The sequence below is a fragment of the Daucus carota genome, chromosome 1 (genome assembly GCF_001625215.2).
Source record: "Daucus carota subsp. sativus chromosome 1, DH1 v3.0, whole genome shotgun sequence".
NCBI lineage: Eukaryota > Viridiplantae > Streptophyta > Magnoliopsida > Apiales > Apiaceae > Daucus > Daucus carota.
This window is the reverse complement of record NC_030381.2, coordinates 29,274,119-29,336,306: the sequence shown is the minus strand read 5'-3', so window position 1 is coordinate 29,336,306 and position 62,188 is coordinate 29,274,119. Positions and strand designations below refer to the sequence as shown.

Genomic DNA, 62,188 nt, shown 5'->3' with positions numbered 1-62,188 from the left:
AATAAAAATTTTACTCCTATGATAGATATACAGTCAAATCTGTCATATCAGAGGAGATTAGGGGCATGTTTGGGGATTAGCTGTTAGCGGATTGAATTAGATGTTTTGACTAGCGGATTGAAATAGATGTTTTGACTAGCGGATTGAATTAGATGTTTCTCGTAAAATTGTTTGGTTAATAGCTGATTGATTAGCTTTTTCTAACACAAACCAAAAGCTCCTCAAAGTAGTTTTTTCAAAATTAGCTTTTTGGGTCCAAATCTTTATTTCAATCCGTTAACTACCAAACACTTATATTAGCGGTTTCTAGTCGTCAAACCTCTAAACCACCCCAAACTTCTATTTTTACCCCAAACCTCTAACTTCCAAACATGGCTTAAATATATTTTTGGTTTTTTTTATGAAAAATCCTCTTCATAATTTCAAAATAAATCAGTATAAAGATTTAAGTAAAATCAAATGATTTCCAGAAATAAGAAATTTTTTATGTCTGAGTATGTTTAAGTTTTTATCCCCAACACATAATATTGAAATTTCAATTGTTTTGCAATTTTATGGGGATGTTTTATATCTTGAACATGAAATTGTATGACATTTGTTGGTTAGATGCGATTGTATAAAGTTAGCTTGATTCACATCTTTAATTAGTCTCTAACAATCAATTTCTACTAGATGTTAGTGACGATATTTTCTTGTAAGTTCAATACCATCTAAAGTTCAAGCTCACAATTATTATCTACATTCATCTCAACTCCTTAAGATATATGAAAGATGAGAAATCACTATTCTTTTATCAAGGTGAGATTTGTCAAATCTCTACTATAATTAAAGCTATCTAAATGAGATGTATTTTGTTGTTGAGCTTGCTGTTGATATTTTCCATCAATAATCAACTTCAAACCATCTCATAAACCCGTGTTAGATATCTAGGCGATTGTAAATTATAATTTACTATTATTTTACTCAATATACAATAGATTAAGTAGAACATAATTTGTATGTCTTGATACGTTTTTTTGTGATTAGATTTAACTCGACAACATGTTTCAAGAAGCTATTGTCATGATCAATTTAATAAGCCAAATGTTGTAGAAGTTTATTCAATCATTGAGGGAAAGTCTTAACATTATCAATGACAGTAATCCCTGAATTACTGTCACTTTAGCTTATGATAACAAAATCACAAAGAAGAAAAGCATGGACTCAAGATAGTACTATTTAAAACTGACAGCAAATCTGGCGGAGCAATGAACAACAATATGTTTACCAACATTAAAATTGAAGTTCTTGACAACATTATTGACGAAAGGTGTGACAACAAGATCTACATTGTTGACAACATACTTGATAAGAAAACTTGACGCTGCTTGTTCAAACTTGACATCAAAGTGTGCGAGATTGAATCTACTATCACAAAATGTATAAAGCTGAGAATATTGTGCTAAAAATTCAAATACGAGTATGCAGAAGCTAAGCAGCATAAATTCCTACCAATTGAAAAGACCAACCAAAATATGTTGAAGAGAAAGATGTTGTTGTTCGTCAAAGCTGTCAAATGTTTTTTGACATTCCGTAAAATAAACCTTTTCTACCTTGAACATTTATTACAGAAACCATGGTGGCTGTTTAAGTCAACAATAATTCCAAAGAAGGTCATGTACTATACAGAGAACGAGAAGGAAAATGTGACATTAGAAGACTGTCTTCAGTTAATCATCATAAAAATCACTGGATATTGACATGCACTTTTGTGAATAATCAAAAGAGATTGGAGAAAATATTTAGATGTAACGTGAGGAGAACAAAGTTTCATTAAAAAAAAAAAACATTATTCGAGCGAAGTAGAAAAATTATGCCAATCTATTGAAATATGTTAAGCTACAAGTGAACTTTTGCGACAAGAATTGAATCCTAACTTTAGGATGACTGCTCCTTTTTAATCCAGTACATATAATATCTATTTTCATGAGTTAGAGGAAAAGCGTCTTAGGTACATCAATTAGTAGGTATGTGAGTTTTAATGTCAAATCCCCAAAGTCAGATCTTGATATTTACCCATTCAAAGTAATTTATGCAAGTGACTCTCTTTAACAAAGTATATTATTTATCTGTGGGGAGTCTGGAAGAAAGTTGTGGATACCACTAAATATAGAAGTAAAAAAAAAATCAACGAAATCTTGATCTCATTATAAAGCTTTCATGTCAAAATCAAATGAAAGCTTCACTGATTTGTTCGAGAGATTTAACATGTTGATTAATGAACTAAAACTTCATGACAAATATTAAAAAGTCAAGAAAATCAGTCTTAAAATTTATGCTAGCTCTTTTTAAATACTCAGAATCCACAGTGTCGGTTATAAAAGAAGGCACAGATAAGAGTAAATTTTGAGCAGAAAAAATATTGCATGTTCAAGATGCCTCTAAGTCTCAAATGAATATAGAAGAAGTGGTTTAAAATGATAAAGACATGGTGATGTGGAATTCGAAATAAATTTGAAAGATGTTGAAGATTATGAGTCTTAAAATCGGGAACAGCTGGATAATGTGGCTATAGCTTACATAAGAAAAATGTTTTCAGATATAATATTCAAAAGAACAAAAATTTCAAGCCAAAAAATTAATCAACCAACTCAACAAGGGTGGTTCCTCCAAGATTGTTTTTAGTAGTTCTAAAGTTGGATAAAAGATCGACATGATAGATGGATTAACGATAAGATGCTTCAACTGCAATGAGTTTAGTCAGTTTGCTACTAAATGTTTCAAACCAAAGCAATTGAATGTGATTACAACGAGAAAAAACAAAGTATGATGCCTTTTTATAGAAGCAACATGATATGACATTTGTGATAGATAGCAAGTGCTGATGATTCCGACGAAGAAGATGAATAGGAGTATGAAAATGATGCTCTAATGATAGACAAGTGAAGAATTGCTAACTCCTCTGGACACCTTCTACCACGAGTGTAGATAAGACTAATACCTCATATAAAAGGGCTATTGAAGAGTTAAGTGCTTGTGTGTTTAATCTACGTACTAACTTGTGAGCTATAAATGGTGATATTGCTAGATTATCTAAGATTAATATTACTTATCTTGAAAGAAGGATCAATTAAAATTATTTCTAAAAAACGCAGAAGTAGAAGCATTACTAAGAAATAAAATTATAGAAACGAAGTTTACACCAAAGCCTGTAAAATATCTCATCAATTAGTATAACTAACCATTCTTAATTCTCTAAATTTGGATATTCATTTTTTCTGCAATATTTATCATGCGTTTATAAGAAATTAAGAGTGACATCTTCGTCGCAAGAAAGATTAATGGACTTATAAAAAATTATAGAAAACTAAAAGCGACATTTTCATGTCATAATTTTATTTTGTGTAGTTTCACATAATTAATTTTAGCAATAACTTCAAGTCATGCAATATAACAAACCGACATATTGGAAACACGAATCATGCACATGTTATTGTACATGTTATTGTACTAGTATTTTAGTAAAATATAATGTGTTGGATAAGAGCAACTCTAATTATGAAAAATTGTTAACTAAAAAATAAGGTTATATAGCAAAAATAGAAATATAGATAATCTCGTGAAAATATCACACTCCAACCATACTCTCCTTTGTCAATAATTTTAACCAAACTCAGAATGATTATATTTGTCGAAACACCACAGATCTGTAGCAAATGACACGTCATCAATTATAATATTAAAACAATACATTTTATTTATAACAACTTGTAATAATAATAACATATGATATTTAAAATATAGTCAGTATTATTGAAACATAAAGCGTATATGTGTCACAAGTTCAATTTAACCGATCATTATAGTCAACCCATTAGAAATGCTCTTAATTCTACAATTATATATTAGCACATTATCCTCTAAAAATTCATATAAAATATTTGTAGGAAAATTCTACATGACCCAAAAATTGATTTCACAGTTTTTCCTAAATCTTTAGTTGTTGATGAATAATTAGTTACACTCGCTCTCCTAATTAAAATCAGCCACCTATTTGTTATGTAAAAAGATTGAAATACGTGGTAGTACTCAAAATATTTATCTTCTGTTTCCTTTAATTTTTTTAACACCAAAATCTGAAAATAAAACATAGAAACTCGGATATCATTACCATAACTAAAACAGACTCGGTTACCTATTACATGCAACAAAATCATCCCCAAAGTTGATGAAATCATAAGCTTTCCAATCTTGCCTCCAAAATGAATAAAACTTTCCCGCCTAGTGAAAAAGAAAAGCCGAAAAATAAAAGGAAAGAAAATAAAAAAAGGATCCCAATCTGCCCTAAAAACACCCCCACAACTATTACCCTAGTTTAGCGTCCAAACAGAGCCTTAAATATCTCATAAACCCCTCTTTTTCTTTTTCCTCATCTCCCAATCATTCACACCCACCTATACATACACACATATACACACAGGCAGAGAATCATCATCGTCGGCGATGGATGCTTCGAATTTGAATCCGATGCAGCAAGCGCAAGTGGCGGCGATTCTCGGCCCCGATGGCGCTCAATTCGAAACCCTAATTTCTCACTTGATGTCTTCTACAAACGAGCAGAGATCTGAAGCGGAGCTTTTATTCAATCTCTGTAAGCAATCCGATCCTAATAATCTTATTCGTAAACTTGCTTTTATGCTTCAGTACTCTCCTCATGTTGAGGCCAGAGCAATGTCTGCTATTTTGCTGAGAAAACAGTTGACTCGAGAGAATGATACCTTTTTATGGCCTAGTTTGTTGTTGTCGACGCAATCGGAGGTTAAGTCGATTTTGATTAATTGTGTTCAGAAGGAGGAGGTTAAGAGTATTGTTAAGAAGTTGTGTGATACTGTTTCGGAACTTGCTTCGAGTATTTTGAGTGAGAATGGATGGCCTGAGTTGTTGCCGTTTATGTTCCAGTGTGTTTCGAGTGAGAATGTGAGGTTGCAGGAGTCTGCGTTTTTGATTTTCGCGCAGCTGGCGCAGTATATTGGGGAGATGCTTGTGCCGTATGTCAAGAGTTTACATGATGTGTTTTTACAGTGTTTGACGTCGTCGGGGAGTTTTGATGTTAGGATTGCGGCCTTGAGTGCGGTTATTAATTTTATTCAGTGTTTGTCGACGTCTGATAGGGATAGGTTTCAGGATTTGTTGCCGGTGATGATGAGGACGTTGACTGAGGCGTTGAATGGTGGACAGGAAGCTACGGCTCAAGAAGCGTTGGAGTTGTTGATTGAATTGGCCGGGACTGAGCCTAGGTTTTTGAGGAGGCAGTTGGTGGAAGTGGTGGGTTCTATGTTGCAGATTGCCGAGGCAGAGACTCTTGAAGAGGGGACGAGACATTTGGCTATTGAGTTTGTCATTACTCTTGCGGAGGCTAGAGAGAGGGCTCCTGGAATGATGAGGAAATTGCCCCAGTTCATCAGCAGGTTATTCTCAATTTTGATGAATATGCTGTTAGATATTGAGGATGTTCCAGAATGGCATACTGCTGATACAGAGGATGAAGATGCCGGAGAGTCTAGTAATTACAGTGTTGGACAGGAGTGTTTGGATCGTTTGGCTATTGCTTTAGGTGGAAATACTATTGTACCAGTTGCATCAGATCAGTTGCCAGCTTATTTGGCTGCCCCGGATTGGCAGAAACATCATGCTGCATTGATTGCTCTTGCACAGATTGCAGAAGGATGCTCAAAGGTAGTTTCCAGTTAGTCAAGTGACTATCGTGTCTTTATTTATTTATTTTTTCAAGCTGTTGACCATAAAAGTTCTTTTAATGTATCTGCATTTAATTTTGGTGTGTTCGGAAGCGACAAAGTGAAGTAATTATATAATATTATTGCAGGTTATGATAAAAAATTTGGAGCAAGTAGTCACCATGGTTTTGAATTCTTTTCAAGATCCTCATCCCCGAGTTAGGTGGGCTGCTATTAATGCGATTGGACAGCTGTCCACTGATTTGGGACCGGACCTGCAGGTTCAGTACCATCAGAGGGTGCTGCCATCACTAGCTGCTGCCATGGATGATTTTCAGAATCCGCGTGTTCAGGTTTGTGGCATTTATTTTATGAGCAAACTTATTTTCAAGGTTCTGTTGAGATGAAATATTCATCAAATTTGTCTTTTTTTTCCACCAAGAACTCTGTCAAGGTTTCGTATCTGTTATTATCGAATTCGTTCCTTGATGAAGAGAAAGTATATTCCATTGACTGAACGGATTTAATATGGATCTATTTGGTTATAGGCATTAAAAAAATCATGTTGGCAAATTCATCATCAACTTTTTACAGCATCAATACAATTTTAATTATGCAAGCAACATTTTCTAAAAATGATGCCAATTAAGAAATATATGTTACAAGTGCTAATACAGTTATAGCATATACGGATGTGAAATTGGCCGTTCTCTCTATTCTTCCCCATCTCTGTGGTTTGAATCATCTGAAAGCTGAAGGTCTTGTTATTCATATCTTCCATCTCTTTTCTCTTACCTTTATTTGTGACAAAATTGAGCATTTGTGATTTTTTGTCTAGTTTGAGGGAGATTTTGGGAGATGAGGAAAACACAACATTTTAGAGAAAGTTAACCTTTCAAGTTGGAAACTTTTACGGGATAGGTGTTCATTGGTATATCTTTCTGTAACAAGTAGTCTTTCCTTGAAATATAAGAGCTTTAGCCATAGAGAGGTCAAGAAGCAATTAGACTGCCCGGAGTCTAGTTTAAGCAAGGGAAATGCTGCTGCTACATATCTATATTAGATGAAATAATTTGGTAGCTTTTTGATGTGGAAGATGTAATAATTTACTCTGTATAAGGTAGAATGGATTAATTGTATATTTATATTTTCAGTGGTCTGTTTACAAACTAAACATTAGTATTTACACCTTGGAAACACTATGTTGGGAGGTTTAATGTACGCTTACCATTTCTTAATGGAGCTAAGAGTCTGTTGCAGGAAAAACCCTGACTTTTGATAAATTGAGTAATGTTTGAAATGTGTAAAAAATTAAGAATTTATAAGAATTATTTACGTCCTGGTTAATTGTATATGCATCTGAATTATCTTTTGAGTATTTCATTAATATAGGGTATGTTTGGCAACTGCTTTTTTTTTTTTAAATAAAAAAATAAGCCTTTATTTTTTTTTCTAAAAATGCATATTTGTATAAAATTTTTGGTTAAAAATGTTAAAGAGGTGATTTGTATACATTATTTGACAAATAATAAGGGCTTATTTTTGAAAAAAAGTAGAGTTTGATGTACTTTTCTCCAGAAATAAGCCCTTATTTCTAAAAAAATAAGGTTAGCCAAACGACCCCATAATGTCTGTTGACTGTAAATCTATGGTGGCAGTCATAGTTAAATTTTCAAATGGTGTTCTTTATTGGTTTTGGTTCTGCTGTTAGTTTTATGCAATATTTTAGATAGAGAAGTTGAGTACTTTGTTGTCTCTTGTTAGTCCTTTTTGTCTAGCACATTGCATCTGCATCCCATATTAGTAAAAACCGTTCAGATAATGTATGATGCAAATTTATCGTCTAATGGCACTTCGTGGCATGAGATGTTACTCTAATAGGAGATGTATAAATTTGAAAATTTGTTGTCCTCACAGGCTCATGCAGCTTCAGCTGTGCTCAATTTTAGCGAAAATTGTACCCCTGATATACTAACGCCTTACTTGGATGGAATAGTGAGCAAGCTGCTTGTGCTCCTACAGGTATGTGACAGCTGAACCAAGAGTTGTCTTGAGTTTAAACTGCACATTGAGATCTTTCTCCCCCAACCTTTTGTTAATATTTACTATTATTTGTTCAACAGAATGGTAAGCAAATGGTACAAGAGGGGTCCTTGACTGCCCTTGCCTCTGTTGCTGACTCATCTCAGGTATGTTGTATACTATAATGGCACGGTTTACCACTAAAAATTCAATATTTGTATAATCTGTATTGGGCAACTTTCTGATTCATGGTTTGTCAATAGGAGCAATTTCAAAAATATTATGATGCCGTTATGCCTTACTTGAAAACTATTCTAGTAAATGCAAATGACAAATCCAATCGCATGCTTCGTGCAAAAGCAATGGAGTGCATTAGTCTGGTAGGTATGGCTGTTGGAAAGGAGAAATTCAGGGATGATGCAAAGCAGGTATTTCTTTTTTGCTTTTTAGTATTTACTTTTAGGTAAAACTTAGCCAGTTTGCAGAAGATTCTTCATGTCTCCAAATTCTAATTATACTGGTGAATACAAGGTGATGGACGTTCTTATGTCGTTACAAGGATCTCAACTGGAGACGGATGATCCTACTACAAGCTACATGCTACAGGCATGTCTATTCTATTATTATTAATTATTGTTTGTTTAAAGATGTATGAATTTCTTAGCGGTGACTGAAATAATTTCCCTCCTTTGCAGGCATGGGCAAGACTTTGCAAGTGCTTGGGACAGGATTTTCTTCCTTATATGAGTGTAGTCATGCCGCCTCTGCTTCTGTCCGCTCAACTGAAACCTGATGTAGTTATTACATCTGCTGATTCAGATGATGCAATTGATGAATCTGATGATGAAAGGTTTGTTATCGTACTTCAAAAATATATATTTGTGGGCATTGAAACAAAGTGATTACAGATTTACAAAGCAGAACAAGGCCATTTTAAAATATTGCTGGAAAAATATTATTGTGTTAGTTGACTTGTAGATTTCCTCACTTGTAGCAAGGTTTATATAACAAACTTCATTCCTGTAAATTAATATATATTTCTTTCCTGCTAAAACTTTAATGGTCAAATAATATATTACTGTCCTTGGTGGCCAAGTGAAATTGCCTTGACAGTTGAATAGTAAGACCCTAGTTTGTAATTTAGTCAATGTGTATACGGCAGGGTCTTGATAAAGATTCCTCAAATATAGCAAATATCTTCACTATTTTCTTCATAGGAATAATTGCACTGATTTAGAGTCCAATTGGGCCTATAGCCTCCACTCATCCTCAATTGGGTAGGCCTCCTGCTTGTCCTGACTACAGGTCAACTTGCTTGTGCTAGTTTAGCCGGAATAATTCGAGTTAGCTACTGCTCCAGTAATAGAAAACAACCTCTTGATGTGGTTAATCCTTTTAAGCAATGTAGTTTGCCTTTTACATTATTTTGTCTATGTTATTAATTGGATAGTCATTCATTCACCATCTACTATATCCTTCTTCCTCTAATAGATTGCATATTATGCTTATTGCACTTCATCCTAATTGTCTGTACATATGTATAGTAATCTGGTCTTGCAATACATTAGCCATCATCTAAGGTGTCCAAATATATATTAATGTTTTGCAGTTTTTGTTGTATAATTTTATGTTTTTTATCCTTAAATGTTGTCTAAGCAAGCACTGTAATTGGTCAGTCCCTCCTTTTTACTGGCATCAATTTTTTTATGGAAAAGATGAATTTTTTATTTTGCTTTGAACTTGTAAAAAGTAGTTTATATGTCCAACTTCCAAGCTGTCAATGAGTGTCTTAGTTCTAATTATTATTTGCAGCATGGAGACCATCACCCTAGGTGATAAAAGAATAGGGATAAAGACTAGTGTCCTCGAGGAGAAGGCAACAGCTTGTAATATGCTATGTTGCTACGCTGATGAACTGAAGGAGGGATTTTATCCATGGATTGATCAGGTTGATATTGAGAACCTTGTTATGTTTTTCATCATTGAAGTTTTTCGTGTTAAAGTTTTGCTGTACATTTATGTTACAGGTTGCCCCAACTTTGGTGCCACTTCTTAAGTTCTATTTTCACGAGGAAGTTAGAAAAGCAGCTGTTTCAGGTTCATATACTCATAACCCTGCTTCTTGTTTCTAATGAGTGAGTAGTTTTTAATTAAAAGGACATTTAAGTATATTTTTTAAAGCTTAACCTATATAAATCTTTTATATCTAGCCATGCCGGAGCTGTTGCGTTCTGCAAAATTAGCGTTAGAGAAAGGACTCGCTCAGGGGAGAAATGAGTCCTATTTGAAGCAATTGTCGGATTACATAATACCAGCCCTGGTGGAAGCTTTACATAAGGTGTTGATTGTTTGTAGTGCCTGAGAGTTTTATATTTGGCCACCAATTTAGAATGTGGTGAATGTGATATCGGTGTCCGTTTAATAACTTGTATCAACTACTATACTGCAGGAACCTGACACAGAAATTTGTGCAAGTATGCTGGATGCATTAAATGAATGCGTTCAGGTTTGTCAATTTTAACTGTGGCTAGACATTATAAAGTTTTGCTAAAGGTTTGTAACATGAAAATCAAGGGTTATTAGCAAAATAAGTTCACAGCGGTATTGCTACTGACATGAATATAAAAAAAATATATATATGTCCTTATTGTGGATACTAGAGCCTACTGAACTCTTGATAGTCAACTTGTACTCCATCGACCCCTAGAAATTTTCTTATACCAATCTATTTTTTAATTAGGATATGTGCTCTATGTTGTTTAGTTGCAATAGGTATGCATATAAATCATAGTTTTGAGCACTGGATCAGGTGTTTTTTTGTTCGACATGTTGATTCCAAGTTTCTTTATGCCTGTCGCGTATTCTTAATATCACTGACATCAGTTCACAGCGGTATTGCTACTGATAACTAGGATAGGCTGGAGAGAGGAAGGAATCGATAAGTAGGATTAAATGTTCAACTTTTTGAATTCTTAAAAAATAGATGTCCATATTGTGGATATTAGATCCCACTGAACTCTTGATACTTGATAGTCATCTTGTACTCCATTGACCCCTAATAATTTTTCTCTACAAATCTATTTAAACTTAGTTCCCAAATTAATCTACCAAGTTATAAAACTTAACCATAAACTGAAAGAGTTAATGATATACTGACAGGTCCTGGTTTTACATTTAGAAATAAAGAAGCTCTATAGTCTATTGCGTTAATTTTGTGCTCTTGTTTAGCTGTATCCACTTCACTTTTATTGATTGTGCAATATCAAATGTTATTCATCAGATTTCTGGCTCCATCCTAGATGAGAGCCAAGTGAAAAGCATTGTGGATGAGATAAAACAGGTTATAACAGCAAGTTCTAGTAGGAAAAAGGAAAGAGCGGATAGAGCCAACGCAGAAGACTTTGATGCTGAGGAGGGGGAGTTGCTTAAAGAGGAGAATGAGCAAGAGGAAGAAGTCTTTGACCAAGTGTGTATTTAATAAACTATAAATAAGTCCACACGTGAACTAGTAGTAATAATAACAAAAATTGTTTTCGATCATTGTCACTTATGATTTATATTTATCTAGGCATGAATGATGATATGTTCCGTAATATACTTCCTGTGCTTAGGTTGGTGAAATTTTGGGAACTTTGATCAAGACATTCAAAGCCTCCTTCTTACCTTTCTTTGATGAGTTATCATCATATCTATTGCCTATGTGGGTAAGTTGTCAGACTGTGGCTGCCTCTTCAGTGTATAAACTTTTTGAAACTTATGCAAAACAACTGTATTAAAATTGTTCTTCATGTGCTCACCTTTGCAGGGCATGGACAAAACAGCGGAAGAGAGGAGGATTGCAATTTGTATTTTTGATGATGTTGCCGAACAGTGCCGTGAAGCAGCTCTGAAGTATCTAGACTTTGCACCCTTATATGATCTGAGTTTTAGAAAATTACCAGTATGACTCATATCTCTGTTCATGTCTATGTCAGGTATTATGAAACATATCTTCCATTCCTTTTGGAAGCTAGCAATGATCAAAATCCTGATGTTAGACAGGTTTGCTTACTAATATGCCAGTTGTAATGCTTTTGTTGCTAATGGAATATGTTCGCGCTGTAACTATTATTTCCCATTATATCAGGCAGCTGTATATGGACTTGGTGTTTGTGCAGAATTTGGAGGTTCTGTCTTCAAACCACTTGTTGGAGGTAATCTGCTTTCTTGCCACTCTGTAATCAAATTCTATGCAGTTTTCCTGATGGACTCTGACTTTCTGTTCCTCAGAGGCTTTATCAAGGTTAAATGCTGTGATAGCGCACCCAAATGCACTGCAATCCGATAATATAATGGCGTATGATAATGCCGTTTCTGCTTTGGGGAAAATTTGCCATTTTCATCGTGATACTATTGATTCAACTCAGGTAGTTCTGACATCATACCAAGTATTCATCAAAATTCAATCTATGTCCAGTCGTCTCTTTTAGTTTTTAAAATGTTTGGACTAGTTAAAGTAGCTTTAATATTTTCAAGTCAGGTGTTCAATAAGAGAAATTGACATTTAAGCCGCAAGTCGTGAATTAATATAAATTTTAAGTTTCTTTAGATATTTCCTTGCATATTAAATCACACGCTGGTGCTCATTCACCATTGTGGTTATAGGCTCATAAGCATGTATGAAATTTAATATACTTTCCACAGACATGTAAAATTCTAAAAGAAACCAGTGAGCAATGAATCTAAGGGGAATGTTTTTTCATTTTCAAGTCCAGTTCTTTTCCCTATGTTTCTGTGGAATGAAGGGTTGTTAACTAACTGTTCTCACTTCTCTTGTTTCTGTTCTACTGCTATTACCCAAAAAAAGAGTGTCCTTATTATGAAACTTTATTTGAGAAGCCTCAAGTTGAAGGTAGTTTACTGTCTGTTATTGGACAATCTTATCATGTTCACATATTTTTTTACTGTGAATGCATGGTAAAACTGAGGAATATGCCCTCTTGGGCTTTCCTGTGGCATACATCTATGATTCGTTTCCCTTTCCCAATCTTTTTTCCATCTTCAACTATAATTTATATCTTAAACTGTTAAAAAATAAATTAATAAAATGTTTTTATAAATCCAAAACAAGTTTTAATTTAGTTTTATAAATTAAAATAGTTTTAATATAATTAATGCGTTGATTTATTTAAAAAGTTAAAGATATTTATAAATAAGAAATTTATTAATTTATTGAAATGTAAAGAAACTATGTTATAATTGTAAATACATTTGACTGTTTTGAGATTATATAATATCATAATAATACGATACAAAGGTAATCACATAAAATTCATCCGGTTTCTGGATCATAACCAAACAGGTAAAACAATTCAGGATCATTCCTTTCCTTTCTCCACATTTTACTTTTCAAACTCCATTCTATATCCCCGACACGAACCGAACGCTCCCTTAGAGTGAGGGGGATAGTTATTATTATATGAGACTTGTTAAGTAGCTTTTTCAACAAAGGTTTAGGGAGAGTCTGCAAGTAACAGTAGTATCCATTCATTATAATTATTGCGATGTAGCAGTTCTTTTCTCTCTAATTCTAGAATATTTTTCTTTCTGCATGCTTCCAGTCACATTGCTAAACCTGTATGTTGTAAAACCAATTTTTTGCTCATTGCTTAACCTTGTATCTTTTATATAAGTGTGTTTTATATGTGATTCTGATGCTCAATATGTAATGTGCGAAGTTCTTTTATTCTAGAATTATCTTACTATCACTGATTCCTCATATTGTGATTGTTCTGCGTCTTGGGTGTGTGTTTGGTAGGTTGTTCCTGCCTGGTTAAGCTGCTTGCCATTAAAAGGTGATCTAATCGAGGCAAAAGTTGTTCATGACCAGCTTTGTTCAATGGTAGAAAGGTACGAGGCACTCTGGACCTTTTCAATCTGGGCATGTGCTGGTATGTTGTATGTTGGAGTATACCCCACCTTGAGAGTCATTTTCATTTTCTTTCTGCAGGTCAGATAAAGAGCTTTTGGGTCCCAACTATCAGCATATCCCGAAAATAGTATCAGTATTTGCTGAGGTGAGCATTCAGTATAAGGGTTAAAAATGGGGCGGGTTCGGGGCGGGGACTTCATTTCCCAGCCCCGCCCCATATATATTTTTCCTGCCCCATCCCCGCCCCATTCCCCGCGGGGATTTATTTTTAATCCCCATCCCCGCCCCACCGGGGATTTAATATAATTTTGCCCCGCCCCGCCTCGCCCCGCTGTTATAATATTACACTAAAATTTAGTAATTTTTTCTTCAGAATTTAATAAAAATATACGAGATATGTATATTAAAAGCAAAAAACTAAATATAATGGAAATCAAAGAGACATGTTATACATTGTAAAATTATAGTTTTGTATATTATAAAATAATAATATTAAATATAATAAATATATTATATTAAATATAATAAATATATTATATTAAATATATTTATTTATTTATATTAAATATATGCGGGGCGGGGCGGGGAATCCCCGCGGGGATTCAACAAATACCATACTTGTCCCATATTTTGGCGGGGCGGGAAATCATTCCCCGTCACTACCCCATTCCCCATATTAGCGGGGCGGATCTGCCCCATTCGGGGCGGGTTGGGGCGGGTTCCCCATTTTCCCCACCCCATTTTTAACCCATTTAATGGGTTTCTGCCAAATGAGTGCATTACCAATTTCAGAAAATTGTTCCTATTTTAAGTTGTAGTCATAGCTAAATTAGTGGTGTTTCATTGAGGTGTGAAACACGTTCCTCATTATGATGAATGAAAACTGAGATATGTTATATTATACAAGCAAGAACATGTGATTAGATTCCATCGAGGACACCATGTGTTCTATTTTTCCTTCTGAATTGATTTTAACAAGAGGAGGTAATCAGACAGAAAGCAGCGTGCAATTCTTTATTAGGTTGAGCTATATAGCTGGAAATATTAATAGGTTCAACAATGAAACTGAAAAGTGGCTTAGTGCTATGAGCAAATGTCAGCTATTATGCTCTACTAAATGAAAATTTGACTGTTTCTTTATTTAATTGGATACGATGTATATTTTCTGCATCTGTTGCAACCATTATTCACCTTGTTAATGATGCGATATTTTTTGCTGTAGATTTTATGTGCTGGCAAGGATCTTGCAAGTGAACAAACTGCTAGCCGAATGATTAATTTACTGAGACAGTTTCAGCAAACGCTGCCAGCAGATACTTTGTCTGTTATATGGTCATCTTTGCAGCCCCAGCAGCAGCTCACATTGCAGACTATGTTATCATCGTAGCAACTTGTTATCGTATTGGTAACTCATTATTTAATGGGGAAAGAAAAGTGGTTTGTTCAGTCCGTTTGGTTATCCATTCTTTATCACAAGGTACTTCACATTCAATTTTTTGCATGTGCCCCAACCTCTTGGCGGTTGTTAGGTTGAGTGTAAATGTCATCCCCGCCGGTTTTGTAGCATGTGTAAATTGATAGTGTGCTCTACTGCAGTCATGCATCATCCCGAAAAGGAGCTGCCACTATATGGTTGTGTGACAAGTGAGGTTTTGTTGGCTCATGCCTGAGTTTTGATTGTCTGAGCAGATAAATTATTGTTGAAGTTTTGATCAAATCTGTCTTTTTTCTTTGCGGAATGTGTAAAATAATATATCGTGCACTATGATTCTTTGGTCTATTGACTTGGTAATCCAAGATATAAATTGAATGCTGGCCTTTTAATGCTAAAGATTGTGGATTTTGGCATTTCAAGTGTTCTTATTAATTAATGGTACCTGAGTTGCACATATATTTGAGATCATGAGTTCATGACTAAAAGGAAACATGTATATTGTGCTATTATTTGCATCTTCTGTTTTGAAGAATGTCAAGGGTTAATTCAGATGCATCTGCAAAGCTATTCCTGTTGACATCTTTTGTTCTGGTCCTATATTTGCTGAGATACTGTTAGTTGAGTAACAGATGCTTTGCTTATTTTATATATTTATGCCAATAATACAAATGGCTATTGTACCCTGTTATCTGCCAGACTCGGTGTGTGGTAACATCTGTCTCATATAGTTTACTTTGTATGAGCTAGATAGCAAGTCATGGGGGAGGATATTGATTCCATTGATAAAATGCCAAAAAAGATTCCAATCGGACATAATCATATAAAAATATATGGAAGTAGCAGTTGAAAAGAGATGGATTGGAGTTTTGTTGGTGGTAGGCAAGTGGCATGACATGAATCATTAGGCAGGCCTTCGTGATGGCAACTAATTAGGTTAACAGTTGACCTAGCTCTCTCCCTGAGTTTAAAATTAAAGGAGTAGGTCCAATTCGTAGTTGGTTTCTTGTTTCAACCTGTTGCAACGGGACTGTAATTGACCTTATTAAAACTTTCGAACTGTATAGGGAGGTTTGTATTTGGGATTATTATCTTCTTATGTTTAATTCTGAGGGTAGAAGATTCCACTCTTAATATTTGGGGTTTAGTTTCCAGAATGGTATGAGCTTGACATCTATTATCAATGCTGAAAGGAATTCATTTGATTAAAATTGTATTAGAAACTAATAAAACAAGTATCAGGAGAGTTAAATACTTGGTATTGAGGTTAAAAGTTGAAACACTCACCCCCTGCTATTTATCCACTTAACCTTTTGTTGAGAAGGACGAATCTCTTCTATGTTATGTTAACATGCAGGATTCGACAGATAAGATCTGAGCTGATTCAAGATTGTCATATACTATCTCATTGTATATTCATCGTAATACTATATGTAAATGGTAATGTAGCACGTTCATGGTTCTAAAAATCATCGATTCTACTGCAAGGTGTCTTCCTAAATCCCAATTCGACTTTTGAATCCGATTTATCATTATAAATTTTCTTAAATGATATTTTATATAATAAATTAAACTAATATATTAATTATCATTAAAAATATCCAATTAAGCTTTCTGATTAATTCCGATCAATCCTGATTCCGATTTTACCATAGTCAGCTGTGAGTCGAAGGGTCCAACGAGGATAAGAGTATGAATTTGGCTTACTCTCTTTCTCAAAGAATTTAAACGTGCGTGGCATACAGTATCATATTATTATGCAGGAGTGAGCATGCATTGATGAATGAATAATAACTACACATAAAACGTTAGAAATGGTCTGCACTCAACATTGAAAATTCAGTCAACCATATACAAGGGACAAGAGAAGAGGGACAAGCCTCAAGTCTCTGCTCTCATCTATAAATCCTCCCTCTTCTCACCATCTTGTGTAAAGTCAGACCCTTTCAGATTCTCCCTCCATTTCCAAATACAATGGACCTTCAATTCCCAAAGCAGCAAATACAAGTCTCAATTGACAATAAGGAGACAACTAGAAAAACAGTCAACAAAACCAAGTTTCTTGGAGTGAGACAGAGGCCTTCTGGCAAATGGGTGGCAGAGATCAAGAACACAACTCAGAAGATCAGAATGTGGCTGGGGACATTTGATACTGCTGAGGAAGCTGCCCGGGCTTATGACGAGGCTGCCTGTCTGCTTCGTGGCTCCAACACGAGGACTAACTTTGTCGGCCAGATTTCTCCTAGCTCAGCACTCTCTTTGAAGATCAAGAATCTTCTCATTCAGAAGAAAAGCCAAAGGCAGAAGCAGCAGGGCCCTGGCACTCCGAAAATCATTCCAGTTGACAGGGGCTTAAAACAAGGTTCGCGGATTTGTGATGATGCATATAAGCCTGATCTAAGCAATTTTACTGGAGGATTTGATGCTAGTAATCCTCAGTTTGATCATTTATCATGTCATAACAGGATATATAAAGCATTTGATCATGAGTATTTTCCACATCAAGAAAACGAATTCAAGACGGAAACAAATAGTTATGTGAATGAGAATGAGACGATGGATTTTGAGAGGATGAAGGTGGAAAGGCAGATATCAGCATCACTATATGCGATGAACGGGGTAAATGAGTATTGGGATAATATTCATGATTGTACTTCTGATGCTCTATGGGATCTTCAGTTGTTGTGTCAAAGCTGACTATCTACCTCTCCTTGTGTTGCTTTCATTATCTGCATTTAATCGAATGCATTCTAAAATAGAAACATGTTTCTTGAGGGAGATTATGAGGCTGTTGTATCCATGAAATTTTATCAAACCATCAGCCCTGTCAAGGTCCTGAATTAAGTTAAATTGCAAACGGATAACAAATTTATAAACTGTCAAATATCGAATATCAAATATGAAGCGACACTGGTTTAGTTAGGCCAAACAAAACTATACATTTCGTTGTTGGCTTCCAGTGTTTTTTTACGTGAATGTTTATAAGAGACACGAACAAGAACAAGAACAGGAACAAAGGTGGAGGGTTAAAAAATTTGCAGGCGGTTGAGGACTTTCAAACCAAAACATGGGAAATTAGCAGGGCAAGTAGGAAATATAGTATCATCTATTTAGTGTAATAAAAATCAAATCACTACCAAACGACTGCCTGCAATCTATGTCCTCATTTGTCCAAAGGCGTCTGCGTACCTCGCACACAAAAAATTACCTTTGAACGGCTTAGGCTAATACTACTAACACATACACGGTGTGTGTGTGTCCGTTTAAGCCGAAATAGGGTCACATTGTGCAAAGCAGAAGGAAGCCGAGTTCCTTTCAACGAAAAGCGGACTTGTGTTATCGTTTACCCGTTTGTGTAAGTAAACAAAAGCATTGACGAGATCAGTAATTTGTGTGATGGTTTTTCTTTTTTCTCTTCCCCTTTTTTACTCCTTTTCATTCTTTTTTCCATGTAACCAAACCAAACATACTCGGTATATCCTACTTAGAGCAGGGTCTGACGAGGGTAAAATGTACGCCGACCATGCCCCTACTATTAAAGTAGAGATATTAAAGTAGAGAGACTGTTTTCGTGAAAACCCCCGACTTAGGGCACAACAGATAAAATAGTGTGATACGATATTACAATAATACCTTAGCTCATGACCTTCTTAACATGGGACTTACCTAAACAGTCCCCCATTGTCGGTGATAGTTGACGTGGTAAAGTCCGATGGAAGAAACGAAGGAAAATCAAGAACCATCACTTTCACTGATTGCTAGATTGAAGGCGTGGGAGAAGAGAGATTGGGGCAAACCAAATTGGAGCATAAACTTTTGAAATTTTACAACAATCTGAAATAAAAACAGGATAATAACCGTCATTATCCATCTTTAATATACTTAGATTCCTTCTTGTGTAATCCATCCATGTCGATTCTCCTTCCTCCACACAGCCAAAGCAATAACTGCCAATACAGTAACTGTCGACAATCCAAACGAGGCTCTATACACATTCCCGAAACGTCATCCTGTGAGGGTCACTAGTATCTGCATCCTTTGGGAATAGAGAAATTGTCGAATCCTTAAATTGTGCTATGTACATATCCCATCATTCTGCCCACGATTTTCCCTTTGATGTATGTATGTATGTACAGATATAATCTAAACAAAATATTCTAAATAAAATTATCCAAACACTATGATCTTGTAAGTAGGGGTGTCAAACGGATAAAACAGATACGGATTTGCCCATATCCGTATCTGCCAACCAAAAATCGGATACGGATTCGGGTCAGCAAATTTTTGAATAAAAGTATCTGTATCCGTATCTGCCCGGATATTATTATCCGGATACAGATAATATCCGTATCCGTTAGCCATGATCCATGGCGGACATACTGATGGTATTTCTCTTAATTATTTTCACGAAAAGTCAAACTTCGTTTAAGCTCTACCAATGCCTTTTGTTACTTAAATGAATTCGAGGGATACCGTGTTTTCTATTTAAGTTTAGGGATTGGCTAGCTATTGTGTGTACATGTGCTTATGCTAAGCGCGAAATTTAGTGTACTGAACTTATTTTGATGGTGGAAATTTAATGTTAGAAAATTTTATTTTAAATATTAATTCTTCTTCAAAATTTATATTATAATATATAAATATATAATAAATTTATATAAGTTCTAGCATATATATATATATATATATATATATATATATATATATATATATATATATATATATATATATAATTTCGGATACGGATACGCCTATATCCATATCCGTATCCGCAATACCCGGATTCGAATACGGATAATATCCGTTTTTTTCGGGATACGGTAACGAATTTTTCGGACGGATACGGATTTTTCGGATTTTTTTGACAGCCCTACTTGTAGGCCTATTTACAGTAAAAAACTTGATTAATAATTAAAGATTTAATAGAAAGAAATACATGATAGTCAGTGATATACCATTACATTTACAAGATATACGGTCCTGCAAATTCGTATATGAGATTGTTATAATTAATAAAATTTGTTTTATTCCCGAAATAATCTCAGCCATTCATTATAATCCAGTGATAAATTAATTGATCTACAAAGAGTCTAGGGGTGAACAAGAAACCGAAACTGAAACCGCTTAAAATCGATCTGTATAAAATCGAACCGTACCGAGACCGGAAATTTGAAATTGAACCGATTATAATTGTTGCGGTTTTAGGTTAAAACCGAACCGAAACGATTAATAAATTATATATATATATATATATATATATATATATATATATATATATATATAAGAATAATAATAATACATATAAATATATTTATATCAACTTCATGCACAAACTGAATTTATCTAAGATCCCCCAGTATTCAGTTGTTAAAATTTGAGATTTTCTCAACCTCAAAAATCTGTGCAATGATGCATACAATTATATGATAATTAAAAAATTAGAATATAATTACAAGCAACATATCAATATTTTTGAAAGTAAAGCAAAAATATATGTTCAAAAATACTAGAAAGTTCAAAGTATACACATGTGATGAAGTGGAACACACTTAGAATTTATAAGGAATTGATAATATTGGATTGAAACAGAATGCATAATCACTTTTATGTTAGGAAGGCCATTCGTTTTATTTTGATTAGAGCCTGTTTGAAATATTTAGTTCCGTAAATATAAACGGGAAACTAATTACTTTAATAACATTTTACCTATTCAGTTTGGAAGTATATTTCTTTTCTTTTTTTGTTTCTTGCGATTTAAAACCGAAGCCGAACCGACTGGAAGCGATTCGAGGTTTTTGAAACCAAAACCGATCCGACAATTCGGTTTCAGTTTTCAATTTTAGAAACCGAAGGTTTGCGGTTTCGGTTGCAATTTTATGCTAAAACAACACCGATTCGCACTTTGCTCTCCCCTAACAAAGACTAACTCAAAATAACCCAACTTTACCAAATTATTCGAAATCAATATGAGAAGATCTTATCAACCCTTTATCATTGAACTTGATTGATTGATTAATTCATAAAATCCTAATCTTAATCATCTTCCGTATCATTATTTTTTTCACTCAAATCGATAGGCGAGTCAATCTCAAACTCAAACTCCACGACAATTTAACTCAAGCTAATTTGAGTCCGATAGTAAATTGCGGCGAGTCAAGGTCATCTCGGTTGATTTATAAGTGACTCTCCCATTCGAATTATATAATAAATCTGTGTGAATTATTATACGACTTCAAGTATGAAGATTTGGGAGTTCCTAAATAGTATTATAGTTACGGTTTGATTGTGGCACATGAAAATAGTTGGGGTTTATCCTTATCATTCTAGTTTTTATATTTTATTCCAGCTCATATCAAAATTTCCTAAAACACATATATATTTCAAATATATGAAAATCCATTAATTTTAAAATTAGAAAAAGATAAGAGAGATTTGTTAGGTATCAGCCCATTACAATGGTAGCATGGACTTTGGTGATCCAAAATATGTAAGGATAATAATTGTATGTTTAGACAATTATTACAAAAGGTATGTCTTGGTCACAAAGATAGAAAAAGATTGTTGGGTATTAACTCAGTTGGAATTGGATTCTGATTTGAGTTAGAAATCAGAATTGGATTAGGATTATGGTTAGATATATTATAACTAGATTCTGATTTGATTAAGTTTGAGATGGTTATATATACATAGTCATATTGTGTTTGTTAGGTGTGCTCAAGATGTAGACTTAGGTATCGCTTGCGGGCGGATGCTTGAGTAGTAGGCTTGAGTATCCAAGTTTTGTTGATTGTATTACTGATAACAGTTTTGATTAATAATACAAGTTGGGACGTGGGTTTTCCGCGTCAAATATTTTTGTGTGTGTGCTTTGCATTAGAAGTTGAATCTCGTGTTTTTTCCTAACAAGGGGTATCAGAGCGAGGTTAAGATCATGATAGACGAGGTTGGAGGAAATTTCGGGATTCAATCGAGAATGCAGAGTACGGTGAATGTTTGTTAGCAGGAAGAGACAAAGTTACGTGTGGTATGACGGTTGACTTGCACTGTGGATCAATCATGATGGACTCAAGATGGAGGAAGATTGGATCGTTCTTTTAGAGGCCGGAAGATTGTGAAAGCAAGGATCGGGTAACTCATCAGATGGATGGATGCTCGTGGTTGATGCACGTGATTTTGTAGATGGATAAAGTTTGTACGAATGAGATAGGGAGATTCTTGTTTGAGGGGAGGCATGGGCGGATGGACTTTGGTGGTCCAAAATATATAAGGATAATAATTATATGTTTAGACAATTATTATAAAAGGTATGTCTTGGTCACAAAGGTAGAAAAAGATTGTTGGGTATTAACCCAGTTGGGTATTAACCCAGTTGGAATTGGATTCTAAGTTGAGCTAGAAATCAGAACTGGATTAGGATTATGGTTAGATATATTAGAATTAGATTATGATTTGATTAAGTTTAAGATGGCCGTATATACATAGTCATATTGTGTTTGTTAGGTGGGCTCAAGATGTAGACTTAGGTATCGCTTGCGGGCGGACACTTGAGTAGTAGGCTTAAGTATCCAAGTTTGTCTGATTGTATTATTGATAACGGTTTTGATTAATAATACAAGTTGGGACGTGGGTTTTCCGTGTCAAATATTTTTGTGTGTGTGCTTTGCATTAGGAGTTGAATCTCGTGTTTTATTCCTAACAAGATCTATATAAACCTTGTTTTAAAAGAAAAAAACATATAAATCTAATTATTCAAAACAAGAAAAAACATGTTAAAACCTTTTTTTTTTCCTGCATCATGCAATCTATACTATACTATTAAAGCCGAAACATTAAAAGTTTGGTCGGTCGGTACGCGGGCTTTTATGTGGACTTTTTTAATTTGCGGGCTTCAAACAAAATATAGACAAATCAAACCATAAAATATAATTAGCGGGCTTCAAACAATATATAAACAAATCAAAACATAAAACACATATAAGATCAAAACATAAAACAAATATAAAATCTATTTGACTATACCAAAACTAAAGTCAAACCTCAAAAAATATTATACTATTAAAGCCGAAACATTAAAAATTTGATCTCGGTACGCGGGCTTTTATAAAGACTTTTATGATTAGCGGGCTTCAAACAAAATATAAACAAACCAAAACATAAAACAAATATAAAATCAAAACATAGAACAAATATAAGACCAATTTGACTATACCAAAAACTAAAGTCAAACCTTTAAAAATATATACGCATCTATCTATACTATACTATTAAAGTCGAAACATTGAAAATTTGGTCAGTCGGTACTTGGGCCAAAATACGGGCCTATCTATATACCAATTATTTTTTTTAACTGAAATATGTTATCTTTTTTTTATATTTTCTAAATAAAAAACTCTATTATTTAAAATAACATCGAAAAACATAACAATTACCTTTTTAACTAAAACACATTATCTTTTTTATATATTCTAACTAAAAAACGGATACTCTACAATTAACACAGGCTACATATATCATAATTTTATTCTCACAAAAATATTAGTTTACCATACTATTAAAGCCGAAACATTAAACTTTTGGTCGGTCGGTACTTGGGCCAAATTATGGGTCTACTTATATAATCAATTATCTTTCTAACTAAATCTATTATCTTTTTTTTTATATGTTCAAACTAAAAAAACTCAATTTTCTAAAAATAATATTGGACAACATAGCAACTACTTTTTTTTTTATATAACTAAAACACATTCTTTTTCAAAATCCTAACTAGAAATTCGATTTTCCTAAAATAACACATGCAACATTCATATAAAATATATCTATATTATTATTATACTATTAGAGCCGAAACATTAAAAATTTGGTCAGTCGGTACTTGAGCCAAAATACGAGCCTATCTATATACCAATTATTCTTTTAAATTAAAATATGTTATCTTTTTTTTATATTTTCTAACTAAAAAAACTCCATCATTTAAAATAACATCGAGAAACATAGTAATTACTTTTTTAACTAAAACACATTATCTTTTTTATATTTTTCAACTAAAAAATGGATTTTCTACATATATAAAAATATAATATTATTATATATCATTATTAATAAATAACCTGTGATATTTTTCAACCAAAATACATTAACATTATTTTTAAATACACTAATGGAATCACTTTAAAAGTAATATTATAAATATATAATATACTATTATACTGTTAAATTCCAAACATGAAAAGTTCAGTTAGTCGGTAGGTCAGTCGAGTTTGGTGAGCCGGTTGGTATTCGACCCACGAACCTTCTTAATTTATAACATGTTATAATATATTTTAATATCTATCAAACCAAAACATTTAGATTAGTATGATGGGTCGGTATTTGGTTTTACGCGTCTTTTTTAACTTAATATGTTACATACTATATTATTAATTTATCAATAACGAAATATTAAAAGATTGATTGGTTGATTTATATCTGATTTTATAGATCTCCTTAAATTATAACATGAAAAAAATATATTTTAACATTCTCGGTAAAATATATATGTTCGATCTAATTTTTAATTAGACATTTGACGAAATTATATATAAGAATTTATCATATGTTAAATAAAAAATTTATTTAATTATATTATTCTATCATAATTTTATTCTCACAATAATATTAGTTTAAATTATAATATATATGATAAAATAACAAATATTATAACCGCCCGTGCATTGCACGGGTTATAAGCTAGTACTTATAAATTCGAGAGTGTTGCAATAGGTAGCTAGTTTTTGTTTATTGGAAAAGGGTCATGTTTAAGAGAGAACCATCAGAAAGAGAACGTATGGAACCCTTACCTTATTTCTAGTATTAGTTAGAGTTTCAAAAATGTCAATATCTATGTATTATATTTTAAAATTATTTTTGAATACACACAACGATGAAAAAAATGTATTTAGATTTAGATTCTAAAAAATTTAGAGTTCTACCGCAGAACCTTAGTGATTCTCAGATTTTATTTTAAGGACCTATAAAAAACAACGGAAAAAAGGAGTACAAGAAATATACTCAGTAATTAAATTGATAACCAAATCAATATACTTATATAAAGGAGAAGTGAGGGGCGTGTATGTGGCGCCTCTCGCATCGCTCCGTTCTATTTTTCTAATTTTCTGGAATTTTTAGATGAAAAATATCAAAAATTAGAACTACTTTTTTTAGTTTTGGGTATATTAGAAGCAAGTGTCAGAATCTGATTTTGTTACAAATTATTTATGGAATATAATAGCTTGAAAATTTTAATCTGATTTTGTTTCAGATTATTTAATTATGGGAAAGAGTAGCACACAAGTCTCTCTACACCTATAATCTACATATTGTATGATTTTGGATCATCTAAACACAACCTTCTCTCTCAATACCACAATCCTACCTCTCTCTGGTGATAATTCTCTTGCTCGATTTCTAACTCAGTGGTGCCGTTCTTCTGCAACGATAAGTGAATGTTGTTTATACAGTATTAGAAAAATAAAAGTTGTTGCAAGCAGAGGTAGTTATAGACCGCTATGTGGGAGTCGACAAATCCAAACATGGGAAAAGAATATAGTCTTGACATGATATTGATGGATGATATCAATAAATTAACTATTAGCGATGTATGTTTGTTGGTTATTCTTTTATAATATTTGTTTTGTTCAGCGGACATGTTTGTTGTTAATTTTTATATGATTTACTTTGTGTACGAGAAAAAATTATTCATGCATTATCCGCCTGCTCCGTTCAAGCAACTTTTAAATGAATGTTTATACACTATTAAAAAAAAAGGTTGTTACAAGCAAGGGTAGTTATACACCACTATCTCACGGATTTAAGTTAGATGTTTTTGTGCACAATCAATCCAAAAAAATTGGAGAAAGGTGACGATGTAAGACATGATTACTTTTCAAAAAATAAACGCAAATAAAATTAAGATTCATCGTACTTTAATTGTTAATTGCATGTATAAATTTATTTTCATTTTTTCATCATGAATTATAGTCCAGTTTTGCAATTTTATATATTATTACTGGTATTACATCAAGATTTTAATAATATAAAATTTATTTTATTAAACAAATATTAATTTTGAATCATTAATATACTTTTATAGCAATCACTAAATTATTTTATTCTACAAATATTAATATTATATCATTAATATAATTTTTATAGGCCGCCGCAACGCGCGTCTTCTCAGCTAGTTTTGTATAAGAAAAAGAATAGAAAGAGGGAAAAAAAACATGTATAACTTCATGAGATGAATAAAAAAGAGTAAGGGTTTAGGGTTTTAGCGAGGGAAGCAATTGAGCATCGTCCCATTTCATCCATCCATCCATCCAGGTTCCTAATTACTCTCTTATTCACTCACTCTTTTTCCATTGCTTATACCCACGCGTACTATGCATTTATTTATCTTCTGTCTTTATACTTCTCGATTTTCTAGTATGTAGTGTTTGCTTAATGGCGAGAGGTTCTGCAACTAAATTCATTCGTCTCTGTTCATCTCAATCCTTTCTTTTTACCCCTACTTCGTACTACCCCTCTAAATATTCACACCCGTATCTTTCTTCTTGTTATATTTCTCGATTTTATTCGGATTTTGATCCCCCAAAATCCCATCTTTTTCGACCCAGGCACTTGATTGATTTGCCCTTTTGTCATAATTATTCTGAGTTGGGTTGTTTGTTGCAAAAGCAACCCTTTTCGTCGTCGGGGGGAAATGATGAGTCTAAGTCTGATTCTGATTTGGGTGATTGTGTCGTGAAAAATGAACCCTTTTCGTCGGCAGGTGGAAATGATGAGTCTAATTGTGATTTGGATGTGGGTGGTGATGTGGAATTAGAGGGTACTGGTGAAACGAGTGAGGGGTTTGAAAATGTTGCGAATCGGGATCCTGTGGAAATTTACAAGGAACTTAAGGATGCTTTGAAGGGTTATAAGCAGACCCGGGAGGAGTGGGATACATTGACTGAGATATTTAATTGTTTTTCGAGGTCGGGGTGGGCTTCTAATCAGGCTCTTGCTGTGTATATTGGTTCTGCATTTTTCCCTACTGCAGTGCACAAGTTTCGTGGTTTCTTTCTGAAGAGGTGTCAAGGGGATGTTGTCAAGCACTTAGTTTCACTGGGTCCTGGTAATGAGGCGGAGAGGTTTTTATTTCCGATCTTTGTTGAGTATTGTTTGGAAGAGTTTTCTGGCGAGATTAAGCGGTTTAAGGGTATGATTGAGTATGCGGACCTAACTAAACCTCACACTTGGTTTCCCTTCGCAAGAGCGATGAGACGAAAGATTATATACCATTGTGGTCCAACCAATAGTGGCAAAACATATAATGCTTTGCAAAAGTTTATGGAAGCGAATACGGGAATTTATTGTAGTCCTCTTAGGCTCTTAGCGATGGAAGTGTTTGATAAAGTCAATGCTGCAGGGGTTTATTGCAGTCTCCTAACTGGTCAAGAAAAGAAGAAGGTTCCGTTTTCAAATCACATTGCTTGTACTGTTGAAATGGCTTCAACCGAGCAATTGTACGAGGTAGCTGTTATTGATGAAATTCAAATGATGGCTGATTCCCATAGAGGTTATGCATGGACAAGAGCCTTCCTTGGATTAAAGGCTGACGAGATTCACCTGTGTGGTGATCCGAGTGTGTTGAATATTGTTCGAAAGATTTGTAGTCAAACTGGTGATGAACTTGTTGAACAACGTTATGAGAGGTTCAAAAAGTTGGTGGTAGAAGCCAAAACCCTTTTAGGAGATCTCAGGAATGTGAGATCTGGAGATTGTGTTGTTGCCTTTTCCAGGAGGGAGATATTTGAGGTGAAATTGGCAATTGAGAAGTACACAAAACATCGCTGCTGTGTTATATATGGTGCATTGCCACCAGAAACTCGGAGGATGCAGGCCAACTTATTTAATGACCAAGATAATGAATATGACATCCTGGTTGCTAGTGATGCTGTAGGAATGGGTTTGAATCTTAATATTAGAAGGGTTGTCTTTTACACACTTTCTAAGTACAATGGTGACAAAATCGTTCCAGTTGCAGCCTCTCAAGTCAAACAGATAGCTGGAAGAGCTGGGCGAAGAGGAAGTCGGTATCCAGATGGGTTGACAACAACTTTGCATCTTGATGATTTGGACTATTTAATAAGCTGCTTGCAAAAACCCTTTGACGTGGTTACAAAAGTTGGTCTTTTTCCTTTCTTTGAGCAGGTTGAACTGTTTGCTGGGCAACTACCAAAGATCACCTTCCCCAAGCTACTTGAAAAGTTTAGTGAATCTTGTCGAATGGATGGATCATACTTTTTGTGCAATCATACTGGCATAAAAAAAGTTGCTAATATGCTGGAAAGGGTTCAGGGAATCTCTCTTGAAGATCGTTTTAACTTCTGCTTTGCCCCAGTAAATATTCGAGATCCCAAAGCAATGTACCATCTTTTAAGATATGCTTCTGCATTTGCCAAAAACTTGCCTGTTGGCATAGCAATGGGCATGCCAAAATGCTCTGCTCGCAATGACTCAGAACTCTTGGATCTTGAGACCAAGCATCAAGTATTGTCCATGTACTTATGGTTGTCCAACCATTTCAATGAGGAAACATTTCCATATGTAAAGAAGGCACAGGATATGGCAACTGATATTGCTGATTTGCTGGGTGAATCATTATTAAATGCTTCCTGGAAACCAGAGTCGAGGAATGCAGGGAAGTCAAAGCCTCAGCAAGAAAAGAAAGAGGGTTATGAGAGGCAAAGGTCAATCATTATATCAAAAGAAAAGTAAGTGCCACATTTGCAGTCACATTATTGCCTTTTACATTCCCTTAAAAATTAAGTATGTGTTTCTGCTCGCTGTTAATGCAATTATGCAATTTCATGTCAGTAGTAGCTATTTGTTTCTGTCTTTGCCTCGTTTTACTGGTATTAAATTTATAAGTTTGTTAGTTCCTTTCCTTTCCAGTGTCTGTGTTGTATCTTTGTGTTGCTTTTATTCTTAAATAATCTGTTGAACTTAATGGTTTTAACACCTTCATAGTTTATCTTCTGTCATAGGTCAGGGAATACAAGGGGGGAACCACTTCTTAGGGGTTATCAAGTTTAATCATTTCTGTGCTATGAACTATACTTCCATTATTCTGCTGACTCAGTTTGATTACCAATTTGAAAATTTGTATCGAGTTGGTCATTAAAAAGTCAAAATATTGTATCACTTTAGTAATTGACAGATGGTTTACTTGATACAAACTTGCAAATCAGAGCATCTCCAACAGCCTAGCTATATGGTGTCCTAAGATATTATATCAAATATATCTAATTAATCACTCATTTCAAAATTGACTCGATTTAGTCACTAAGAGCATCTCCAGTAGAGTCCTAAAAGGTTCCCTAAATATATAATAAAATATGCATTTTTTAAGGGATTACTACATTTTATTGAATGGGAACTCCAACAGCATTCCCTATTTATATTCTCTATTATTATTATAACATTATATTTAACTTGTAATAAGTGAGAGAAAGGAGGGAAATAGTTGGGAAAAGGAGAAAAGTGAATATTTTATTCTTCAAAATAGTATGAGGAATGGTTACACAATCCTTAGAAATGAGGAATGAAGTTGGCATCCTAACTTTTTAAGGAATTGCTAGGACTCTGCTGGAGTTGTGTTTTGTGTCAAAATCCCTACCAAACGAGTGATTACATTGATATTAATCCCATTTGGAACCGAGAGTAATGCCAAGGCTTCTCTAGTCTCCCGAATGGTTCGTTTCAGATTACAAGTGTGAGGAGACTCTATATCCTAGGAGGCACGGTCACGCAAGCGAATTCGTGTTGGACGTGGCTGACTCTGAGTACGTGGCCAGCTTGCCATTTGTTGCGATGACATGTAAACGGCAGTGGACTCACCACCGACAATCTGATTATATGTATACGTTCTCATTTATTAGATCCTATCTCTATTCTCATCATTCCTTCTCATTCTCATATATACATAAACCCATATATATACAACATGTGGACATCCTTCAAGTAATGAAAATGCAGAATGAATCTTAAATTTGATTATCACTTGCCGTGAAAGAAATATCTATTTTTATCATGAATGAAGTTGTTCAAGCTTGACATATACATCTTATATTTTTTTTAGTACTATTTTTTTTACCGAGTCCCGTATCCAGGACTCTCTGATAAGTGATAATTGATGAATTCCTGTGTTGCTGTACCCGAGTGTGCGGAGCATATTACAACGAGGGAGAAGGAGGTTGAGTCTTCCGATACCTGCTTATATTACCTACAGGCTACAGAAGGAGTTGGCATGGCTCTTATAGACCAATTTAAGGTTACTGGCATCCAGAAAGAGATGAAGATAATGAACTGCCCGATCTGTACTAAGACTTATAGCAACTTTGTTTCTCCTTTTTCTTGTTGAGTAGGAGCATATGCCACTGAGTGGCCTGATGGATTTTGATTCTTTGACCAATGTGCCTCTAGGGTTCCCATAGATGCGGTTACAGCTCAAGGTTGGCTTTATTTGTTATATCCAAACAGCCTACAACTAGCTTTGCCAGTCACAAGACAATAGCTTGTCTGATACCTTGATGCTCCTCAAGCAACTTCGAGCAGGTCTAAGTGTCTAGTAAAGCAAGGTGGTCACAGTAGTAGCTAAAAGAAATTAGCAGGAACTCCAGTGTAGCTGGGTGCCGGGAATCAAGAATTAGGAGTTATTTATATGTATCCTCAGGAGTCTACTTCTTCTGCGAGTAACATTTTGTGAGTAATATTTTATCATAACATTGGTATCACCATTAAAGACCTAATCTACTCGTCAAGCCTTTTCTTTCAATCCCTACTTTGCCGTACACTAACCATGTTGAATAATTCTTTTAAGTACCACCTTCTTTCTTTGGTTTCTACACGTCTTTATTGTAATATATTTCTTTGGTTTCTACACGTGTTTACTGTAATATATTTGAACTCAAGAAAACATATGCAGTTATATTTACATTAGCAAAATGTCACCTATTTTGACATTTAAGTAGGACAACCTAGTTAAACATATCAAGGTTAGTCTTTTATCCAGTAGGAGGGACAGATCTAGGATTCTCAACTAGTGGGGGTAATTTCATTTTTATTTTTGCCTCAAAATCAGTATGAAGAAAACATAAAATATATAGCAATTAAGTAGCTGCCACTTCATGTTAAATCCTAATATTGTCAGCATATATAGTTAGTGATTTCATGAAATTCAATTGAAAAAAAGGATGCTGAGAGTTGAACCAAGGTCGTTCAATAGGCAAAACAAATACTTCTACCGTGGGGGCCGAGGTCATTTAATAGGCAGAACAACACTTCTACTATGGGGGCAAGCTGTAAAATATTTTAGAACTGTGGTATATAGTTGATACTCCCTCCGTCCCATCTATATTGGCTACATTTCCGAATTTGTTTGTCCTAAACTTTGGCCAAATCAGTTTATTATATGAAGATTTAAGTGTTTATTATGTTGAGTTATTTGGAAAACAATACATATCTTTGGTTAAGTACTAGTTAATCTATTTTAGTTGAATAAAAGGTGGAATTTGATTTTGTGGACAAAATAAGCGGGATGGAGAGAGAAATGTTTTGTATGCCATATTGCCATGGGGGCAATTACCCCAATGCCTTCATGCTGCTTCCGTCCCTGTTCAATAGAGAAGTTGTTTAAACTTCGCTGGAAGTACCCAAAATAGATCTGTTTAGGTGTCAAACTTGGCAATATTTGAGTGCCCTATCCTGTGTCAATACTGATATTCGAGTGTGTGTCTGTGTGACAGGTATAGATATAAATTTGGAGAGTCAGGATAGCAAAGTTTCATAGTCATCTGCTTAAAATATAGAAACATCATGATGTAATGATAATGGCTGTATATGTGCACTCCCTACATCAACACTTGCAAATCCTGATTAACTGTCTATATACATTTCTCATATATTCTCGTCTTTAGCTTCTTCAATTTAAATCAACAATCCCTGCTTTTAGCTTTATTTAAGCTGAACATGACTTTTGGCCACTGTAATTGCATACACTAAGATAATGTCTAATATAAATTTGTTGTTTCTATTTCAGGAAAAGACATGAAATGAACTTGGAATCTCAGGATAATGTAGCTGCTTAGTGCTATTGAATAGAATGTGTAGGTCTGATGGGGACCTCGAATATTCAAATACTTATTTAGAGGTCTGTGTCATAATATGAAAGTCGAGCTAGGTTATTAAGTTGATATAATGCATTTTCACGGTTTTGCAATGGTCTAAGTTTTTTTTTTTTTTTGAGTAGATGCAGTGGTCTAAGTTTTTAATCCTACATCTTTTACAATATGTAACTTTCTTGAATCTGTATTATTATTTTTTTTATTATAAAAGAGGTACAGGTCTGGATTTTGGCCTGGATCCACGATAAAGCAGTGTATATCTTTTATTTTCTATGCTCGATAATGAGACAGTAATTTAAAGATGTAGAGTATAGTTTTGTCAACAACAAAAAAAAAAGATTTAGAGTATAATTATGCAAAACGGTTGGGTATTGAAAATGTTATTGTTTTCAAAAAAATTTATCTGAACTAAAATTTTGAATATATATTTTTTATTTGTAGAAAAAAATATTATTTTATTATTGTTTAATTAATATATTTAAAAATTCATGTAAAGGTCAAAATTGACTCATAAAAAGAAAGGAACAAAAAAATAGTATATAATATATACGAGTGTAAAGGCAAAACTGATCATAAAAGAAAAGAAACAAGAAAAAACTGATCATAAAAGAAAAGAAACAAGAAAATTGTATATAATATATACGAGATTTTGCATGTATTTTCCCTCGCATCTCTTGTGTTTGGTTAGGGGAATGGAATATATGAAAATAAAATAGTGGAGTTTGTCCCGTATTTTTAATATTATGTCTAGTCGTGAGAATAAATGAAATGAGTGAAGTAAAAATAAATAATTGAGGCTGGAGGAAAGATTTAAAATGAATACAGTTAGGACAAAATTTTATGTTGAGAAATTATGAAAAAAAATAAGTACGAGGGAGAATTGGTCGTTCCTTTCCAAAATTTGGGGACTTTGATTAAATTTATAATAAATGAAACGAGGGGTTGAAAATTTAAATATTCACTTATATTATACTCCCTCCTTCCCATTTTAATTGTCCACTTAGCAAAAAAAAATATTCCCATAATATTAGTCCAGTTCTTCATTCAAAGCAAATATTGTAGTTTCAAGAATTGACTATTACTCCTCATATGCACAATTCCCATAAATTTCCTACGGCAGTACGTAAAGCTGGCTGTGAAGCTGGAGTATATGTGAACAAGTCTAACATTGTATTCAGTAAGTAATTAATATGGCAGATGAGTTTTATCTTTTTTTGTGTAATCCGTGCAATGATAGTAGACAAAATGAGTTATATTTATGATGGGTTTGTCTAGTGTGTGCCCAAGGGCACATGCTAAGCACTAACATTTATAAAATTGGAGGGATTTGATTGGTGTGGTTGTTGTAAATGCAAGGGGGGCCATCATTATTAAAGAGTGTAAGCCAATCAAAATCTCCCAAATTTATAAGTTTTAGTGCTTAGTGTGTGCCCTTGGGCACATCATAGAAAAACCGATTTATGATTTCTTAATATGTGTGATTTTGGCTAAGTGGACAATTAAAATGGGAAGGAGGGAGTAGTTCAATTTTTTATACATCTCAGCTAAACGTAACATTACTCTTCTGCATCAGGCATCACCTCAGGACATAAAGACCTATTTCATCTGAAGTCACAGAGGTTATAAAATGTGAAGTAGAATTTAGAAGTAAATTAAGACCTATAAGTGATTAAAATGTTTGTGAAATAATTAAAAATCCTGAAACAAAAATTAGCATTCTCAACTTCTTTTAGTGCTTCTAAAAATGAGAATAATATTGAGTTTCAAAAAAGTCAGGATTAATATAGAGATAAATTTGTATATAAAGAAGAGAGGGACAAGTATTTTGAGATAATTTTTTTTCCAAAAGAGACCTATAAATTCTGTCAAATTCAGACGGAGGGAGTATTCAATAATGTTGATGGGTCATGTCAACCGTTAGTTTAAGAATCCTGATTTTATTTCTAGCATTAATTAGGGTTTTGCAGTAAAATTGTACATGCAAAAAATGTCAATCATCATGTATATATTTTGAAATTATTTTTAACACACAAAACGATACAAAAGACAAAAATTTAAATTTAGTTCCGAAAAATCTATTTAAAGTTTAGAATTTTTTAACGATCCTGTGTATTCTCCTCAACGATCCTAATATGATATAAATATATAATATTTTTTTGAAAAGGTATGGGTTTTGTTGAAGGACTGATCCGGAACTTTTCCTGACTTGGGTCTCTCTGGACATTTAGTAGGAAATGCTGTTGAATTCTTACTAGAGTTGGAAAATTTGAGCATTAAATCACCGTGCAATTCGGGTGAACCGCACATCTAACGGCTTACAACTTGTTTGTCGTTGAACTCATCCTGGCAAAGGATTTCTAGGTACCAGCTCCATTTCTTATTTTGTCGGAAATGAGTTCAACTGCACAAACTTCAACTTATCTAAAACCAAAACATGCCCCAGAGCAAACTTCAACTTATCCAAACCCAAAACATGCCCCAGAGCATTTATATCGAATGAGATTATAACCTGAATTAAAATTGAATGAAATAAAAACTTTTCAGAGGAAAGATCCTTTACAAATGAAAGCTTAGGACATTAAGACATTAATGTAAGCACTACAGGCCATCTATGATTTCATTCACAGGCGTACCAGCACAACTTTAACATGCTTAGGGAGGTGGTCGGGGTATGGAAAACACAAGAAAGATAAAAAGGCCAGGACAATGGGATGCCCTGGACTACGACAAATTTACCATGCATAATCTAGTACACTCTTTTTAATAGTCTTCACCATCATCTTCGTCATCAACACCTTCCGCACCTACTTCCTCGTAGTCCTTCTCAAGAGCAGCAAGATCTTCACGGGCTTCAGAGAACTCTCCTTCTTCCATACCTTCACCAACATACCAGTGGACAAATGCTCGTTTGGAGTACATGAGATCAAATTTGTGATCAATGCGTGAGAATACTTCAGCTACTGCAGTATTGTTGCTTATCATGCAAACAGCACGCTGCACTTTGGCAAGATCACCTCCAGGGACCACTGCTGGTGCTTGGTAATTGATACCACATTTGAAGCCAGTAGGGCACCTGTGAAAACCCCAAAAGACAAATATTTATATTAAACATACAGCCAAAGAGACTAAAGGGGTTTCTAAATGAACAGTAAATATACATACTTTCTGTCTTTTCCCATCCAAACTACAACTAATTCGACATTTACTGTCAGAGAAAATATGTATATTTGAATAACCTCAACATCCATACCCACCGAAGCAGAGAATAAGATTACCCTCTTGTTTCATACTACTAAATTATTCATATACATTTTCCATTCACTACACGATCCTAGCTGGTTTGGAAAAATACACCTTTATAGAAATACTTTTGAATAACCACATATATATATATATATTTGCAACATGTTGTATGCTACACTGCATGATGCCTAGCTAGAATTGATTGCATTCTGAACTGCTTGTGCAGGCAATAGAGGTTGAATCATGCAATGAAAGTTGCAGTTGTATTCAATTTTAATAAAAAGAGTGTACATTTATTCAAAAAAATAAAATAAAGAGTGTACGTTTGCATACAAACATATATTCACATAGATACCAAGAAATTTTGTAAAAGAAACATTACATATAGCCAAATATAGCTTACATATGCACTATAAAGTACTAATATAATTCGAAATTGTTTTGAATTGTTCACAGTGCAATAGTTTGTGCTGTCAACACAACTGTTTGATGGGGGCCTTTTACAACCCAGTCCATATGATTTTTGGTGCCTGCTATTGGTTTGCAACACAATTTATGGTCTTACTAGGAGAAATGAAACTACATTTATGGTCTTGCTAAGAGAATTAACAACAGATTGCAATTGAAAGCAAAATATAATTTCATACCAGTCAACAAATTGAACAGTTCGTTTGGTTTTGATTGTGGCAACAGCAGCATTGACGTCCTTAGGGACAACATCTCCTCTGTACATCAAGCAGCATGCCATATATTTCCCATGCCTTGGATCACACTTCGCCATCATGCTTGAAGGCTCAAACACAGCATTTGTGATTTCCGGAACTGATAACTGCTCATGATATGCTTTCTCAGCAGATATCACAGGAGCATACGAGGAAAGCATGAAATGAATTCGGGGATATGGCACAAGATTTGTCTGGAATTCTGTAATATCAACATTAATGGCTCCATCAAACCTCAAGGAAGTAGTCAAAGAAGATATGACTTGAGAAATCAAGCGGTTCAAATTGTTATACGTAGGCCTCTCGATATCTAGGGATTTTCTGCATATATCATAAATGGCTTCGTTGTCCAGAAGCACAGCGACATCTGTGTGCTCGAGAAGAGAGTGTGTAGATAGCACACTGTTGTATGGCTCGACTACTGCAGTTGAAACCTGCAATCAATGGTATCATGTCTTTAGCAGAGTCTAATTTTCTGAGACTAATCTCTAGTTTAGGCTAAATACAACTTTCTACTTCCTCACTCGTGAACTCCACAGCCCGTCGTAGCTTATATTGTTTACAACAGAATATTATAATTGCTTTGATATAGAAATGCTATAAAGACAAAAAGATAAATGAGGAGGAAGATGTAGTAAACTAGTAAACACCTGAGGTGAAGGATAGATGGTAAAACCAAGCTTAGATTTCTTTCCATAGTCAACTGACAGGCGTTCCAACAACAAAGACCCTAGACCAGAACCTGTGCCACCACCAACAGCATTAGAAACTATAAACCCCTGCAGACCAGTGCAGTTATCTGCCAATTTCCTCACTCGGTCAAGACATAGGTCCACGATTTCCTTCCCAACTGTACAAATCAATTAGCAAAATGAGATAAGTACAACTCGTATACACATGTAACGGTAACCGGTAAAAGACTCGAACATTACAAACAATGTGATCTACCTGTATAATGCCCCCTAGCAAAATTGTTCGCAGCATCTTCCTTTCCAGAGATAAGTTGTTCAGGATGGAACAACTGACGATACGTCCCTGTCCTAATTTCATCAATGACAGTTGGTTCAAGATCTACAAATATAGCTCTAGGAACATGCTTCCCTGCCCCCGTTTCGCTGAAGAACGTATTGAAAGCATCATGTTCAACCCCGACTGTATTGTCACTGTAAAGGCAGAACAAACCACATATTAAAAACCACGCAACTTGCAAGAGCTAAGACCGCAATCAACATAACTAATCCACAATACTTTCTTAGCTGACAAGAGTCTCGTATTATTTATCAACAGTAGATGAAAAACATCAACACTTTAAGATCCAGTGTTTGACAACATACTAACACTGTCAGATTTGGACACAAGGTAAGATCAAACTTAAACTCAAACTAAATCAACTAAGATCTCATAAAACAACAATCAAAATCAAGTTTCAACTTGTGGAACTAACAGATTGAGATTCAGATTCAGATTTAGATTCAGATTTAGACGCATAAAATCAAGTTTCAACTTGTCGAACTAACAGAAACGAGATCTGATGAATGCGCAATCTACACAAGCACAGAAGAACACTAAAACAAAAGAAAATCAAGTAATGATTATAGTGTGTGTGTGTGTGTGTGTTTTTGTATATAGAAATAAGTGTTGGAGAGAAGACCTAGGCATATTGCCATCGGGCTGAATGCCGTGTTCCAGACAGTAGAGCTCCCAGCATGAATTTCCGACTTGAATCCCGGCCTGACCTATGTGTACGCTTATAATCTCTCTCATCTCTCTCGATCTCTTTCTCTCTCGCTCTCTTTTCTCTCTCTTGCAATACAAATATCTCTCCAGTACTCTGTCTGAGCAGATGATGTATTTGTAGTGACTGTTAGTTTGGTCAATACTAGAGTCACAGTGCCCAAAAGGTGTGGAATAGTAGAAATTAATAAATCATCCTTCTTAACTAAATTTTGTATTATCGATATTATAAAAACCGAATCAAATTTGAGATAACAATAATGAATTATTGTTGTTACTCCACTCTGGCTGTTAGCTGTCAAGGGAGTGGGTCACGAGCTCTTCTGGTCCCACCCACCTCCTTTGAAGTAAATGATTTATTTACCCCTGCATCGTGCATGCCTTCTTTTACTTCCATTCCTCTTCATAATTCTTTACTTTAATGACTTACCGACTTGGGCACCTCTTTTGCGTTTTGATGAAAGATTCGTTTTCCCTTTGGCCTTTACTTTTTGCGAAAAATTTGGACGATATCAGTTGCGTTTTTTAGTCGACTTGATAGTTGTTCCGTACATATTTGTAAGTTCGAAATTAATCGTATTGTTAACGGAAGAAAGAATATGATTAATAATATCCTCAAGCTAGCTTTCCGAATTTAAGATATTTAATAAAAGATGAGTTAGGTTTGATAGATGTCTCGATTACAAAACCGACAACTATAAATTGAAAAATAATATGAAGACAAACTGGAACCCGTAATCCACAAACAATAATTAATCAACGTATTATAAGTTAACAAACAGTGAAGATATAAGCATTATTTGGAATAGCAGTAACAACAGCAGTTAAAATTTTCCACAGAAAGCTTTCATTTCATATTTAAATTAAATATTTATGAGTTCAAAATTAATCATATTGTTGAGGGTGTAATAATATTATGTATCAGAATTTTTTTTTCTAAATTTCTTTACAAAATTATGAGACAGAACAAGTGGAAATTGTGACTTGATGATTAATGTATATATAAATGAGGTCTCATTATGTGAATTCAGCCAATCGATTTTGGACATATCATTCTGGAAAAAAAATTGAGATAATTCTTTGGATACCTAATATTTTTCTATTATTAATAGAGGTGGCGCTGAGGAGAGAACTCATCCCTAAAATAAAACCTTAGAAAATCACTAAATATCTGCCGCAAAAGCCTAATTGTCATGATTTAAATCTAAATACATGTTTTATGTGCTCAAAAATAATTTTACATAAACACGACATTTTTTACTTGTGCAGTTCTCTTGCAGAACTCTAACTAGATGGTTCTAAAGATTTTTAGATTAAGTGTTCTAATAGGAACATACCCTATTAATAGAAGAAAGATTATGATTAAAAGTATCCTCGAGCTTTCGAGGATTTTTTAAGATATATGAGAAAAGATGAGTTAGATTTGATAGATGTCTTGATTACTATCCTGTTGTATCATGTTTCGAATTTCATCTATTAGGATGTCGTCCTCGTAAGCAGGGGCGTAGCTAGAATACATAGTCAGGGGGTCGAAAAATAATCTCATAAAAATATGACAATTTTATAATTGTACTTACAATTCAGAATTGTCCATGACGATTTTTCATATTTTGAAACGTTGCGTAATTGCTTCATTACAATACCATCAAATACAACTTTTTCGATATATGTGACAGGACTATCATTTAGTAGTTGATCTGCCATCCGATTTTGCAGTCGGCTCTTTATACATTGGAGAAAATCCCCTTTCCATACTTGCTGTCGATACAGGTAATATCAATGCCAATTTGACAAGTAGATAGACTAAATGATAATTTGTATTTTTTTTGTCGGAACCAACTTTTCAGCAAGTGCACTTATCCCATTAAGTATTGAAAATTCGCCACTAGACCTCATGTCAAGAATGTAAGCAATTAATTGATTCTCCACTACTGTGATCAGTTCTATCGATGAAAAATCATTAAGATAAAACTGAGCAAGTCGTAGCAGTTTCCCCTTATCAAAAGCTGAAAATATATTAGTAGGACTCAAATATGCCACACAAGCAAGTAGTTCCATACTTGATCACTGAAACGATTATTGAGCTCTAGAAGTTGATGCCTTATTTTTTTTATGAGATTATTTTTCGACCCACCTGACTATGTATTCTAGCTCCGCCCCTGCTCTTGAAGGATAAATCATTCATTCCACAATCGTTGCCCTTTCTCATACCTCTCATTCCCATTCTCGATTCCCATTCCACCACTAATCCAAACACCCCCTAGTTGCTGAGTTGTATCGAACAAGATTTAATATCACCATATATGAGTATATAAAATTTTCTTTATCATTTTAGTATCAATAACAAGTCCTGATTGATTCTTTAATGGATGATGTAATGATGTATATTAGATAGGGAAATTTCGATTCTGACAATTAGCTATTTAAATGATGAAAAAAGTAATATTAATCGAAAAATCATCACTCAAAAGAGAGTAAAATGAGATTATGATTTTGTGATCAATTTGCCTATAAATGAAGATATTTAATGAAAAAATTGAATTATGTGACATTTTGCGAGAGAAAACAGGGTTTGCACTAGTTGTACACATTTTAACTTGATTATGAACATTGTTAGATTCTCCCACATGCTTGTCAAACCTATCATTTTTGTTTCACGTATCAAAACCTTCTTTAACAAAAGTGTTTCCACCGCCTTGCCTACCAACATCAATTTCAAAAAGATAGCAACACAAGCAAAACACTGCTTCTTTTTCAACACTATATTCTAACCATGTTTAATGATCACTAAACCAAGCAGGATTAAAACGACGAAGTGAGCTCCCAATTTTTCGCTTCTTAAATTAATTATGATTATTAGGCGGACAAGATCCCTTCTTCAAATATGCTCTTCTCACTTGATCTCTAATATTAGGACGATATTCCGAAATTAGGAATCTTGATCTAGGATCAGCAACAAGATTACCCGATTCAATTTGTTCACCATCTTTTCAGACTTTTGTGGCACCTTCATTTTATTGTTGTTCAAGAGGCGTATTTGTTTTATATACAAATTTATCCATCATATACCTGATAGAATAAATGAAGCATATGATTTAGAAAATCTAATAGCAAGTGATTACTCCGTAGACAACTAGATATCAAGTAAAGAATTAGAAAGAAAATCACCTTATCCTATGTAATTGTATCTCCTGACGTGGTGGTTTCGGTAAGTGGTATATAAAATAAAACCTCTATTTCACCTGGACATTTTGAACAGATAAGTGCAAAGAGAAGTGGAGAGCAGTTTGAATCAATTATATTCAAGGGATAGGGAACTGTATTTTATATACTTTATTTTTCTAATCAAGTACTTTTATTTTTATTTTATCTATTATAATTTTATACTTGTACATTATACTCTATTTTAACCAGTTAAATATAAAAAGATGATTCCATTTTTTTAATAATTTATGTACTTTTGGGATCAAATATATTATTTTTGGGGTCAAAAAATTTATTTTTGGGGTTCAAAAATAAAAAAGTTAAATTTTATATGATATATATAAGAGGATATTAAAGAGTGAGCGGGTGCAAGTGACCCTCTATTCAACATGTAGCTACGCCCCTGTTCAAGAGGGAATGAGGTTCTCATTCCATACAAAAATTTTGTCAATTCAAACACAATGTATGAGTATGAGGTTCCAATTCCCATTAACATGCTCATTAATTATGAACCAAACGCCACTAGAATAGCCAATTAATTACAGCTCAACAATTAGGCGACTACAATTCAAGTCCAGTCACATCCGATGTCAACATTTATTTTCATTTCGTAATATAAGGATCGTGCGAATTAACCCCACAATAATGTTACGCGTTCAAAATATTTAATTTTAGTGTTTCAAAATATTACATTTGATATGTCTAATATTTGTTCTTTTTCTTGATTACATATATTACGTACTTTGTTTTTTTATGATTCATTTGTCTTTCGATATATAAAAGTTTATATTTGTAAATTGTGTTGGTGTTTTTTTATAATGTGTTTAAATTATTTTGTTACTATCGAAAGAGTGTCATTACATGATAGCTCTTTGATCGACATTTTGTTTACCATTAATTAATGACTTTATTGTATCTTGTGAAAAAAATAAAATAAAAAATTAATGACTTTGTTTGTCTCGGTACACGGCGTAAGTTTTTGTATTTGATTTTCTTTCCCTCCTTTTTCTCTCGCTATCTATTTTCTCCCTTTTTGTCGATTTTGTTTCTTTTAGTTTGCTTTTCTTTTCGTTCATTAAAATTTATAAACTGAATTTTCGCAACCATCTTCAAATGATCTTTGACCAGTCGGCAAATGTTTTTGAATGAAATTTCTTTTTTTTTCTTATATTGCGAATTTTACTTTTCTTTCAGAATATTTTTATTAAAATTTTCCTGAGTATGACAAACGGAAGATTTTTATGTATAATTTTTTTTTTTAGTATTGTATTTGGAATATCTCATCAATAACGTAAGACTTATAAAAAAAATAGTGCAAACTTGCTTTTATAACCGTTACAAATTATAAATATATATAGATAATAAATATTCAGGTGAATTTTAAATGACGTTGGTACATAATTTGATATCTCATATTTTATATTTAAATTATTATATTTTTATAAGTATTCAAGATATAAAATTGATGCGTAATAGTACATAATAATAGTTCAAATAATGAATTTCAATCCAAAAAATCATATTAATTTATCATTAATAAATGTTCAAATTTTCTAATTAAAAAGATTATGAGAAGCACCGGTAAAGCCAGAGATGAGGCAAACAGGCTAGTTTAAAGAATTAACCCAAGAGATCCGATCCAGTAATCACCGGCAGTGCTCCACAACATCCCCTCTCTCTCTCTCTCTCTCTCTCTCTCTCTCTCTCTCTGGATTTTGGTTAGAACAGTGCCTCACTCTCCTCAACCTTCTGCTTACTTCTGTATTCGACAGGTTCTCTACTCTCTGATTTCAAATGTGTGTGTATGTTTTACAACTGATATCAGTGTTTGATAACTTCATTTGATATCTGTATCGGCGATTTATAACAAGTATAGACTGTATGTTAATTACTACAACTCTTGGTGCTAGTTTAAGGATTAATATACACAGTCTACAAGAAACATATATCAACATTAGTTTTCGATACCAATCTCATCTAAACCATAGCTTTTAATTCAATTATGTTTTTTTATGTTAAATTGTTATTCTAATGCATATATCGCCACAATGTGGATACTTTCCTCATCGTTTCAACGATCGAAATAGTGTCAAATTATTATTTATTTTTATTCCTGATTTTTTGCGAGTAATCCTGTTCCTCTGTTTCATAAGTCCTTTTTGAAAATGTTACCCCCTCTGTCCCAATAAATTGTATACGCTACTTTTTGGCACGCTTTTTAATGCTCTTTTAAAGTATAGTTCCATAATATTTATTTAAAATTTTCTTTTTCTGAATAAAAATTTGATGTTTAAACTTTTATTCAAAAAAAGAAAATTTTGAAAAAATATTAAATAACTATACTTTATTGGAGCTTCGAAATGCGTGCAAACAGTGAGCGTATACAACCAACCGGGACGGAGGGAGTATCATTTTTGAGTAACAAGTCTGCTTGTACTTGTCAGTGCCTATTCCTAAATGATATTTACGCAAACTTGAACAGTTTTGTTGGTTTTAGGCTTATCTTGGAGCTTTCTTTAGTGTATTTATGGATATATAAATGGATGAAAGAAGATCGGATTTGTTTTCGTTATTTTGAACATCTCGATGTTGATTAGAGCTGCACAGCAGATAAACTAGTACTGTAAATGCATATATTACAAATGTAACGTTTTGCTTAGAAGGTGAACATCTTGTAGTGGTGGCTACAGACTATTTGTTATATCTGTAGCTTTCCATTTTGTAATTTTTAATAATACAATGGTATGGTTTTATCCGCTATATGCTGCTAATCAGTGCATAGTTGAAGCCTCTTTTTGTTCCAAAGAAGAGAAACATGTGAATTAGGAATGCTATGTGCCTATGTTAGCAAGCAAGTACCTAATAATTATATCTTATATATATTTATATCATAGTCTCTTAGATCAAAATGCTCTCATATCGATCTAATTTGCCTTCTCCATTTGTAAATTTGTAAGTCCTAATTTCTTCTGTCAATTTCTTATCTATAATCTATTTGTCTAACAAGTATATTGTATTGATTAAGTTCTATTTCATTCCATTTTATTATTAATGTACAATGTACTTAACTATTTTTTTGTTAACTCAGGAATGCTATTATGTTAAATTCCATTTTTTCTTAAAAGAAGAAAATCTCATATGGTCGTGTCGTGTCCTACCCAACCTGATGATTGAGGGTCTTTTCATATTTCCCATGGGGTGAATCGAGTTGTGTTTGTTTCCTGTACTTTGACCACTAAATTGTGGGTCAGGTTCGGGTTTACTCGAATTTGCTACAGAGTCTGTTGATCTTATACGAGTTTGACCCAATTCCTGAAATTGCCACCATAGTATAATTCTGTGAAATTGACCATTTATTTCAAATGTGGTATCATGGGTAAAATATATTAAAATGTGGCAATACTGTCAGTTTTTCTGAAATGTATATTTGTCCAGTTCGCATACTTACTGCTCAGTACTGATCTTTTGCCTCCCACTTCTATCCCCCACCTGCAAAACTTTCATCTTGAACTGAATAGGTGTGTTACTTGTTTATTTATATAATAGAAATTGGGCGGGCTATACGTATGAGTTTTAAATTGATTATACTGTTGCATCTATAACAGATAAAGCATTGGAAAATGAAAGCATTGGGATGGTGGTTAGTTATAGTTGGATGTCTCCGTTTAGCTTCCGTTTGGTTTGGTTTCTTTGACATTTGGGCACTCCGTCTCGCCGTATTCTCTCTATCACCCAGTAATATCCTTGTAACATCATTGCTATATAACTAATTACAGACACACACACACACACACACATTGAAGCAACGACTATCTCATACAACTCTTTCTTTTCCAGTGACTGAAGTGCATGGGAGAACATTTGGAATCTGGACTCTTCTTACCTGCACTCTTTGCTTTCTTTGTGCTTTTAACCTCGAAAACAAGCCACTTTATACTGCTACATTTTTGTCATTCGTTTATGCATTTGGTCATTTTTTGACAGAGTATCTCGTATATCAAACAATGGCCATCGGTAATCTCACAACAGTCAGCATATTTGCAGGTATCTACGAACTCAATTGAATGCACATGTTCAGCTGCTAGTTTCCATTTCTCTAGTATTTGTTAGAAAACTTGCAACCAAAAATAGTATGCAGGTGAATTACCTTCATCTTTTTTCTTTTCCTATAATGTATCTCTGTCGATTGTTCTTTCGTGTGACCATTTTATGTGTTCTTTCCTCTAATTCATCTTATTACTACTCATTACTACTCTTTTGTTATGCGACAATTCCCGCATAAATTCTAGCCTTCTAATTATTTACTCTGACATTATCTTTCATCCCCTATTCCAACTCCTTATTTATGGAAATACAAATACCTGAACTTCGTAGACCAGTTGCATGAATTTGATCTAGAGTTTCCCCTCATCCCACATTGAAACTTCTTCCAAAACACCCCTATCTCTCAAATCTTTGGTCAATATACCCTATGTTCCGTATCTGTTTACGTTCTTCTCTTACCCTTTCCCACTACCCGCATCCTGCTTAATTATTAAGCCCACCTGCTTACGGTCTCGTTTACATTAGTCAAAAATTTCTTTTGCTTCTAGTTATTCCAGGGTGAATTATCTTCTAATTTTGACCTAACTTCATGATTTGTGTTGTAATCAAACTCTTACTTTATCCATGTACACTGCCGTTCAGTTTTTGTAGTGTGCTTGTCGCGCTCTCCCTTTCTTTCTCATTTGTCCTAAAACTGATGATATCCTCATTCCTCCTGATCTCTGTTCTGACTTTCCATTGATTCCTGATGAAATTCTTTCTAGCATTGCACTTGGATATCAAAAGACTCTTTCTTCATGATATTTTATATATTGATTAATCAAGTAATTTAATACCTATCATTTTGTATATTTAGTTTTCATTTTTTTGGCTAACAGTAAATGTCTGTGGCTATAAATAAATGTAATAATAATATTTAAGATTTGGAGTGCTAAAAGATTTTTAACTAAACACTTGTATAAAATAATTTTAGTGATAACAATAATATATATTATATGTAGCCCTGAAATATGCGGGCAGTTGGCCCTAGGCGATGACTTATATTCCGCTGTTGTGGAGTTGGTCTTGTATTATTTCAATGATTATTTTGACCCCAAATTTTTTCTCATGGCCTATTTGAGTTATTCTGCTGCAATGAGTAATGATTAAGCACTCATCATCAATGCCACCTGAGTGTTAAGCTGACTTGCGATCATATCGAAACTAAAGCCGTCTAAATTTTTGGACTACAATAATCGCTGCGAGACATGTTTTCTATGTGACTTGCTTATTTTGGGATCCAAAGAATCACCTGAAACTTAACGTGTTATTTTAATAATGAGTATTGATACCAATGCCCACTTGCCCACACTACAAGTTTATGATGCAATTTTCTCTACTATCTAGTTTGTTATTTATTACTATTTCTTATCAGTGGAATGACATTGGATGAGAAAAGAGTTGTAAATATATCTTAGATTCTAATGTTTAAATATCCTGAATGTGATTTTGATCAGGCACGTCAATGTTATGGATGCTGTTACAGTGGAATGCACATCAACCCAAGCTTCAGGTTACACTAAAGGTGGAGTGAAATCAGAATCAACTCTTGCTGTATTATTACTTGTGCAAAGGAACAGTGTATTACTTTGGGTTTGTCATCTGTAATTGTACTATTAGCATTCAGTTTTGGCTATTTATTCCCGGAGAATTTAGCATTTGACCGTGATTCAGAATAGAACAATTTATGCTCAAAATTCAAATACACAAATTTGCAATCGTGTTGAATTTTTGCTTGGTTGTTCGCTATAATGTGATGATAAAATTACTGCCTAATTATTCTGTGTGTAAGCACCTTATACCTCAAATACCAATAAAACCCAGCAGTTCCCTTTAGAGGAGTAAATACAAAGCGTGCTGTGTGAAATGTCAGCATCATTTTGTGAGGTCTTGAACGGTGTTTGTGTTTCTGTTCGTGTTTATGTTCTAGTGGACAAAATCATGTTGGTGCGCCCATGATATTGTCTTTTGGTAACAAGTGATCCTTACATATTGCAAGTTCTTAGCTTTCGTCGTTGTTTTGGGTAGGATAATGATACTGTGCCTCTCATAATCACTTTAAAAATTTGTATTTATAATCAATAATTTAGTTAAGTATGCACAAAGTCTAATTATCAAAATTAAAAGTCAGGCTCTCACTTGGGCACTCTGATGCCTTTTTCTTGCATGCCCCTGGCATTCAATTGATCAATTCTGCACTTGGCTCAAGACCAGGCAAGACCAAAACAGGGCCCTCTTTGTCTTTGCAGTTTGCTGCTTAGTTACTTTCCCCTTAGCGTGGCCTTGAAAAAACAATAGACACAATGTATACTTTTGGATCAAAAAGGGACATTATATACAACCTATATTATAATATTTAGTACATCATCATTCTACATGAAAACTTCAGGTTTACAAATATGACCTTGGAGGCCATATTACAACTTTACAAGTCTTCCATAGGAGCCATTGACGTTCACACAGATTCCACCGCTCCTTTAAGTTCCTGCTTACCCATAACTGAGCTGTCTGAGCTCCTCTATTTCCAAGCTTCCCATCATCCACCGACTCAGTAACATCCACCCCAGCATTCTTACTCTTTCCCTGTTTAGCCAACAACACTTCATGAAACAACTTTCCACACCATCTGCATATTTGTTTCTCTGGCAACACATATTTCCTGTATTCAGCTTCGACGACTGAATACGTAGTAATAACAAAATTTTGATCTGAGAATTCATCAAGGGACCTTTCCCTTTTGGATCCATGATAAACCAGCACCTTGTTGGTACCTGTCAAGGTAAAGCGGCTAATCTCATTCACCCATTGCGTCACTTTGGCAACCCTTGTTGGTAAGAGTCCCTTGAACGAGATCTGCGATCCTCCTCCACAACACGCAATTTGCCCTTAGATCCTGCCAATTTGTCCCCGATCACAATCATCCTTGTAAGCCCGATGATTGTCATAGTCATCCTTTTCCTCCCTGTACTGGCGGTCCCTGTAGCGGTGCTCCCTATATCCGTGCTCCCTGTACCTATGCTCGCTGTACTGGCGGCATCTGCATCGTGGAGAGATTCTAACCATCTCACATATTCTTCTTCCCAAGCTTTCCAATTCTTGTTCTTAGTGGGCTATAGTACAGGCAACTGATGAAGAACCTTTTGCACCAAATAACCCGAAAGACCTTGTGGAAAAAGTGCTTGGACAGCCAGGTTTGAAGCATTCTGTAAGAGTCAAGAAAAAGGATTTAGAGAAGTTGCTGCTTACATTCTTGATTATGACCACTTTATTTTGAATGGATCCCTTGGCCTCAAGCTTCAATTCCCTTTTCTAAAGAAGAACTTGAGTGTATAGAGAAGCTAGATCCATTCAAGGATTCTGAGATGCTGCGAAGAGAACTTCCCATGATTTGTCTTCAGGTTCTAATTCTCTGCACAATTTTTCTGAGATGATGAGTAAATTAATCTTTGCAAGATCACTGCTGAGATTACATGCTGACTTGTGTAGATGCACAGCACAAGAACACAAACATCGAGGTCTCCAAGAAAATGCCACATCTAATTAGCACCTTACTTAGAACTCTACTAACTATACTAAAACTCTACTAACTTTCAACGATAACAATAAAAGACAAAAGCAACCACATGCACATGTTTACATAGCAACATACCATAAAATAAAACTTTACATGCCGAAGAAGATCCGATAAAAGCATAAAGAGCTGTGTACCAGGGGGCCAAGCTGCTGCATTTTCATCAGCCCCCTCCAACTCTTAAGCTCTAGTACAAGAACTTCTTAGTAATATACATTAAACATTTATTTACTCACATAGTAAAACAAACATATATTGAATGCAAATAACAAAATAAAAACCCTTAATTTTAATAATTAGGGTTTCAATCAAAACTCATGAACTCAAACTAAATTAAAACTCTAGTAGATAAAGTAAACCAAAACCCACTTCCTAAGAGATGCAAAAATACTTACTCTTTGATATAAACAACTCGATTAAGATGTAAAACCATGAGTTGAGAGATGAACTCGAACCATGTACTCAATGTTCATCATTGACAGGCGAATACAAGCATAATTCTAAATGAAACTAAAACACGCGACGAGAGGCGAAGAATCAATTAAGACAATCAATCTAGGATATTTATATTTTGGCATCTAAAGGATGAAATTCGATAAAGAAGCACAATAATCTCAACTAAAAGATATCATACCTGTGACGGTGCTTCTTAATTTGATTTATTAGCGAGTTCAACCATGATAGATTCTGTGTATTCCATTCACAAACTCTGAGTAAGATCATTGGCGTGAAGACTACTAAACCGTACGTAACGATGAAAACAACTACGGATCATAAATCGACGTTAAATCGATGTATAGTTGATCGAACATTTGTTCATTACCATTCATGCCTATTGAGGGGACATCAAATAGGTTATATGTAATTGTTATGGTAGGGTTTTATTGGGCTTTGTCAAACCCAACATCTATACGGGCCTAAATATATCTCTTGTATGTAGAAATAAGAATATCTATTTTTATCATAAAACAAGATTTTTTTATCATATAAAACATGATTCTCACATACTTCGTAATTGTAAATGATATTTATATATAAAATCTAACAAATATAAATTCATTATGTATTGTTACTAAAGTACATTTGGGTAAATTGTTAGGTCCCAAAGTATGGGAGCTCGAGAAAGGGGGAGAAGGGGGGAGAAGGGGGGTTGAATACGATACTCATGCAATTTAAAATTCTTGCAGATAAATAAATTACAGTCCTGTAATGGTTTCGTGTTCCCGATATTTATTAGTTCGAACTGTATCACATAACTAGCTTTGGTGTAAAGCATGGGACCTTAATTGTCCCACACTTTAGTAAATTGATTTTTCATATTTAGTTGGCATTGTTAATTAGTTAGTAAAATCCTCCGTCACACGTTTTTCTTGAGAAATAATTTTTAATAATTAGATTAAATATATTAAATTTATGAATTCGATCGTACTCGCCCTGTTTATAACGGACACCGTGCACTTGCATCAAACATAATTTCACATATTAACATTGCACTTCGACATAGAATTCTCTTTATCCATAATATTGATATATTAATTAATCAAGTATTTAATACTTATCGTTTGTATCTTTAGTTTTCATGGTTTGGCTAAGAATAAATATCCATGACTATAAAATGTCAAATAATATTAAAATATGGTGTACTAAAAGATTTTAAAGTTAAAACTTGTATTAAATAATTTTAGTTATAACAATATATTGTTAATATAGTATAATATGTGGAGCCCTGAAATATGCGGGCAGCGGGCAAAGGCAATAACTTATATTTCCCTAGTGCAGAGTTCGTCCTCTACCATTTCAATTATTATTATACTGAAATGAGTATAAATGCCACCTTCCTCAATGTTATTATACTGAAAGTTTTTCTCTATCTATTCTTAATGAGTGCAAAACCCAATTCCTAATTTTTACCCACGGGTCATAATTTTTAACTAATAATACCCATTTTCTTGATTCAATGCTAGCAAATCAATATCCCTAATCGGTGGTGCTTTCAAATTTCAAAACGGCTCATTGCCTCATTCTGTTTGCTTTCCTTCTTCACGGGATTTGATTGATTATTTATTTTTTGAAAAATATTGAGTGAGTATCAAATTGTTATAATGAGATTTGAGAAGAAAATGAGTATTGGAAGGAATGAAGCATTCCTTCTTAAATTGGGAGGAGGCGGGGGGGGGGGGGGGGGGTGTTGTGATATCGATCTCTAGTATATGGTGTAACGAATGGAATGGAGGAAGAAATGAAATTAATAAACATTTGTCCATAATATAGTTCAAATTCCATTCAATTCCTTCCATATTCATTCATCCCAATCATACACAACATAAGTGATGAAAACTTAATCCACCACGGAATAAAGAATCGAAAAATAAAGAATAAGACCTTATATACTAGGTTTAACATTAATCTTTTTGCAGACAACAGGAAAAATATCAACAAGGAGAAAGTGAATATAAATTGAAAAAACAATTCATACTTATAATCATCTTTCTTCTTGTATGCTGATGGTGTACTTAAGTAACTTTCTACTCCTGTTTGTAATATAATTATACATGTAAATGATCATTACAATACAATATATCTGTTGATTACTTAGTGTGTATGATTAGCCCAAGCAAGTGGACTAGTAGTATTAAATGTATAAGATAATTTGTCTCATGATTTTATGGAATTCTGAGCAAATATGAGCAAGTATGCAAAGATGTTAAGTTGAGGGGTGGTGTGGGTGTTTGTCCCAAGAATGTTAAGTTGGTGGTATTGCGGGGTATTTGTGTCAATGACTGATTTCATTGCCTTTCACACATGTAATTTTACTTTTCTAACAGTATACAAACAAATTGGTGTGTATAATTACCTCAAGCAAGTAGACTAGTATTATTAAGGATGTATGAAAAGATAGCATACAGGGGTGCTCACTCATTCACAATGGCGGAACAAGAAACCGAAGTAAGGAGGGACAATATTTATTGTTACTTTTAATGATTAATTTTTATTTTAAAAATGATATCTAAGGACATAAAATGGTGTTCAACATTTGATCATGGATGTATTTGCAAACTATAAACCTTCCTAGGAGATCATATATGGAAACAACTATTTTATTAGAGACTTTGGAGATCATATATGTACTACTAGCACAAATGTTTTGCATAATAATAGATTTTTTAACGTTCTTCTTTGAGTATATAAATAGTCTCCGGTCTATCATAAAGATATGGTATCCATTTAAATCAGCCCAACCCTCTATATTCGTATATACCACTACGCCATATTTGGTCTATTGCAAGTTCAAAAAAATATTGCTTAAAGGCCTAAAAGTATTACAATAGAGTCTATTGTAACATTTGACCTGAAATTAAGGCTTGCATTTGCGGCCGTTGTAATAGGTCATCAAAGGCAACACTTTCTAAAGTCTTGCAATAGCCAGATATTGCAACATCTTTAGCTCTTTAAGTAACATTTTTAGGGTTACAATAGCTTATTGTAACATTTTTATGCAACACTTAGCTGATTTTTTTTTACAAAATTTCATAGTTTTTTATGCAACATTTTTTTTTTGCTAAGAATTTTTATGCAACATTTCTGTGCAACACTTATTTGGTTTTTTTAATGAACATTTTTTACAATATTTTATGCCCATTTTTATATTTTTATATTAATGAATTGTAACATTTATGTGCAACATTTAAAGTCTATTGTAATGTATCTTTTAGTTTTTTTGATAACAATTTATCAGTATATTGTTATACCACTTATTCAAACAATATAAACCATTAAAAATTAGAATACTAAAGCATAAGTCAAAAATTCCCCATAATACTAAAGCATAAGCAAAAAGTTTGTGAGAAAGATTGCCGCTGTTCATCAATTTCAGCAATTTACCCCCCATAATTTTGATGCCAGTGATCATAGGACATCAAATTTCCCTGTCACCGCTGTACATCATATCGGGATACTGGATATTAAGATTTTAAATACAGTCAGACATGCAGGAAACCTTCTGGTCAGGGAACTGAAAGTTGTTGGAAGTTTTGGTGAAGCGGAAATAGTTCCAATTGATCATGGCCTCTGTCTGCCAGTAAATTTAATAGATCCGTATTTTGAATGGATCCCCTAGCCCCAAGCTTCAATTCCCTTTTCTAAAGAAGAACTTGAGTGTATAGAGAAGCTAGATCCATTTAAGGATTTTGAGATGCTGCAAAGAGAACTTCCCATGATTCAGGAGGCTTGTCTTCAGGTTCTAATTCTGTTCACAATTTTTCTTTAGAAAGTTTCTGCTTTTGGACTCTGTCTTTCTGAGATTGGTGAGATGATGATCAGGGAATTTCACTGTGTTGTTGAGGCGCTTTACAATAAAGGAGACAGGATACATACATCAAGAATTTGTAGTTTCTCATTCTCCTGCTTGACAAATAGCTTTCCATTACACAGTTCAACTAATTCCACGACCTTTCTTTTCCGATGATGGCGATAATTAAAGGATTTAAGAACAGATCCATCCTCCATTGAAAGAATCTTAAGACGAATTATGTGATTGCCAGACTTGGGTATATAAATGAACGTCAACATTCCTGGGCTGTTTGTCATGAAGAGGTGTCAAATTAATGTCGCAGATGCCCAGTTATACCACACACATTTAAAAAAAGTACACCTGGGGTCTTAATTGCTAAAATATGCCCAAATTTATTAGTTAAAGAAAACAAAATTTGTATAACTTATCAAAGTTCACTAAAGTTTTCACACGAGCAGTTAGAAACCATAACAGTAGGTAAGAGTAGTACACACTACCAAAAGAAAGGGCAACATCGGCTGTTAAAATGGGTCAGTTACCAACCTCCAACGTCATCAAAACCATATTGTCTTTGACATAACTGACCTAGCATCGGTCTCGGTCTGTTTTATTTTTCATCTTTTCTGTATCGGGTCGGTTTTGCTTTATATTTTTAATGACATAAAATGAGAACAATAAAGTACATTACTAAACTCCAATTTATAATCTTTAGGACATTATAATAATGCTAGTTATATGCATATAAAACCTCACCTGAAACAAAATTCGTGCACATCTCTGTTAATGATGGAGTATAACATCGTGTAGTTACTTAGGTCAAAGACCCTGTAGATGCTGAGAAAAAGGAAGCCAGAAAGTGTATATGCTTTTAGAAAGGTTCTGCTTCTGGACTCTGTCTTTCTGAGATTGGAGAGATCGCTGCTGATATCTCTAAGAAAATGCAACATCTAATTAGCACCTTGCTTATATCTCTACTAACTATACCAAAACTCTACTAACTTTCAACCATAACAAAAAGACAAAAGCAACCACATGCACATGTTTACATAGCAACTAACATACCATAAAATAAAACTTTACCTGCTCAAGAAGATCCGATAAAAGCATAAAGAGCTGTTTTAAGGGGGCAAAGCTGCTGCATTTTCATCAGCCCCCTCCAACTCTTAAGCTTCAGTACAAGAACTTCTTGGTAATATACATCAAACATTTATTTACTCACACAGTAAAACAAACATATTGAATGCAATAACAAAATCAAAACCCTTTATTTTAATAATTAGGGTTTCAAGTAAAACTCATGAACTCAAACTAAATTAAAACACTAGTGTTGTGTTTGGTTGGGGTGAATGATTCCGGAAGGAATAGAATGAAAAATGAACTATATTATGAATAATTGTTAACAAATCTCATTCTTTCCCCCATTCCATTCCTCACATTATGTGCTAGAGATCATACCTTCAATTTGAGATGGAATGCTCCATTCTCTCCTACCCCCAATTTCTTCTGAAAACTCATCATAGCAATTTTGCACTCACTTAAATTTATATCAAAACTTCGTCCTAACTCTATTAGTTTCAATTAGTAATTTTACTCATTTCATTTCATTCCATTCTCTTCTCCCCAACCAAACACAACATAGTAGATAAGGTAAACCAGAATCCTCTTCCTAAGAGATGCAAAAATACTTACCCCTTGATAAACAACTCGATTAAGATGTAAAACCATCAACTGAGAGATAAACTCGAATATTTTCGAGCACATATATTAACATTTTGGCATCTAAAGGATGAAATTTGATAAGGAAGCATAATAATCACAACTAAAAGATATCATACCTGTAATGGTGCTTCTTCATTATTGCTTTATTAGCGAGTTCAACCATGATAGAGATTCCGTGTATTCCATTCCTAAGCGCTGAATTGAATAAGATCATTGGCGTGAAGACTACTAAATCATAATTATGAAAACAAGTACAAATCATAAATCGATGTACAGTTGATCAAATCTCTATGTTGAGCAAATCTACTATTGTAATGAACATTTGTTCATTACCATTCATGCCCATTGAGGGCGACATCAAATAGGTTATATGTAATTTTTATGGTAGGGTTTTATTGGGCTTTGCCAAACCCGATATCTATATTGGCCTAAATATATCCGTTGTATGTAGAAATAAGAATATCTATTTTTATCATAAAACAAGATTTTTTAATCATATAAAACATGATTCTCACATACTTCGTAATTTTAAATGATATTTATATACAAAATCTAACAGATATAAATTCATTCTTTATTGTTAATAAAGTACATTTGGGTAAATTGTTAGGTCCCAAAATATGGGAGAAGGGGGTTGAATACAATACTTAAACAATTAAAAATTCTTGCAGATAAATAAATTACAGTCCTGTAATGGTTTCGTGTTCTGAATATTTATAAGTTCGAATTGTATCACGTAACTAGCTTTGGTGTAAAGCATGGGACCTTAATTGTTCCAGAATTTAGTAGATTGATTTATATCATATTTAGTTGGCATTGTTTAGTTAGTAAAATCCTCCGTTTTTCTTGTGAAATAGTTTATAATGGACACCGTGCACTTGCAGTAGACATAATTTCACATATTTACATTGCACTTCGACATAGAATTCTCTTTATTCATAATATTGATATATTAATTAATCAAATATTTAATACTTATCATTTGTATATTTAGTTGTAAAGCATAATGTAACGTAAATGTAATTACGATAACTCAACACATCAAAAGACAGGAAACAATACGTAAGTATAATACAGGAATCTACAGGTTGGAGATTCGATACGAATAGACAAAGTCAATCAAGATATCTGAGACGAGCATCCGTCCACTGGAAGAAGTTCATTAACATGTTCAAGCCTCAGTGAAGAATAAAGTTCAATATGTTTCTGCTATCAAGATTGCCTGAAGATCAAGTATCAAAGACCAGAAGATTCCAGTATATTTAATTTGATTATTTATAATCAAATTTATCGAAGCAACATCTAACCCGGAATGACTGATCAAGTATATTATCAAGCAAAGAATTCAAGGAATTATTTCAGTTCGAGTCGTTCGTGAACCAGACCAGTGCACAGGACGTCAGGACGTACGAAAGAATTCAGTGGATTCAATCAACGAATTAATTGATCAAGTCAATCGAGCTGCTCCTGGATTTATTGCCAAAAGACATTTTTAATTAGATATATATATATATATATATATATATTAATTGTGAATTATTTGAATTTAAATAATTCAAGTAATTAATTTATCACAATTAATTAAATATATATATGTATATATTTAATTCATGCAAAATGGAATGACTTGAGAAATTTCTCTAAGTCATTATACTGTGTAAGAGTTGAGGCGCAAGGTTTGACCAAAGTCAAAACCTGCGCTTCTCCTCTTCACAGTATAAGTCTGTAAGAAATCTAAGTCACTAAGGGTGGCCACTGTTGGAGCGCAACCTTTGACCAAGTCAAAGGTTGCGACCCTAGATCTTGTCCCAGGCGCAACTTCACTCTAATATTTCTAAGTCATACAGAGGAACACCAAGTGAAGAGGCGCAATGTTTGACCATGTCAAAGCGCAAGGTTTGACTTAGTCAAACATTGCGCTTGACACTGAATCAACTCTGTGGCCAAGCAGTTATTCTATCTCAAGTCATATGGATGCACTGTTCAGCGCAAACTTTGACCAGGAGGCGCCAAGTTTGACTCTCACATTTGAAGACACTGCAATATACATATATGTATATATGGAGCGCAACTTGGCTATACATATATTCATATATATATATGTATATGAAAGTGGCGCCAATCTCCTGTGTTCCTTGGAGTTGGTTTTATTTTTATAAAACGAATCCGTCCAGGACGAACTCAAGTCGTCCAGGACGAACTCGTTAACCATGGTTAGTTGTTGGAAAGCCTATAAATAGAGCTTAGTGTTTTCATTTGGAAACAACTACACACTTTGTAAGTGCACACACTATACACATTCTCGAGAGTTAAAATAGAAGATCGTATTTATCGAGAGTTTGTAATAGAGTGATTGTAGTCTCTGCAGCCGACACTTGTGTTGGAATTTGTAGCACCCGAGGATTATTTCTAATACAAAGAATATTCCCCGACTTGCTGGAGTTATTTATTTACGATTGATTTAACATGGACTGAAACAGATTATCCGCAATTAAATTAAATCGAAGAAATTGGTACGACGTATTCAACCCCCCCCTTCTACGTCTGATTGGACCTAACAATTGGTATCAGAGCTTAGCTGATCGATATACAGATCTGAGATCCGTAACCAATCTGAAAAGCTAGCTGTCCGTACAATCGTAATTTTATCTGATAACAATGTCGACACACAAGTTAGGAATCAAAGTACCTCCATTTGACAAGGATGACTACAACAACTGGAAGATGAAGATGTTGCTGTACATCAGAGTTGCTAATCCCATGTTCATTGGGATTCTGGAAAATGGTCCATTTGTGCCTATGAAGATTATTCCTGAATCTGTTGAAAATGGTGTTCGTATTCCACAGAAGTCTGTTCCTAAAGAGAAAAGTGAATACACTGACACTGATAGGGAATATGTTGCACAGGATCATAATCTGCAACTCATAATTGTTGAATCAATGACCAAAACAATGACACATCTGATACTAAGTCTGAAAACTTCAAAGCAGATGTGGGACACTATTGAGGCATTGATGGAGGGATCTGAAGAAGTCAGGGAAAACAGATACGATATGCTAATTGCCAGATATGAAGCATTTCAGGCAATACCTGGAGAGAACATTTCTCAAATCTACGAGAGGTTCATGTTGTTACTGAATGAACTCACCCTGCATGGAAAGACTTATCCACAGAAAGAGATTAACAGAAAGTTCTCATTTGTGATGCCACCCCATCTAGTTGTAAAGACAGAGACCATCCGGGAAAGAAGCGACTTCAGGACTATGACTTTGGAAAAGCTGTTTGGAAAACTGAAGACGTTTGAGATGGAACTTGAACAGAGAAAGATTATATATGGTGGTGGATCAACAGAATCCAAGAGTATGGCCTTACAGAAGACCACTGCACTGATTGCTGATCAACCATACTTTGGTTATCAACAATTAGTTGAATATGGTATCAATGATCACACTGTTGCACAGAGTGATTGTTCATCCATCAAAGCTGACTATCCTTCTACCATTACTGAGATTGTAGAAGCTGAAGTTGATGAAGTTTCTGAAGAACCGGAGGATGAGTTCTACACTCAAGAAGAGCTGGAGCAGCTGGAAGATAAGTCAATGGCTTATATGGCTGCAAGGTTCAAGCATATCAAGTTCAGGAAGAACCCCCGGTACAAGAAAACTTCAGGGAACAAGTTTCAGGGTAAAGGAGGATACTCAGGCTCAGGGTCAAAGACTACTGGCAGTTTCAAACCAAACATGTATGACAAGAGCAAGGTCAGATGCTACAACTGCAATGACTTAGGGCACTTTGCAACGGAGTGCAGGAAACCCAAAGCTGCTCCTGTCAGAAGCAACTCATATGATAAGAAGAATTCTTATGAGGATCTGAAGAAAGAAAATGAGAAGCTAAAAGCTAAGTTGGAAGCAATGGTGGCCAAGCACAAAGGAAAGGCTTACATTGCTGAGGGAAAAAGCTGGGATGACACAGATTCTGATGATGAACCTGTCCAGAGCAATTATGCATTTGCATTAATGGCTGACACTGTCGAGGAATCTCCATCTCAGGTATCTCCTGAAATTTCTGTTGATGACATGACTACTGCTGATTATAAAAAGACAATAAATGAACTAGGTCAAGAGATGTATAACTTGCACACTAGTTTATTAGCTTCAGAATCAGATAACTGTAGTCTTTCTCTAAAGATAGCTAAACTTGAAGAAAGAGTAGATGAATTAGCTTTAGAGAAACTCATGAACACTAACCTTAAAGATAGAATTGAATATCTAGAGAATAAGGAGAAGTGTAGTGCAGAAGTTGAGGAGTCCCTTAGGTCTCAGATTGCTGACCTAGAAACTAAGCTTAGGGCCTATCAGAATTCTGCCTTTCTACAGAAAGAGATCTTGGATAGTCAAAGGGTTGATAAGAAGGTTGCTATTGGCCTTGACTATAGTTCTTTGGAAAGAGCTAAAAGAAAGAAGAGAAAAGAGAATGAAGGCATATTTGTTTCAGCAGGAACTGAGAATGCTCCTGAAGGAACAAATATACCTAAAATTCTGAAGAACACCAAGACCCCTATCTTTAGAATAGCACAAACAGAACCTCTGATAGAAGAAGATCTTGTAATCAAGGAAGAGTTGAAAAATGAGGAAGTTGTTAAGCCTCAAGTAAAACAGGAATCACAAGATGTACCTTCTAATTCCCAAGTCAGAGATGACTCAGATAAAACTGGATTAGGAAGTACTAGTTCCAACAAAAAGAAGAACAACAGGAATGGCAAGTTAGATCCTAAGAACACCAATTCTAGGAATTCTAATGCTAGAAAGGTTTGTAATAACTGCAATTCTACTAATCATCTTACTCATGCATGTAAAGTGATTAAAGTAGATAATTCTGTTTCTAGCATGCCAAACATTGTTAACATGAATGCTGTTCATTTGCCATGTGGTAGAGTAGGTTGCATGCAATGTGCTATGAATATGATGTCTGCATGCTTTACCATGTTAAATGCATCTTTTTCTGCACCATCTGCCATGAGTATGAATATGCCTGCACCTTCTGTTGCCCCTGTGGCAAAGACTGCTAGTCCTTCTAAGAAGAAGGAAACTCCTAACTCCAAGTCTAAAAGCACTTCTGCTAAGACTAAAAAGGAGAAGAGTCCAGTCACCCCTGAACAAGCACATGTTAAACAAGTTCCTGTTGATAATCCTGTTTCTACTAAATCACCTGGACCCAAGATCGTCTGGGTACCAAAGAAAGTTTAATCCATTTGTGAATGCAGGGCACAGGAAAGAAAAGAAAAGTTGTGTGGGTTCTTGATAGTGGTTGTTCAAGACACATGACTGGAGAAAAGTCCCTGCTCACAGATGTGGTGATGAGAACCGGCCCAATTGTAATCTTTGGAGATGACAGCAAAGGTTTTACAACGGGATATGGTAAGCTGAAAGTTGGAAATGTCATCATTGAAGATATCTCTCTGGTTGAAGGACTTAAGCACAACTTACTGAGTATCAGTCAGTTCTGTGACAAAGGATACGACGTAATTTTTCAGAAGGAAGTTTGCTTAATTCAAAACCGGAAGAACAAGGATCTTACACTCCGTGGTGTAAGAAAATCAAGTTTGTTTATAGCCGACATAGACTCAGCAAGTAAGGGGGAGGTCAAGTGTTTCTACACCAAGGCCTCTGCTGATGATAGTTGGTTATGGCATCGGAAGCTCTCACACTTGAACTTTAAGACTATGAACTCTTTAGTCAAAAGGGAACTTGTGAGAGGATTACCACAGAAAGAATTCTGTCAAGAAGGACTCTGTGATGCATGTGAAAAAGGGAAGTCAAAGAAAGCATCACACAGGAGCAAAGGCATGACTGACATTGGTTCACCCCTTCAACTGATTCATATGGATCTGTTTGGACCAGTCAACATTCCTTCTATATCAAGGAAAAGATATGCTCTTGTGATCGTCGATGACTACTCAAAATACACATGGGTATTATTCTTACATTCAAAGGATGAAGCAGCACTCGTCATCATTGATCATATCAAGAAGATTGAAAAGGAAGCAGATCTGCCAGTAAGGGCAATCAGATCAGATAATGGAACAGAATTTCGTAATGCTGTTCTTAATGACTTCTGTACTGATAAGGGCATCTCTCGTCAGTATTCAGCTCCAAGGACTCCACAACAAAATGGTGTCGTAGAAAGGAAGAACAGAACCTTGATTGAAGCAGCAAGGACTATGATTAGTCAATCAAGACTTCCAATCTATTTCTGGGCTGAAGCTGTAAGCACTGCTTGCTACACTCAAAATCGTACCCTGATTAACAAAGATTTGGATAAGACTCCTTATGAAGTAATGGCCAACAGAAAACCATCACTGAGTTACTTTCATGTGTTTGGTGCAAAATGCTTTGTGTTAAAAGAAGAGCATTTGGGAAAGTTTGATGCCAAAGCTGAAGAAGGCATATTTCTGGGTTATTCTTTGGAGTCTAAGGCCTACAGGGTTTATCTGATCAATGACGACAAACTGATTGAAAGCATCAATGTAAGATTTGATGATACCAAACTCCCAAGTCTCCAAAAAGAGAATGAATCTGATTCTCTGGAGTTTGAGAATTTAGAAGACATCTATTTAGGAGAAGATCAACCTGAAGCTGATATAAGAGATCCTAATGCAAATGAAGAGAATGCTGATCCTGAACCATCTGGAGGAAGTATTGGTAACAATACAAATGATCATCATGGTCACAGTGGTCAAAGTGGAGGATCATCAAATAGAATCTACATCAGCTCAGGGGGAGTAAGTCAAAGTGGATCCACTAGTCAACACACTCAACACAACTATGATTTTGGTGAATCATCAAGATTGAATCTGCCAAGACAAAGGGTATGGAGTAGAGACCATCCTGTTGAACAAATCATTGGTGATCCAGACACAGGAGTGCAGACTAGAAGAGCAACTCAGAATGAATGCAACTTTGCTGGATTCTTGTCTCAGACAGAACCAAAGAAAGTTGAAGAGGCTCTAAATGATCCAGATTGGGTATCTGCAATGCAGGAAGAACTCAATCAATTCGAAAGGCAGAAAGTTTGGAAGCTAGTGCCAAGACCTAAAGGAAAATCTATAGTTGACACTAGATGGGTTTTTAGAAACAAACTGGATGAAGATGGTATTGTTACGAGGAATAAGGCAAGACTGGTTGCAAAGGGTTATTCACAACAAGAAGGAATTGATTATGATGAAACCTACGCTCCAGTTGCTAGGCTTGAAGCAATCAGGATGTTCTTAGCATTTGCAGCACACTCCAACTTTAAAGTATATCAGATGGATGTGAAAAGTGCATTCCTGAATGGTG

At 34.3% G+C, this 62,188-nt stretch overlaps 5 protein-coding genes across 7 annotated transcripts; 4 read left to right on the top strand and 1 right to left on the bottom strand.

The window, feature by feature from the left end:
• The first annotated feature begins 4,346 nt into the window (after positions 1–4,346).
• On the top strand, positions 4,347–15,495 carry LOC108203600 (uncharacterized). 2 transcript variants are annotated; one of them, XR_001803446.2, is made up of 21 exons: positions 4,347–5,715; positions 5,864–6,067; positions 7,632–7,736; positions 7,838–7,903; positions 8,000–8,164; positions 8,268–8,342; positions 8,432–8,586; positions 9,549–9,684; positions 9,764–9,833; positions 9,947–10,074; positions 10,186–10,242; positions 11,017–11,202; positions 11,348–11,440; positions 11,542–11,627; positions 11,711–11,777; positions 11,863–11,929; positions 12,006–12,142; positions 13,534–13,625; positions 13,726–13,792; positions 14,870–15,124; positions 15,244–15,495. XR_001803446.2 is itself a non-coding variant. In XM_017372597.2 (20 exons), exons 1-20 carry the CDS (start codon positions 4,483–4,485, stop codon positions 15,032–15,034), a joined length of 3,354 nt encoding a protein of 1,117 aa, XP_017228086.1. In that variant the 5' UTR covers positions 4,347–4,482; the 3' UTR covers positions 15,035–15,495. The 2 variants fall into 2 exon arrangements, 1 of the variants encoding a protein (XP_017228086.1); XM_017372597.2 differs by having other exon boundaries at positions 14,870–15,495.
• A 1,397-nt stretch (positions 15,496–16,892) lies between these two features.
• LOC108200080 (ethylene-responsive transcription factor ERN1) lies at positions 16,893–18,015 on the top strand. Its single transcript, XM_017368143.2, has one exon. The coding sequence runs from the start codon at positions 17,054–17,056 to the stop codon at positions 17,774–17,776; it is 723 nt and encodes a 240-aa protein (XP_017223632.1). The 5' UTR covers positions 16,893–17,053; the 3' UTR covers positions 17,777–18,015.
• Positions 18,016–26,349: 8,334 nt separating this feature from the next.
• LOC108205242 (DExH-box ATP-dependent RNA helicase DExH18, mitochondrial) lies at positions 26,350–32,532 on the top strand. Its single transcript, XM_017375118.2, has 2 exons — positions 26,350–28,872; positions 32,199–32,532. Exons 1-2 carry the CDS (start codon positions 26,558–26,560, stop codon positions 32,245–32,247), a joined length of 2,364 nt encoding a protein of 787 aa, XP_017230607.1. The 5' UTR covers positions 26,350–26,557; the 3' UTR covers positions 32,248–32,532.
• A 2,248-nt stretch (positions 32,533–34,780) lies between these two features.
• On the bottom strand, positions 34,781–38,230 carry LOC108204406 (tubulin alpha-1 chain). The gene is made up of 5 exons (XM_017373820.2): positions 37,900–38,230; positions 37,197–37,411; positions 36,899–37,098; positions 36,174–36,682; positions 34,781–35,356 (listed from the first exon to the last, which is right to left on the bottom strand). Exons 1-5 carry the CDS (start codon positions 38,010–38,012, stop codon positions 35,044–35,046), a joined length of 1,350 nt encoding a protein of 449 aa, XP_017229309.1. The 5' UTR covers positions 38,013–38,230; the 3' UTR covers positions 34,781–35,043.
• A 4,562-nt stretch (positions 38,231–42,792) lies between these two features.
• On the top strand, positions 42,793–46,997 carry LOC108213923 (ergosterol biosynthetic protein 28). 2 transcript variants are annotated; one of them, XM_017385707.2, is made up of 4 exons: positions 42,793–42,958; positions 44,792–44,921; positions 45,024–45,230; positions 46,727–46,997. In XM_017385707.2, the coding sequence occupies exons 2-4, from the start codon at positions 44,807–44,809 to the stop codon at positions 46,801–46,803; spliced, it is 399 nt and encodes a 132-aa protein (XP_017241196.1). In that variant the 5' UTR covers positions 42,793–42,958; positions 44,792–44,806; the 3' UTR covers positions 46,804–46,997. The 2 variants fall into 2 exon arrangements, with proteins under 2 accessions (XP_017241196.1, XP_063935171.1); XM_064079101.1 differs by lacking the exon at positions 42,793–42,958 and adding an exon at positions 44,681–44,704.
• The last annotated feature ends 15,191 nt before the right edge of the window (positions 46,998–62,188 follow it).

Bases quoted from the DNA above. Each gene is read 5' to 3' on its own strand.
- LOC108203600 (XM_017372597.2), top strand. From the start codon at position 4,483: ATGGATGCTTCGAATTTGAATCCGATGCAGCAAGCGCAAGTGGCGGCG. The intron at 8,165-8,267 runs GTATTTCTTTTT...GGTGAATACAAG, and splicing joins TCAGGGATGATGCAAAGCAG to GTGATGGACGTTCTTATGTC. The intron at 9,834-9,946 runs GTTCATATACTC...TTTTATATCTAG, and splicing joins TAGAAAAGCAGCTGTTTCAG to CCATGCCGGAGCTGTTGCGT.
- LOC108204406 (XM_017373820.2), bottom strand. From the start codon at position 38,012: ATGAGAGAGATTATAAGCGTACACATAGGTCAGGCCGGGATTCAAGTC. The intron at 37,412-37,899 runs GTCTTCTCTCCA...CTGCCTTTACAG, and splicing joins CCCGATGGCAATATGCCTAG to TGACAATACAGTCGGGGTTG. The intron at 37,099-37,196 runs GTAGATCACATT...TGATTTGTACAG, and splicing joins TGCTAGGGGGCATTATACAG to TTGGGAAGGAAATCGTGGAC.
- LOC108200080 (XM_017368143.2), top strand. From the start codon at position 17,054: ATGGACCTTCAATTCCCAAAGCAGCAAATACAAGTCTCAATTGACAAT.
- LOC108213923 (XM_017385707.2), top strand. From the start codon at position 44,807: ATGAAAGCATTGGGATGGTGGTTAGTTATAGTTGGATGTCTCCGTTTA. The intron at 44,922-45,023 runs GTAATATCCTTG...TTTCTTTTCCAG, and splicing joins CGTATTCTCTCTATCACCCA to TGACTGAAGTGCATGGGAGA. The intron at 45,231-46,726 runs GTATCTACGAAC...GATTTTGATCAG, and splicing joins AACAGTCAGCATATTTGCAG to GCACGTCAATGTTATGGATG.
- LOC108205242 (XM_017375118.2), top strand. From the start codon at position 26,558: ATGGCGAGAGGTTCTGCAACTAAATTCATTCGTCTCTGTTCATCTCAA. The intron at 28,873-32,198 runs GTAAGTGCCACA...TTTCTATTTCAG, and splicing joins ATCATTATATCAAAAGAAAA to GAAAAGACATGAAATGAACT.